Source organism: Manis pentadactyla, chromosome 4 (genome assembly GCF_030020395.1).
Source record: "Manis pentadactyla isolate mManPen7 chromosome 4, mManPen7.hap1, whole genome shotgun sequence".
In the NCBI taxonomy this organism is placed as follows: Eukaryota; Metazoa; Chordata; class Mammalia; order Pholidota; family Manidae; genus Manis; species Manis pentadactyla.
The window spans coordinates 104503934-104576022 of NC_080022.1; the positions used below are offsets into that span (position 1 = coordinate 104503934).

Below are 72089 nucleotides of genomic sequence, written 5' to 3' on the forward strand. Positions count from 1 at the left end.
TAGAGCTTGAAGTTGGGGAGTGAGATCCCCCCTACTTTATTCTTCTTTCTCAGGATTGCTTTGGCTATTCGGGGTCTTTGGTGTTTCCATATGAATTTTTGAATTATTTGTTCCAGTTCATTGAAGAATGTTGCTGGTAGTTTCATAGGGATTGCATCAAATCTGTATATTGCTTTGGGCAGGATGGCCATTTTGACGATATTAATTCTTCCTAGCCACGAGCATGGGATGAGTTTCCATCTGTTAGTGTCCCCTTTAATTTCTCTTAAGAGTGACTTGTAGTTTTCAGAGTATAAGTCTTTCACTTCTTTGGTTAGGTTTATTCCTAGGTATTTTATTTTTTTTGATGCAATTGTGAATGGAGTTGTTTTCCTGATTTCTCTTTCTGTTGGTTCATTGTTAGTATATAGGAAAGCCACAGATTTCTGTGTGTTGATTTTGTATCCTGCAATTTTGCTGTATTCCGATATCAGTTCTAGTAGTTTTGGGGTGGAGTCTTTAGGGTTTTTTATGTACAGTATCATGTCATCTGCAAATAGTGACAGTTTAACTTCTTCTTTACCAATCTGGATTCCTTGTATTTCTTTATTTTGTCTGATTGCCATGGCTAGGACCTCCAGTACTATGTTAAATAACAGTGGAGAGAGTGGGCATCCCTGTCTAGTTCCCGATCTCAGAGGAAATGCTTTCAGCTTCTCACTGTTCAATATAATGTTGGCTGTGGGTTTATCATAGATGGCCTTTATTATGTTGAGGTACTTTCCCTCTATTCCCATTTTGCTGAGAGTTTTTAACATGAATGGATGTTGAACTTTGTCAAATGCTTTTTCAGCATCTATGGAGATGATCATGTGGTTTTTGTCTTTCTTTTTGTTGATGTGGTGGATGATGTTGATGGACTTTCGAATGTTGTACCATCCTTGCATCCCTGGGATGAATCCAACTTGGTCATGGTGTATGATCCTTTTGATGTATTTTTGAATTCGGTTTGCTAATATTTTGTTGAGTATTTTTGCATCTACGTTCATCAGGGATATTGGTCTGTAGTTTTCTTTTTTGGTGGGGTCTTTGCCTGGTTTTGGTATTAGGGTGATGTTAGCTTCATAGAATGAGTTTGGGTGTATCCCCTCCTCCTCTATTTTTTGGAAAACTTTAAGGAGAATGGGTATTATGTCTTCCCTGTATGTCTGATAAAATTCCGAGGTAAATCCATCTGGCCCGGGGGTTTTGTTCTTTGGTAGTTTTTGGATTACCGCTTCAATTTCGTTGCTGGTAATTGGTCTGTTTAGATTTTCTGTTTCTTCCTGGGTCAATCTTGGAAGGTTATATTTTTCTAGGAAGTTGTCCATTTCTCCTAGGTTTCCCAGCTTGTTAGCATAAAGGTTTTCATAGTATTCTCCAATAATTCTTTGCATTTCCGTGGGGTCCATCGTGATTTTTCCTTTCTCGTTTCTGATACTGTTGATTTGTGTTGACTCTCTTTTCTTCTTAATAAGTCTGCCTAGAGGCTTATCTATTTTGTTTATTTTCTCGAAGAACCAGCTCTTGGTTTCATTGATTTTTGCTATTGTTTTATCTTCTCAATTTTATTTATTTCTTCTCTGATCTTTATTATGTCCCTTCTTCTGCTGACCTTAGGCCTCATCTGTTCTTCTTTTTCCAATTTCGATAATTGTGACATTAGACCATTCATTTGGGATTGCTCTTCCTTTTTTAAATATGCTTGGATTGCTATATACTTTCCTCTTAAGACTGCTTTTGCTGTGTCCCACAGAAGTTGGGGCTTAGTGTTGTTGTTGTCATTTGTTTCCATATATTGCTGGATCTCCATTTTGATTTGGTCATTGATCCATTGATTATTTAGGAGCATGTTGTTAAGCCTCCATGTGTTTGTGAGCCTCTTTGCTTTCTTTGTACAGTTTATTTCTAGTTTTATGCCTTTGTGGTCTGAAAAGTTGGTTGGTAGGATTTCAATCTTTTGGAATTTTCTGAGGCTCTTTTTGTGGCCTAGTATGTGGTCTATTCTGGAGAATGTTCCATGTGCACTTGAGAAGAATGTATATCCCGCTGCTTTTGGATGTAGAGTTCTATAGATGTCTATTAGGTCCATCTGCTCTACTGTGTTGTTCAGTGCTTCCGTGTCCTTACTTATTTTCTGCCCAGTGGATCTATCCTTTGGGGTGAGTGGTGTGTTGAAGTCTCCTAGAATGAATGCATTGCAGTCTATATCCCCCTTTAGTTCTGTTAGTATTTGTTTCACATATGCTGGTGCTCCTGTGTTGGGTGCATATATATTTAGAATGGTTATATCCTCTTGTTTGACTGAGCCCTTTATCATTATGTAGTGTCCTTCTTTATCTCTTGTTACTTTCTTTTTTTTTGAAGTCTATTTTGTCTGATATTAGTACTGCAACCCCTGCTTTCTTCTCACTGTTGTTTGCTTGAAATATGTTTTTCCATCCCTTGACTTTTAGTCTGTACATGTCTTTGGGTTTGAGGTGAGTTTCTTGTAAGCAGCATATAGATGGGTCTTGCTTTTTTATCCATTCTGTTACTCTGTGTCTTTTGATTGGTGCATTCAACCCATTAACATTTAGGGTGACTATTGAAAGATATGTACTTATTGCCATTGCAGGCTTTAAATTCGTGGTTACCAAAGGTTCAAGGTTAGCCTCTTTAGTGTCTTACTGCCTAACTTAGCTCGCTTATTGAGCTGTTATATACACTGTCTGGAGATTCTTTTCTTCTCTCCCTTCTTGTTCCTCCTCCTCGATTCTTCATATGTTGGGTGTTTTGTGCTGTGCTCTTTCTAGGAGTGCTCCCATCTAGAGCAGTCCCTGTAAGATGTTCTGTAGAGGTGGTTTGTGGAAAGCAAATTCCCTCAGCTTTTGTTTGTCTGGGAATTGTTTAATCCCACCATCATATTTGAATGATAGTCGTGCTGGATACAGTATCCTTGGTTCAAGGCCCTTCTGTTTCATTGTATTAAATATATCATGCCATTCTCTTCTGGCCTGTAGGGTTTCTGTTGAGATATCTGACGTTAGCCTGATGGGTTTTCCTTTATAGGTGACCTTTTTCTCTCTAGCTGCCTTTAACACTCTTTCCTTGTCCTTGATCTTTGCCATTTTAATTATTATGTGTCTTGGTGTTGCCCTTCTTGGATCCTTTCTGTTGGGGGTTCTGTGTATTTCCGTGGTCTGTTTGATTACTTCCTCCCCCAGTGTGGGGAAGTTTTCAGCAATTATTTCTTCTAAGATACTTTCCATCTCTTTTCCTCTCTCTTCTTCTTCTGGGACCCCTATAATACGGATATTGTTCCTTTTGGATTGGTCACACAGTTCTCTTAATATTGTTTCATTCCTGGAGATCCTTTTGTCTCTCTCTATGTCAGCTTCTATGCGTTCCTGTTCTCTGATTTCAATTCCATCAATGGCCTCTTGCATTCTATCCATTCTGCTTATAAACCCTTCCAGAGTTTGTTTCATTTCTGCAATCTCCTTTCTGGCATCTGTGATCTCCTTCCGGACTTCATCCCATTTCTCTTGCGTATTTCTCTGCATCTCTGTCAGCATGTTTATGATTCTTATTTTGAATTCTTTTTCAGGAAGACTGGTTAGGTCTGTCTCCTTCTCTGGTGTTGTCTCTGTGATCTTTGTCTGCCTGTAGCTTTGCCTTTTCATGGTGATAGGAATAGTCTGCAGAACTGGGACGAGTGATGGCTGGAAGGACTTCCTTTCTTGGTTTGTGGCCCTCCTCTCCTGGGAGAACAGCGACCTCTAGTGGCTTGTGCTGCGCAACTGCGCGCAGACAGGGCTTCTGCTTCCTGCCGGGCTGCTATGGAGTTAATCTCCGCTGTTGCTGTGGGCGTGGCCTGGCTCGGGCAGCTACTCCAAAATGGTGGAGTCGCGTTGGAGCAGGAGCTGCTGGGAGGCTATTTATCTCCGTAAGGGGCCTCCCTGCTCCCTGCAGCCCAGGGGTTAGGGTGCCCAGAGATCCCGGATTCCCTACCTCTGGATTAAGTGACCCGCCCTGCCCCTTTAAGACTTCCAAAAAGCACCCGCCAAAACAAAACAATGACCACCAAAAAAAAAAAAAAGAAAAAAAATTTTTTTAATTAAAAAAAAAAGTTTTTAATTAAAAAAAAAAAAAAGTGGTTGTTCGTTTTTCTTTATTCTCTGGTGCCAGCCTCAGGCCTCTGCTCACCAGTCTTTCTGCCCTGTTTCCCTAGTATTGGGGTCCCTAGCCCTTTAAGACTTCCAAAAAGCGCTCGCCAAAACAAAACAGCAAAAAAGCAAAAAAAAAAATGGTCGCGCGCTTTTCTTATGTCTTCTGTCGCCCAGCCTCCAGTGCCTGCTCACTGTTCTTGCTGCCCTGTTTTCCCAGTATCGAGCGCCCTGCACTCTGGCCTGGATGGCTGGGGCTGGGTGTTCGGCAGTCCTGGGCTCCGTCTCCCTCCCGCTCTGCCTGCTCTTCTCCCACCGGGAGCTGGGGGGAGGGGCGCTCGGCTCCCGTGGGGCCGGGGCTTGTATCTTACCCCCTTCGCGAGGCGCTGGGTTCTCTCAGGTGTGGATGTGGTCTGGATATTGTCCTGTGTCCTCTGGTCTTTATTCTAGGAAGGGTTGTCTTTGTTATATTTTCATAGATATATGTTGTTTTGGGAGGAGATTTCCGCTGCTCTACTCACGCCGCCATCTTCCGCCCCTCTACTCGGAAGATTTTTTTTTAACAATTACTTTTTAAATCTTTTTGGAATCAAATAAGTTCAAGGGTCTCCATGAGTAATACAAGGCTCAATTACAATGCATGAAATTTGATTTTAAAAAATAAGCACCTCCTTCCAAGGCTGACCCAGGAAGAAACAGAAAATCTGAACAAACTAATTACTAGCAAAGAAATTGAACTGGTAATCAAAAAACTACCTAAGAACAAAACTCCTGGACCAGATGGTTTCACTGCTGAATTTTATCAAACATTTAGTGAAGACCTAGTACCCATCCTCCTTAAAGTTTTCCAAAAAGTAGAAGAGGAGGGAATACTCCCAAACACATTCTATGAGGCCAACATCACTCTAATATCAAAACCAGGCAACAACACCACAAAAAAAGAAAATTACAAACCAATATCCCTGATGAACATAGATATAAAAATACTCAACAAAATATTAGCAAACCAAATTTTAAAAATACATCAAAAAGATCATCCATCATGACCAAGTGAGATTTATTCCAGTGAAGCAAGGATGGTACAATATTTGAAAATCCATCAACATTATACACCACATCAACAAAAAGGACAAAAACCACATGATCATCTCCATAGATGCTGAAAAAGCATTTGACAAAACTCAATATCCATTCATGATAAAAACTCTCAATAAAATGGGTATAGAGGGCAAGTTCCTCAACATAATAAAGGCCATATATGACAAACCCATAGCCAACATTATACTCAACAGCGAGAAGCTGAAATCTTTTCCTTTAACATCGGGAACAAGACAAGGATACCCACTCTCCCTGCTTTTATTCAACACAGTTCTGGAGGTCCTAGCCATGGCAATCAGACAACACAAAGAGATAAAAGGCATCCAGATTGGCAAGGAAGAAGTCAAACTGTCCTTGTTTGCAGATGATATGATATTGTACATAAAAAAACCCTAAAGACTCCACTCCAAAACTACTAGATCTAATATCTGAATTCAGTAAAGTTGCAGGATACAAAATTAATACACAGAAATCTGTTGCATTCCTATACACTAATGATGAACTAGCAGAAAGATAAATCAGGAAAACATTTCCATTCACAATTGCATCAAAAAGAATAAAATACCTAGGAATAAACCTAACCAAGGAAGTGAAAGACCTATGCCCTGAAAACTACAAGACACTCTTAATAGAAATTAAAGAAGACACTAATAAATGGAAATTCATCCCATGCTCTTGGCTAGGAAGAATCAATATTATCAAAATGGCCATCCTGGCTAAAGCAATCTACAGATTCAATGCAATCCCTATCAAAATACCAACAGCATTCTTCAATGAACTAGAGCAAATAGTTCTAAAATTCATATGGAACCACAAAAGACCCCAAACAGCCAAAGCAATCCTGAGAAAGAAGAATAAAGCTGGGGGAATTATGCTCCCTGACTTCAAGCTCTACTACAAAGCCACAGTAATCAAGACAATTTGGTACTGGCACAAGAACAGAGCCACAGACCAATGGAACAGACTAGAGAGCCCTGATATAAACCCAACCACATATGGTCAGTTAATACACAGTAAAGGAGCCATGGATATACAATGGGGAAATGACAGCCTCTTCAACAGCTGGTGTTGGCAAAACTTTACAGCTACATGTAAGAGAATGAAACTGGATTATTGTCTAACACAATACACAAAAGTAAACTCAAAATGGATCAAAGACCTGAATGTAAGTCATGAAACCATAAAACTCTTAGAAAAAAACATAGGCAAAAATCTCTTAGACATAAACATGAGTGACTTCTTCATAAACATACCTCCCCGGGCAAGGGAAACAGAAGCAAAAATGAACAAGTGGGACTATATCAAACTAAAAAGCTTCTGTACAGCAAAGGACACCATCAGTAGAACAAAAAAACATCCTACCATATGGGAGAACATATTAATAAATGACATATCCAATAAGGGGTTGATATCCAAATTATATAAAGAGGTCATGCACCTCAACAAACAAAAAGCAACTAAGCCATTTAAAAATTGGGCAGAGGAGCTGAACAGACAGTTCTTCAAAGAAGAAATTCAGATGGCCAACAGGCACATGGTCACTAATCATCAGAGAAATGCAAATTAAAACCACAATGAGATATCACCTCACACCAGTTAGGATGGCCATTCATCTAAAAGACAAACAACAACAAATGTTGGTGAGGATGTGGAGAAAGGGGAACCCTCCTACACTGCTGGTGGGAATGTAAACTAGTTCAACCGTTATGGAAAGCAATATGGAGGTTCCTCAAAAAGCTCAAAATAGAAATACCATTTGACCCAGGAATTCCACTTCTAGGAATTTACCCTAAGAACATAGCAGCCCAGTTTGAAAAAGACAGATGCACCCCTATATTTATCACAGCACTATTTACAATGGCCAAGAAATGGAAGCAACCTAAGTGTCCATCAGTAGATGAATGGATAAAGAACAGGTAGTACATATACACAATGGACTATTATTCAGCCATAAGAAGAAAGCAAATCCTACCATTTGCAACAACATGGATGGAGCTAAAGCGTATTATGCTCAGTGAAATAAGCCAGGCGGAGAAAGACAAGTATCAAATGATTTCACTCATCTGTGGAGTATAAGAACAAAGAAAAAACTGAAGGAACAAAACAGTAGCAGACTCACAGAACCCAAGAATGGACTAACAGTTACCAAAGGGAAAGGGACTGGGGAGGATGGGTGGGAAGGGAGGGATAAGGGGGAAAAGGGGCATTACGAATAGCTCACATAATGTAGCTGGGGAGGACACAGGAAAGGCAGTATACACAGAGAAGACAAGTAATGACTCTCTAGCATCTTACTACGCTGATTGACTATGACTGTAATGGGGTAAAGTGGTGGGGACTTGATAATAGGGGAAGTCTAGTAACCATATGTTGTTCAAGTAATTGTACATTAACGATACCAAAATAAAAAAATAAATAAATAAGCACCTCAAAAATAAAATGAATATAGGAGACCTACAAAACTCTGTATTTGTGTTTTTCATTATCAACCCAGGGACATAATTCTAACATATGAAAAGCTGTTAAAAGTAAGCACTGCCATTCAACTTTGCTTCATAGTAATAATAGCCACTTCTAATAACTTCGTTTTTAAAAAAATGAGATTGATGAGAAAAGAGAATATACACAATACCATTGAAATGCAAACATTTTATATGTAGGGTATTCTATTACATTTTTAGTTCTTAATTTCACTTTCCATGGGAATTTTTCTGGGAGTGCTGGAATAATTTACTGTCACTTTATATACTAATTACCTTATCTGTAACCCATTCACATCCCAACTCTTCCTTGAAAAGTCTTTTGGGTCTTCTTCCCAGACCACTCTGATCTTCTGCCTTCTCTGAAGTTCCTATGCAGAACTGAGTTACTCATTCTCAGTCCACAGTTTGGTTTGCGTGGGGCCCCTTTTTGTTTATTTTCTCTCTTTCACCTCATTCTCCATCCCCCTGCTCTCCTTTTCCAGTGCTTACTATGGTGTATTGAATATACGTCCTTCCAGTCCAACTTGTATAAATGGTTGCTTAGATAAATGTGAATCCATAAAGTAGTGTTTATATGTATACGTTTTTAAATTACATAAATAATATTGTGCTATATTTTATTTCCTTAATCCTCCAACATTATGTTTTTGAAAAGATCATGGACTACATCAATCTAGTTTAATCCTTCTGCCTGCTGCATATTATTCTATCAAATGCACATACCAAGTGTACTTACCCCTATATTTCAGGATAAGCCCTCAGGCTGCCTCCAAAACACTTCCATGAACATCCATGTAAACTTGCTGTACTTGCACTCTTCTCCATGCTGGTCAGAGAAACTGTCCATCATGACAAATTTGCAGGTCCTCCTTATGTTCCCAGGAGGGAGAGTGCTGAGGCATAGGATTGTGCCTACATAATTTTAATACAAATCGCCTACAGTAGTTTACCTTCCCACACCAGTAGAGCCAAGGTTTTGTTTCAACGCATTCTCATCAGTACTTGGTATTGCCAGACTTTATAGCTTATGTCAGTCTGCCGATGTGAAATACAATCTCGATGATGCTCTATTGGGTTCTTCTCTGATTGCTAGTCAGGTTGAACTTCTATCTCCTCATGTGATTATTAGCCAGTTGGGATTCCCCTTCTGTGAAATGCCTATGCATATCCATTGTCCTTTTTTTCTGTTGTTTGTTTCTATCTTTTTGTTCATTTGCATTAGTTCCCTTATACATGCTAGCTGTTAAAATTTTAATGTTTTTGGTATTGTAAATGATAGACTGATGCCAGCCACCAACACTGTTATCTTATCTATAAGGTCCTTCGTTGAACCCATGTCTTTAATTTTTGATACTGCCAAATTCATCATATCTTGATTTCTTGAGCTTATGAGGTTTTACTTACCAATTTCTCTACCACCCAAGGGCAATATTTCCCAATATTTTCTTCTATTAGCTATATGGTTTTACTTTCACATTTTAAAATGAATCCATTTTGAGTGTTATTTTCTTAATGCATCAAGATAGGGATCAAACTTTTTCTCCATATATTAAGACTATTTTCTCCAAAATTTCTAAATAGTGTATCCTTTTACTGTACACTTGTTAAGCTCCCTTATCATGTGCAGTTGACCCTTGAATAATACAGGATTTGGGTGCCAACCCCTCACCCAGTCAAAAATCTGCATATAACTTTTGGTTCCCCAGAAACTTAACTACTAATAGTCTGCAGTTGACTGGAAGTTTTACTGCTAATATAGTCAATTAACATGTATTTTGTATATGTATTATTACTATATTTTTACAGTAACATAAGCTAGAGAAAGAAAATGTTTTCAAATTGTCACAAATCTCCAAAGTTTTTTCAAATATATGTATTTATTGATAAAAATTACATATATGTGGACCCACACAATTCAAACCTGTGTTGTTCAAGGGCCAACTGTACTTGCTTCTCATAGATGTTTAATTTTATTTTGGGACTTTTTATTCTTTCCACTGGTCTACTTGCTTGCCTATCTCAGCCTTTGAAATTGTAGTTACTAGGTCTTTCTAAAATGTCTCATTTCCAGTGGTTCTGTTCCTTTGTTCTTTTCCAAAGTTGCTTAGTTATTCAAGAGCCTTTATTCTTCTATATAAAATTTAAAATCAGTTTATCATAATCCCAGAATACCTTGCTGTGATTTAATTGGATTTATAGTGAGCTATAAAGCAATCTGGGGAGCAAAATCCCAAATTGTACCTAGAGTCATCTATATTCAAATGCAAATGTTGCCCATGTTTAAAAGTATAGCTGAAACTAATAGAAATCCCTCTTTTTGTTTTTTTATTGTTCACCTTTTCCACTAGGCAAGAAACTGCAGAGGAGCAGGCCCCTGGCCTGTCTTGTCCACGTGCCTAGATTAGTGCCACACACTCTGTGGACACTCAATAAATGTTTGTGAATGAATGAATAGGCCCAAATCTATGAGAAATGGAGAAATAGCTCCTTGTTGTCTCCTCACATCCCACATGGGCATCCCCTGACCTTTGTGGCAGGAAGTGGAGTTACTGGATGAAACTTGCTATAAAGTTCTTTGATGGTGCAAGCAACTGCGCAGTTAAATGTGATCTCAAGGAGCACTTTGAATTGATCTGGCTGGAATTCTATTAGTAAGACAGATGAACACACACTGGCCTTGACCTGACTTAATCCCTTAGTTCTAGAGAATCCACACGTTCCTGGTTTATCTTTCAGATAAACTGAGTAATTTGAGATATAAAGCCTATGGCAGTGATCTTGAATGAGTGAGTAATGCATTCAAGTGACAAAGTTCTTAAAAGAGTTCTCCAGCCTCTATTCATTGCAGTTAGTGGGTGGTGTTGGAGGGAGGATTTATAGAAAGTAATAATCAGTTATTTTGTTTTTCCTTTGCTCCTACCCTCTCACTTTATTTTTTGAGGGGCAGAATGAAGAGGATAAGACTGGAAAGGTGGCAGATTTCTATGAAATCACAGTTCTTTTTTTCAAAGAAAATGGTAACACTAAAACCATAAGGCAAACCAGTAGGGGGTGTTAAAGATAAAACTACTGCTCAGAAGTCAATGGAAATGTAGTTATAGGCAATTATTGCATTTTCTCTGTGTCCTTATAAGCAAATTGACCTTTAAAAACAAAATTGCTCTTGATTGTTTTTAAATCTGATTTTCTGTGCTTCTGAGATTGTTTCCAACTGTTATCTGTATATTTTTTAAATCTCCAAATGTGCCATTATAGATAATGGTAACCAAAATTTCTTGGATTATTACTCTCTTATATATATTAAAAATATTCATATTATATCTTACCATGAATAAACAAATCATGATATTGCCATAAAATAGACTATTATGCAGTCATTAAATAGTTTTTAAAGGATATTTTAGGATATATGGAAATGTCATTATATAATCTTACACTAAAAAAACAGGATAAAAAACCACAGAGAATGCTCTTCATTTGTGTCTTGTTATGCTTAAAATGATGACTGTAGGAGTGTGAGTGTAGTTATGGGTGAGGTTTATTTTCTTTCTTATATAACTATTTCTCTGTAATTTCCAAATTCTTTTCAATAAATGCTACTCTTGTAATCAGAAAAAAAGTAATAAAATGCTCACATATCTTTTCAAAAAAATGTAATTAGTCTTAAAGGTGTCTTTTGAGGTAGTTAGGGAATAGATACAATTTCTCATTTGTAAGTGGACATACTGATGCATCATGAAATGCCTTGCCTCAAATCACATAATTCATGACAAAGAATTGGAATCTGAAAGAGAAACCAACCTCTTGGATTTGCCCCTGGCTTCACTTACATAAACTTAGTGAGACTGGCACAGGGCTGCTGTCTCCCAGACACTCCTGGCGGCCTGCTCTCAGGCACTGCCTTCCTCCCTGCACTGACTGCCTGGAAGGGACACAGAGTGAGCCGAGGCTCCGTCTGTCTGGGTCCGCTCTCTCCAGTCTTTCGCCAAAGGAAGGGAAGAATCTTGAAATGTTTTCTCTGGTTTATCACAATTTCCAAATAATTGAATCATTCCGATTGAGATCATTTTAAGTACAATGCTATTGTCAGCAACGGGCAACATTTCCATATTTCTAAATCACTGGAAACCTAACTTGAGAATCATCATTGTTTCTCCTTGAACATTTCTTAAGAACGGAGACTGTGTCTGTTCTTTCCCAGACTCTAGTCAAATTCCCAAAAGAAAAAACAGTACAGTTGTTGTGGAATATTTCTAAATACTCATTAACACACTAACCATCATTTTTAGAACATCATACCTTGAGGGCACAAATCCGGATGTGGTGGACAGTGCTTGCCACATGTAATACCTTATTACCACATGAGATGACTCATTCGTCAGTGTGGGATCTCTCAGTTCCATTTGGAAAATCAATAAATCTTGTGATTTACTTTCAAGTGGATCTTTTAATTTTTTGAAGGGCCAAACAATCACAACTATTTCTTTCTTTTGGTCATGGCTCTTGATAAACAAAATTTGATTACTTGGGCTCACCTATAGAGATTTGACTTCAACTGATCCCCAGTAGGACCCAGGCATTGGTATTTTTTAAAAATTTTCCTTTGATAATTCTGATGCTCAGACAAGGTTGAGAAGTACTAATTAAATTAAACTCTGAATATTTGCCTCTATGACATACTTAGTACCTATGATTTACTTGATACCCAGTCTTCGATAAAATTGAACTTAGGTTTTTCCATGTGGCTTCCAGAAATGTACTGCCAGAATTTTACATTTGTCCAATACGCCAGTCCCCTCAAAAGAAGCACCAAAGAGAGACACCTGTTTTCTTACATCTATAGCTCAATTTAGGGAGAATGACTTTCTTGCAATATTGAGTCTCCCAGTCCATGGACATTATTCATTCCTGCCTTTATTTAGGTCTTATATCAGACAGAGTCCAGTGAAGAGATGGAAACCAGATCAGTAATTTAAGCAGGGAAAATCTGATATTAAAATGTGTTAACTGGAACAACTAGTAAAAAGGTGGACAACTATGTAAAAGGGTAGAAGATGACTCTGAGTGGTACAGAAGGAGCAATGGCTGAAAACACCTACTCCTTCCGGGGCAGAGGGATAGTGAATTAGTAAAGATACTTGGAATCTTAAAAGGGACCCCTCCCCACTGCCAAGGCCAGGATTCAGGCCTCCTCTTTGGAGGAGGTATGGCTCCATAGAAACAAGACAGTCATCCAGGGAGGGAGAATCTGGAGGGGGTGGGAGCTGGCTTGTCAGGGCTGCCTGTCATTGGGTGGGGAAGGAAGTTGCCAGAGGGAATGGGCTAAACAGCTGGTCTCAGGACTTCTGTCCTGGTGGGTAGGAGCAGTGATGATGGATATCAGTTGTTCATTCCCAACCCCAGGGAGAAAATTTTCAATATTTCACTTGACCTGTTCTCTTGATGTTTTTAGAGCCTGTGGGCAACACCCAGGAAAAACAATCTAGTTCGCCAAAACTCCAACCTTTTGTTATCAGTGGGAAATGACTTATGGTAAGAAGGGCAGGCTTCAAAAGGAAAATGAGGCTACCAAAGAAACCTCTGATACCTATGTTGAAAGACAGAAGAGTTCTGCTTCTAAGCCAGGAGCATCTGCCTCTAGGGCACGGGGGCTCCGAGGTCACTCCTGCCTCCCTGCAACTGGATCTAGCATTAGTACTTTCTCCCCACCACCACTCTATTCCAAAGTGGGGGCAGCTGATTTTCTGTACAGTAAGCATGGATCCAGATGTGGGAAGATGGAGTCTTGTCTGATTAGTGTTTTCAGAGGAGTCAGGAGGAGAGGCTCTTCTATGTAAAGGCAGAGATGTGGATAGACGGGTGCTGATGGGAGAGAGAGAAACTTGTGTGAAGGAGCAAGGAAATTTGAGACACTGTCCATTTGGTAAGAAAGAGGAAAGACACAAAAATCCCCCAGAGGCTGTAAAATATTCGTGATTCAGATTGGTAGCAAAAGAGCCCTATCAGAGAGAAACTCATTTTGAAGAAGAAACTGGTGACCTTAACACCTTCAGGACAGGATATTGTGGATGAAATAATTTGGGGGCACCTTTTTGAACTTAGGCAAGTGCCCCTTTATTGACTTGAGAACAGAGATCTGAGGCCGAGGGAGCATAACTGAGCTGCCTGGAGCTGGAACAGGTGCCAGAGGCTACTCTGGCCACTCCAAACTCCCCACTCTACCTCCATCTTCTGCTCGAGCCTTACCCCAGCTCCACACCTGGGCCCCAGACTCCAAGCTACTCCCCTCAGTATTCTCTTCATGATTCTCTGTCACCTGGCAGAGGGAGGAGAAAAGTCTGAAGACTGGAGCCAAGATGGCCATCGACGGAGCTGAGTGACACCAATCCCAGCAGCCTGAGGAGACCCCATACAGGTGGGACGCAGGGCCCAGGGCCTGTCATTGGAGAAAGGAGACACTTCCCAGGAAAGAACAGAGGAGGCTCTTCCTGACCCTAGGAACGCTGTAAGAGATTTTTATTTAATTTTACCTTGACACCATTTTGAAAAGAGGAAAAGGTTTCCTTGAATTGTCTCAAATTCAAAACAGTAATGTGAGTGTATTTGTCTATGTGTATGTATGTACATACATGTGTGTGTATGTGTGTCTTCAGATACAGGCTCCATTGAGAGAAGAATGAAAAGTGGGATGAACCTATGAGTACCCAGGGCACCATGGAACATTCTATTTTAAAAGAGCTGTAAATTACATGTTTTGGATAACCTTCCTTTCTTCTCTCCCTCCCTCTCTCCCTCCCTCCCTCCCTTCTATCTCTCTGTCTTCCACTGTCTTTCTTTCCTTCTTTTTTTTGCTTGGAAGCAAAACATTGCTGTTCTTAGAGTTGATTCTTTCTAGTGGCCCTAACCCTAAGGAAATACATAGCACAGCAGAAAGTGAAGGGGCCAGGGTCTTCCTCTGACACTGAGCTGGAGCTCTGTGACCCTGGGGAACACACATGCACCCTCCCAGCTCGATTCCACTCTGTAAAAAAGGAGGTCAGACCAGGTTATTTCTGGTGGAGAATTCTCATTCCAAAAGCTAAGTATTTTTAGTAAAACCCAAACTGCCTGTGCACAAGATTCCTATCTAATGTATAGCTCCCTACCCAACTCAAGAATCAAATATTGCCTGAGCAAGACTCCTAGTGGTACTCAGTTCTGTGGTAGACATTTCAGATATGTGGGAAATGGACTCAAAGGAAAGTACAAGGACTTGCTCAAGACCAGACCACCCAATTTCTCAGTTGTTGTTTATTTTCCTACATCTTGTCCTTGCCAACCCTTCCACTTGATACCAGATCTGTCTATGTGTGTAAATGGAAGATACACTTGGCCCAGACAGCCCTGGCTGGGAGTTGCATGCAGAGCTCCTGGTTCCTTCTCTCCCAGTATGCAGGATGTTGGAGGTTGGGGAGCAGGCCTGCAACTTGATGGTGTCCCCTTTAGGGAACAGGAGTGTCTGGCAAGTGAGAAAGCTGCAGTGAAGGGGAGCTTGTGGCATCCAGCCCATGGATAGACCCTGGACACTCATCCTAAGCTGCCTGCCCATCTCTCTCTTTGAGGAGCTGGAAATACTCAGCCTCCTGAATCCTCTAAGAGAGCAAGGTGATTTCAGTCACACATATTTCAATGACATGGAGGTCCAAACAGGAAGCCAAAGGGAACTGGCTTTTCAATTTGTGTTTTTCTTAAGGCAGCATGTACCAAGGAATGGACAAGACCAATGTTCCTGCTATAATTCTAAATGTCAGCAGCCAAAGAAATCTACCACGGCTTTCACTATTTAGATATTAAGGTTCTTGCACTGCATATGGACTGTGGGGAGCCTGTGTTTAGAAGTCAATGCAGGACCTTAACTGACACTCCCATACCTGCCAGGATCCACTGATGTGAACCAGGAGTCCTGCACCAAGCAGAATTTGATTACCCAGATGGCAACTGTTTCTTAATTCAAAACTTTAACATCGCCTTTTTTTTTTTTCCCATTATGAAAAATAAGAAGGGGAAGACAATATATTGAGTTTGAACACTCCTGGTTTATGAGATTAGAGGAATGAGAGGGAAGTGGATGCCTGGCCTTGGCCAGCTCTCTGCAGCACGCTGCCTGGCTGGCTCAGCCACCTGCTCCAGGAGCGGGAGGGATGGGCCTGAAACCCAGCCTCCTCTAGGGTCTGTTCTTGGGGAGCTCTAACAACTCTCCCTCACTAATTAGCAATTGCATTAGCAGATGGGTTTTTCCTGTCTTTTCTTTTCAAGGAAAAAGAAGAAAAGGTTTTAAATTGCCTTCAGATACAATGCTTGCTTTATCCCGAGGAGGCTGTGCTGTATCAGCCCTTGCCGTCCAGAACATGGATATGCAGGCTTCTTACTCTGATGTGGAAATCTTGGCTGGGCTACTACTACAGTGTTTTAGTGGGCTATCTCCCTGCCTCATCTGTGGTTTTGTGATAACCAGACCAGCTCAAATGGGTGGAGAGTTGACTGACCTCTACCCACCCGACTCCTGCACCCTGCCCTCTGGTTACTGCTGTCTGCTGGCTGTGTCAGTAGACGGATCCGCTGTTGGATAAAGAAGGTTGGTGGAGGAAGAGACAAGCCAGCACAAAGTAGATTCTGTTCTCAGTTTCTTCTCTTCTAGACAAATTTTCATGGATGTTTTCATCCTTGCTCAGGCCTTGTTTCTCCCAGGCTGAATAGGAATTAGAAACCAAGAAAATTCTTTACATTTTTTTGAACAGTTACTGTATGGCAGGCAATGTTTAGTTCTTCAACTGGAGCATATCAATTGATCCTCACAGCAGCCTAGTAATACAGCTGCTGATAAAATAGATTCAAGTTTTGTGTGAGCAAGAAAAAGGCTGTTTTTGTTGCTTGAAGGAGGTATTTTATTGGGTTCCACTGTCATCTCCACCACTACCTCTACTGTCATGGTCACTACCAGATACTAAATGTCAAATTGACAGGAGACTTGTCAAAAAAAATAAAGAGCTGAGGTTTGTTCACACAGGGACATCTTTTACTCAAACTATCTGGACAACTGAAGCAAAAATATTCATGAATTTGGCCTTTCACTGTTCCCTTCTTCCTCTCTAGTCTTAGTTTTTTTGTGTGGAATGGTGAGCCAGGTTGCTTGACTTTTCTTGAGTCTGTAGGGTTGAATCAAGAACTGGTCTCTTTGACAGATGTGGAAGACAACAAAGCCCTTGGTCTGTCTGGAACTGGGGTTAGCTAAAAAATATAAGGAAAACTGGGTGAAATGCCTGCAGTTTTCCAGCAAATTGAACTATCTGCTGGGTCCAGGTTGCTGTATGCTAACAGATGGATAAAGTTATGTCCAAATTGCAGTTTTTCAGTGGTGGATAACTGGAATTGTAACAGGAATTAAAATGTGTGTATGCACAAAAAAGGAAGAAAACAAAATGAATATGTCATCTCAAAGATACATGGGGAGACATAAATGCCTTGAAAATCTGAATTCAGTAATACCATCAGAAGTGCTTTGTAAATGCACTGATGGTGAAGGCTTATCCCAGGGTTCTGGTACTGCCAGAGAAATCTTTCCAAAGCCCAAATCTGATCATGCCAGCTCCCTGCTTCAAACCCTGCAGGGTCTCCCTATGTCTCCCTATGGCCTGCAGGGTAAAGTCCAAGCTGTTAGATTGGCAACCCAGTCCTCCACAGTCTGGACTCGCTCACCTGCCAAGCCTATCTCCTGTTGCTCTCTCTCACACAGCCTATACTCTGGCCATTTTAAAAACTGACCAACCCTTCAACAGACAGAGTTTTTTAATGTCCTGAAGGCTTTTCCCATGCTGCTGTGTTTGCTTGCACACACACACACACACACACACACACACACACATTGCTCCACTTGATGAACCCTTATCCATCTTTCAAGGGCCAGCTATAGAAGCCTTCCACAGGCAGAGTTGACCCATTCTTCCTTCATGCCCCCATCATATGCTGCATAAATACAGCACTTCTCACTCTGTTACTAATATCTTTTGCATGTCTTTCTCTTATGCCAGATGGTGAATTATCTGAGGGTAGAGAATGTGTCTTAGTCATCTGTATAAGCCAGCACCATGCATGGTGCTAGGCTCAGAGGGATGCCCAACACTGCCTATTCTGGGGTTTTACATGAACTAACTCTCACTTCTGTTAAACAGGGTAGGGTGCCAGAGGTAGAGGTTGTAAAGTATTCTTTACGAGAGAAGAAAGAGAGGGAACCTTTCTTAGGGGCTTATCTGTAAGGGTCCACATGTGGAAATCATGCATAAACCAAAATGGCAGCCTCCAGAGAAAAATCTAAGTTGTTAAAAATGAATTGAGCTGGTTACTATTTCTGTACATGACCTACTTCTGGTTACTTCCTACTGCTGTTACAAAAACTTCCAGACTTTTGTAAATGAAACAAACCACTTCTTGAGGGTTTTGTAGTCTCATCTTTTCATTCGACTGAAAGGAAAATCTGCACAGCCCTTGAAACCTGATTTCAGTGCAAAGGCATCTATGGAAGAATACTGTTCTCAGTCAGACCATCTTCCACAGATCTTTCTCAACTGTTTTCCCATGGAAGATTTAAAGGCCACAAATAGCAAATCCATCCACCTCAATGGTAGCTCTCCTTTCCTTAGTGCTCTTGGCTGTATTCCCAAGTACAGGAAGGTTAGCTGGCAGTTATCTCCTGCAACCTCCTCTGTTTCAGGCTTGCCCATGCTGGGCTGGAAGGCTGCCTGAAGCCATGTCTGTACTGTCTAGGTGCAGATGCGACTCTGGTAATAGAATATAGTTTGGTCCAGATCCCTTATTGGTTGCCATTTGATATTTATTCGCAGTGCTCCAGTGGTTGTTGATTTGTACAAAACAAATGGTGAGTTTTTACATGCCATGATATTGTAACATTTAATGGTGTTTTGAATTGGACCGAGGGGACAGAAGAAGTGTAAGTGGCTTTCTGGGGTACCTAGGAAATAGTGAATAATAAGATTGCATGCTTAAGATTGTTTCCATGTTAGGCCTAGTGCAAGCTGGGCCAGAGACTTCTGTCCTTCCAGATACCTAGCTCATCAACATCGCAAATTTTTGCCTCCTATGGAAAATGCTAACTTTGGTGTATGCTCCACTCATATTCTAAAGCCCTTAATTGCAATGCCATGTTTTTTTTTTTTCAATTCATCAAGTACATACTCAAAGTGCTAACATTCTTGGCTCAAAATACTGACTTGCATCATATTTTTCATACATCTGCTGACTCTATTCACAATGACTGAGCCAACCCTCAATGGTTGTGTCAAATCCTTTTTGAAGCCATCCACACTTGGCAGCCTTGGGGTCTGTAAATAAATGTTGAGTCTCTGGGCCAGTTTAAACTGTGCCCCAACTTTGGAGCTTAAAAGATCTGATAGGATAAGAAGCCAGATACAGAGGCAGAACTTGCCCCACCCTCTCTTCTAGAAGTACAGTTGACCCTTGAACAGCACAGGTTTGAACTGTCAGACGCATCCACTTATACGGGGATTGTTTTCAATAAATATATTGGAAAATATTTTTTGAAACTTTGTGATAATTTGAAAAACCATATCCTCTAGCTTACTTTATTGTAAGAATATAGTACATAACATGTACCAAATGTGTTACTTGACTGTTTATGTTATTGGTAAGGCTTCTGATCAACAGTAGACTATCAGCAGTTACATTTTGGGGGAGTTAAAAGTTATATGTGAACTTTCAACTGCACAGGGGTCAGCATGCCCTAACCCCTGTAACCCCTGTGTTGTTCAAGGGTCAACTGTACTGTTTATTTCCTGCACTGCTCAGGGAGTTTGAAAAGATACACAAAAGTTCTGCCACTCTCGGGGGTCTATCCCATGACACGTACTCCCTGAGTCTCAGTTTCTTCATTGTAAAATGAGGGGAGTCTCTGATCTCTAAGTTTCCCTTCAGAAGCTTTTTCCTAGATGAGGAAAGGAGCCTTTCTTAAGAAAAGGACTTTACCTGCTTTGGTCACCTACATTCCAAGATTTCCTTTCTTGCATCTGAAACTTCTGCACCACAGTCCTGGCCGTAGCTATCTTTCTGTCTTAATTCCATAGGCCCACCCAGAGCTCTAGGTTGTGACCAGACACAGATTCTTTCCATCACTTTTTCCCATAAAGAGTTTGGGAACTCCTGCTTTTCCATCATATTTTTTCCTCTCACCTCATTAAAATTAGCCCTCAACTCCTGACAACAACCTTTACCCCTAAAATACCCCCTGAAGACTGCCCAGAATTACCTAGACCATAGCACTTGGGTGTGGTATTTAGAGAAAGTATCAGCTTTAGAGGAGCAATAATGAGGCCCTTTCTGCTATTCTGAATTGTTTTTGGTGAATATGTTTCTTTCAATAGGACTGACAGAGAAAATGGTATCAAATACCTTGAAAATGGGATGGATATTTGCCTCTGGAAGTGGGATCAGGTGAGTCAAAACAGGAGCAGGAATGTTTCTTGATCTATACAGGGCATTTCTATAACATAATGGCTTTCTGCCTTACAATGTGAACTGATGAAGAGTTGGAATAGGAGAAATGGCTCTAGTCAAGGTCTTGGTTATTAAAGAGGCATGAGGAAACCCTCTATATTTGTAAGAACAAGTCATTACCATTCTCCCACCACAAATCTCTTGGTGCTATACTCAGAGACTAAACTTGAGAAGTAGGACGATGGTTCCCATTTTGCAATTTTGAGGCCAGGCTCCCCTAGTCACTAGCTGAGTGGCCTTGTGGGAAGGAAGTCCCTTAGCCTCCAATTTCTCATTCTGTAAAATGCAGCTAAAGCCCTTTACCTTCCAAACTTGTGACAGTTCAAGGATACTATATATGTAAAAGTGCTCTGTGTAAGCAAAGGCCTTCATACATACATAAAATACAGATTTTTAGTTAACATTTCTTATATTTTTCTGCCTTTTCCCCACTCTGTAATACAGTTAGAACTTTGAGGCCTTCCTGGAAGGGTCTTCAGGAATCTTCAGCTGGAAAATAAAAAGCTCTAGGGACAAAGGGAAATTCCTTGATCTATCAGGGTTATACTGTTGAATGAAAAAAAAAGTGATAATTTTATTTATGAAGGGAGAAAAAGGACATCAGCTAGCAGGAAAAATCCAAATCATTCAGACTTTAGCTTTTTACATTTTGTTATTGTTCTTGCTACACTTTTTCCATTGTTTTGGAACAATGGAAACGGGGAGTGTTTTCAATAAATATATTGGAAAAGGACTCAAGGATGATAAATCTTAAACAAGCTAAGAGATCTTTAACAAGCAAAAGTCTCCTACAAGTTAGCAGTAATGGGAATCTGTAAGGGCATGTAAATAAAGCATTTTCTAGAACCTTGGAGACAGAGCCCTGATAACATATTGTAAATGCCGGCTGTTGAGTTATCAGTCTTGGGAGCTCTATTCTGAATTTGCAAGGCTCTTTCCGCAGTCATGAATTTGAATTCAGTTTATAATTTGTCTGCTCTTCGTGGCCTGGACTGATTTAACCAAGCCTGAAGATCACTGGAGGAGGCCCTAGCCCTTACAAGAGGAAGAGACTCCTGTAAGAGACAGTAGCTTCTAAAAAAGAATAAGAATTACTCTAATGTTCTTGTAACACAGTTGCTAGTTTTTACTTTTTTTTCTTCCTTTCCTCCTTCCTTGCTTCTGTCCAGTCCTTCTTTATTCCTTCCTTCCCCACTTCTTTCAAGCTTCCCATCTTTATATGTTCATGTTAAATTAATACTTAGCATTGACAGGGCCAGCTTTAACTTGCTTAGGAAGTTAATATTTTCCATTTTTTGTAGCAATTCCCATAGATGTGGACTGACTTTCACCTACATATCCTGTATACCTGACTTCCTGAGAACATTGTTAATAATAATACTTTGCTTTCTAAATGTAGGAGACCTTCAGCTACTGCTAAGCAGCAGAAGCTATAAGAAAAGGGAAGTCCCACAGCACAGGCAGGTCAGGAATTTCTGGGGGGTGGGGGTTGGAGTCCTAGGCTCCCGATCACACTCCAGGCCCAGGGGCCCTTAGAGCACACATGGCTGCCCTGGAAGATGTGCTGCTGTTCCAGGTGGGAGGCATGGAGAGAGATCAGGCAGGAGGTCCTCATACATGTCCTCCTCGAGTAAGTCCCTTTTGCTTTTATATGCATTCCTTTAGGTTTCAGATGTTTCTCCCCTAAAAAGTGAATCCCCAAACTGAACAAGCAGGTTCCATTCACATAATAGCGTGAATGAATTCATTGGACGCCCTCTAGATTGTCATTTGGGATCTTGAAGAGGAGGAAGAGGAGGAGGGAGCTTGGGACCTCTTTCAAGGCCAGCTCAGACCCACTCCTCCTGGGGTCGAGCAGAAAGTGAATAGCGTGGATCCCTGGTCAGAAGGTTCATTCGGGAGGGCACCAAGAGGCTGGGGAGGCCATCTGCAGAGAGGTGGGGTCCCTCGGCGGGCGCTGGCTGCAGTCGACCCCCCACCGCCACCCTGGCGCATCACTTAGTCCCAGAAGAGCTCCCAGATGCAGTAGAAAGGCCCTTCCGCGCAAGGTTTGTGTCCCGGGTCTGCATAGATGCTGGGAGCCCAGTTCGGAAAACATACCCGCATCCACTGCGGACATTTGGTGCCCTACAAAGCAGACCGGTCACGCAGGGCGGCGGGAGGAGGGACGCGGGAGCTCCGTGGCCGCGAGGCTCCGCTGTGCCCCAGCCGACACGCCCCGCAGTGGCGCAGCCGCAGCCTCCCGAGACTGGTGTTCGGGCGCCCGGGGCCCGACGCCCTCCTGCCGGGAGCCCTGACTGGCAGCAACTGGCGCGGCCCGGGCCTGGGGGTGGAGCTAGGGGAGTGGGCGGGGCCAGGCCGACAGCCGGTGTCAGGTTGCTCCGGTAACAGTGACGTGATGCGGCATGGGCGGGGCCAGCACGCAGGTTGCATATTTTAGGAAGTGAGGAGGCGGCGCGGGCTGGAGCTGCGGCGGGGTCTGGGTCGTTGAGCAGCGGCGGGAGGAGGCGAACACGTGGCAGCAGCGGCGGTAGCAGCCCCGGCGGCAGCGGCGGCGGCGGCAGCGGCCCAAGCTGCCGGCCGTCCCTACCTCCCGCCCGCAGCGGTCCTCGCTCCCTCCTCTGCGCTCCCCGGGCCGTGCTTGCTTGGCCGGGAGCTGCTCTCTTCTTTTCTCTCTGATTCTCCAGCGACAGGACCCGGTGCCGGGCACCGACCACGCCACCATGGGGAGAGGGGTGAGTGTCCGGCGGGCCCAGGAAGGCGAGGAGGAAGTCAGGAGGGCGACCGCGGCTCGCGGGCGGCGGAGGAGGAAGCGGCGCGGCGCGGAGCGGGCTGGCAGGGCGGAGAGGCTTAAAACACGACGCACTTTGGAAATGGAGGGAGCGCAGTCATGGGGGACGGGAGGGCGGGGAGGGAGCGCCGAGGGGTCGGAGGGCGTCAGCGCGGGGCGGGGCGCAGAGCCCGGAGAGGGGCTGCGGGCCCCTGAGGCCGAGCGCGCCGGCGGCCGGCGCTCCTGGAGGAGGGGGCGGGCGGCATCCCGGGACCCGCTCCCCTCCCTCCACCCGCCTTCACCTCCCATCCCTCGCCTTCCTTTTTCCTTCCGCCCTCCGTGCCCAGAGGAAAGGCGTGCTCCTCCCCTTCCCCTGGGGCGCTCTGCCCTGTCGCCTCCCGGGCTGCCGTTCCCGCCGCCCCGGCCCCGCGCGCCGGCGGGGCTTCCGACGAATGAGCGGCCCTGGGCGCCCAGGCTCCTTCTCCGGTAGCTGCTGGGTCTTCGCCAGTGCCCTGCAGAGGCGACCGCCCTCCCCCAGAGAAAAATACTGGCTTCTCCTTACTGCGGAGCCGGTCAAGCTGGCTAGTGCCAGAAAGGGTGTGTCTTTGCGGCCCTAAGAGGGCCTTTAAGGTATACTTTTGAGTGCTTTACTGGGATATTTCCCATAAAAATAGAGATGCGGCCGGGGCAATTGGAGCGGTCGTTTTGATACAGGAGGGGTGTGTAGATCATTCGGAAGGATGAGCCTGGAAGGAGCATAGGCTGGCCTACGAGGGCCTCTGGGTACGATAAACCGAAAAAGGATTAGAGGCGGCCCAGTACTCAGTGGTATGGGCGCTGACCTGCGGAAGAGCAGTTCCCGGAGGAACGAGGCGTCTCCGGGCCGGAGAGGAGAATGCACAGAGCTGTGGGAATACCACAACTACGGCTCTTCCCTGCATTTCTGTGACCGGGAGCTGTGGTAACCCGTAGCAATGGCAAAAGACTGGGTGGGTCCTGGACCTCAGCGGGGCTGAAGTCTAGTTGAGAAAGTTGAAAACAGAATAACCCCCTAACGTATCAATTCATGAGATAAAATGAACAGATCTGGAGAATTCTGGGAGGGAGGATCCGCTCCGTTATATCCAGGGCTTTCGCAGCGCCCGGCACTTAGTAGGTCATTGAAGATTCCTAGGGCGGCTCAGCGCGGAATGGAGTGATGGGGGCAGTGAGAGGCTGCAATCTATGGGGACTCTAAATGGATTTTGAAGGTCATCGAAAGGCTTGGGCCTCTTAGGGAGAAATGGGAATGTACAACTTGTATCTTTTAAAAGCACAAAATGTGGAGGCCTGGCCGAGGTCAAGTAGCAGAAGGCAAAGAGCTGAGTGTCAGCCTCTGTACTCCCCACAGTGGAAACTGGGTTAGTGGCCTCTGCGTGCACCCCACTATCAAACGCTAGGTCATTCCATAAACGAGCTCTTTATACAGCGCATTTCCTTTATCTCTATCTCTCACCAAACAAAAGTTTATTTCCTGAGCCAGACTTCACTGATTTGGGGTTGTGTAGGGATCGTAGATGTACCTGAGGCCTAGGAAGGTGAAGGGACTTGCTCAAGGTCAAATGGTTGGTTGGTGACACACCAGTGATTCCTGATTCCTGAGGGGACTGTGGTCTTCAGCTCCTTAACATGGCCTTATGGGCAGAACTTAACTTTACAGTTTTTCAGATGAAACCAGGGTATTTGTGGTATTGAATTAATGTACCAGAGAGATGTTTGAGTAACTCAGTTATGTTCATGTATCTGTGTGTCTCCTTCATAATCACATGCACAGTAGTGGTAAAGATGACAGCACCTGGGTTGTGGGTTCAACCATGACGTCTTATGGATCCTAATAAAGTGTCTAGTGGCTGACAAACATGATTGAACTACAGCTGGCTAACTCGAATACACTAGTTATCTGTTGGGCTGTATTTAGTTTTTTGAGGGCTCTGATAAATTGAAAACTTAAGGGTGTGTGTGTGGTGGTGGTGGTGCTGGTGCTGGTGGTGGTGGTGATGGTGATGGTGATGAGTATCCTGGGATAAGTTACCCTTTTTCTCCCCAGTGACTTACTGTGGATAGTCCAAATGTTCAGAAGAATATTTTATGCTGAAATGTTGGGATTTTTCCACATGGGGATTAAAATGTGGGTGGAGTGGTGACTAAAGCCCTGCTGATAATTGGTTTACCAGGAAGCTGGGGCTGGCAGCTCATTTTTAAGGTCATTGTTAATTTCTTCCCCTCCTCTTCCCACTGCTGTTGGAGGCTTAGGTTTTAATGGTACTTCAGGTGATTTTATTTCTTCTTAAAATGCTAGGTCCTAAGCTTTGGGCCAGAAAATGAAAGAACAGGTCCTGCTGAATCATTCCTGGATAAAATAGGATTTTGTCCTTTTTTTCATATTGGGTGTTTTTGCCAGTGACTTGGCTTAAATGCACAGCTGGGCCTACCACCCACAATTATTTAACTCACCAAAGGTACACAAGAGACTTTCTCTTTTGTCAAGCTTACAAAAGATAGGGGGTAGAGGGGATGTCACCAGGTCCTTCACCCAGTTTTCCATTGTTTGAATATTAACTTAGTTACCTAGAAAATAAATCATAGCTTATGGGTAGTGATTTAGAGAGGACCAGGGAAAAGGTTCAGGTGCAGGTTGCACAAGGGATACACATGTCAGCAGAAATGCTGCTCCTATGGTGACATTATCAGCTGCCCTTTTGGAGCTCAACTTGAAAGGGTGACTAAATCTCCTCTGGCTGCTGTGAAGCTAGTACTTTAGACTGAAAACGTTGTAAGGCCAAGTCTTGGGAATGGAAAGTTGCCCAGCCCTGTCCGGGAGCAAGTGCAGTGGCTGCAGGAGGAACTGGGGGCCAAGAAGAGCATAGGGATTGCATCACGCCTTCTCCTGTTAAGTGTTCTATGTGTGAGTGTGACAGTTCCCCTGCTCCGGGTTCCTTCTGTCCTCTGTTCTGAGGGTGTATCCTCTTTTGGTAATGTGCTGGTTGTTAATATGTAGGTTCTCTGCCAGTAAGTTTGTAACACTCTAGTGACTCACCTTTGGGTGGGAGGGTAGGAGGGGGAGAGGACTTCATCATACATCTGAGGCTGAGAGCAGGCTAAATCCCACAATCAAATAAAAAGAGGGTTTGTTTTTTAATCCAGTAAAATGTTTATCCAGGTGAGGGCTAAGAGATAAAATATTCAGATCTCTGGAAGGGTTATTTCTAAATTGCATTAAAAAATAACAAGTGAGTGGACTTGGTACTTATCCATGCCCTATCCCAGAACCCTTCTAAATCAGTTTTCTGATTAGTTTAGCAACAGATTAACACATGAGGGACTTTCTGTTCAAATCAGGTTATGATATGTATCCAAATTTAAGAATGAGAAAGAGGCTTTAATTCCAGGATTTTGTGTGGAATAGTAAGTAAAATTAGTTTCATCACTTCAAAACAAAAAGGTTTAATTTTTAAAAGGCCCCGGGAGCTTCAGTTTTTCATCTGCCCCTTAGGTAGAATACTCACCCTGAGGACCAAGTGAAGTCATCTCTGGAGTGTGAGTGCAAGCCAAGGATGAGCTGTGGCTGTTGGGTTTACCAAGTATTTGGCACTGAGAGAAGATCCAGTCTTTTATAAACTATGGGGATGCTGTTCATCAGTTAATCTTAGGCCCTTTCAAAACTAAAGAACAGGTTTTCTTTCACCTGGGAAACATACTAAATATTGAAAATATTGGGAAATACTATTAATTGCTCTCCAAAGAAAGCCAAGTGGGAGTGTCAGTTGACATTGTTGACCTATTTAATAGCATCTTAGAGTTGCCATCTACCTTCACTTTCCAGGTAGAGAACTTTACATCTTTAAAGCCTTTGTAAAAGGACTGCAAAGTAAAATGTGCTTTTTTAGCCTTCTGTGATGGGAGGGAATGTGAACATTCATGCTGTGGTACCTCCTTCTAGCTGCCCAGGGCTCTCTGCCAGCCTGCAGGCCAAAAGAAGAAACACGAGTGTCAGATCAGATGGGCTCACAGTAATCAGAGTGGCTGCATTTGGACAGCAAAACACTGGGCAGGCTGTTGCCCCATCCCTGCCAGAGCTGTCCAGTTCTGCAGTACTCTGAGAATACATGTCCAGTGAGTGATGATGTGGAGTAGAGAATTTTAAAAATCCACTATTTTGTAAAACTTTCATTTCTATATTTTTGGAAAAGGAGACATAAGTCGTATTTGAATTTTCTCACGTCGCTATGAATTGAGTGTTTGAGAGGAGAGAGACTGTTCTTTGCATATGACTCACCTCATTAGTTGTGCTGAAATCTTTTGTCAGGAATCCACAAGAAGTTCTTCACATTTATGTGACTGATGTTTGGGATAGCAAATTCTGTCCATGAGAATAGAGGCTCCCCCCAACCCCCTGTTTTTCTCTGGTTTGGATCCTAAGCCAAGGGAATTTTGGCCAGTAGGCCTCATTCCTTAGTTCCATTGTGACTTTACAATGAATTATATCTGAACATTAATTATCTGTGTATCTGGTTTTACTCAAACCCTGTTTAGTAATAGTTATTAGATATTTGTTTTTGGTGACCTGAAAAGTTGATTCTTGGTGGCTTGTGCTTTGTCTCTGGGGCTTGAATTGTTTGGGGCCTGATAACCGCAGTGGAAGGTTTGAATCATTGGGGCTCGGTGTCAGATCGCTCCTGCCAGTCTGTTGTCATGGTCAGGTCGGGGCCCTTGTGCACTTGGGGCTCTGTCCACTGGTGTTCTTCTTTTATCCTCCATGGGATGCTTTCATGGTTCCATATTTGTTTATCATTTCAACCCTAGTGATACTTCTCCAGGGTCTTGTGCTGCTTTTCCCCTCTTCAGCCTGGCAGCCATTTTGCTTCCTGCCCTACACTTCAGGGTGCCAACTGAGGAGCAATCAGGACTTCCTGGGAATTGATTCAGCCCCCTTAAAATGTTTGTGCCAGTTATTAACCCATCATCTCTCGACAACTTCTTTTGAATGGCACTAGTCAAAGTAGTCTGGAAAGATGAAAAGGGGTGAGGAGCACAGCAGAGGGAGGGACCGGCAGCAAGTGTTCACACTTCGTAACCCAGGTTCCTGATGTAGAGGCAGAGTACCCCATTGAAAAGAAAGTTACAAAAAAAAAAAGGAAAAATAAACATTTTTCAAGAGGTAGTAAATCTAAAGATACTGATTCTTTAAACGTTTTATAGTTGTTTTAAATGACACATGAGCTGTTGTAGGAAGGATGGGCTGGCAGGCTCAGACTTCATACACGCAGGCAAATCAGGGAGGAAGGTTCCGCCTACCCAGTTCATTTTGGGCTGAGGGACCCCTCTGGCTAGAGCTGGAGGTGTTTTCTTTGCTGCATGTTGGCTGATGGCGTGAAGCCCATTTGGAGGCACTGAGCTGGTCTCACAAGGGGACCCATTGCTTTGGCCTTGCTCCGTGATATTCTCCAACATGCTGCATGTTCAGATGAGTGAGAGAAGGAACTTGAAGGTGTGACGGTCCCTCTAGTCACCTCCTCTGCAGAGAGAAATTTCCTTCACTGCCCTAAACTCTGCTCTGGGCCACAGAGCCACTGCAGTGTTAGGCACTGCATGGCCTTCAGCCTGGCCCCACTTGAAGCCCTCGGATCCTGGCGAGAAAATCCTGTGTGTACAAAACTACTTAGTTATTTAGGAGCAATTGGACGGGTAATGAACTGGACTTGGTCATTTCTTACGTTTTCTTTAGATTTCAATTAATAAAATGAAATTTTTTGAATATCCCAAATGGGTTTTTTTAAATAAGTGAGGAATGGCAGTCATTTATATGTTAATTAAAACCAAGTTAAAATAACCTTTAGCATTTCTTAGGGTACCTTTGTATATGTGGTTGTATTTGATAATGATTTAATAATAGATGATACCAGGAAAATTGGAAAGTCTCCCTGTCCCCAACTCTTTTTGTATAAAGGAAAGCCCAGATGACGCTGTGCCTCTAGGTAACCAGCAGGATCAGAGACCATCCATCCATTCTCTGTACCTACTCCTTCCCTGGTAAGGCAGAATTTGCCAAATTGGGTTCATGGCCCTCTTGGCCAGCTTTGAAATGGGCTGCATTTGGGGACAGTTATTACTGTCTCCTTCTGGCCCCTTGTGCTAGTCCAAAGCTTTTGTTTGTTTGTGGGTTTTGGAGACAGTACAGTTTTCCGGTGTTTTGTTCTCAGATTTTATGGCAGCTCTGATTGATCAGACTATCAGAGTGCCTTCTCTGGGTTCTGTATTAGTTTCACCAAGCATTACTCCCATTTTAGGGACAAGAAAACAGAGACTGACTCAAGGTCCTATAGCTGGCTTATGACTGAGTTCAAATGACTTGGGGCTGACTTAAAAGTACCTCAGTCTGAAGGCCAAGGACATCTCAGCTTCCAAGCACCCTCTAGACCTTTTCAGCAGCAATTTCAGAAATCTGGAGAGCTCTGAGGTCCCTGCCGACCTCAGGGCTTTGTGCTGATAGGGTGGAAACAAAAGCCAGAAAGTCCCTAATTTAATGCACAGCTGAGAAAGCCTCCAGCCTGTGCTGATGGAGGCTAGGGGTGAAATGGGTGTGGAGGCCTCAGTGACACCTTAGCTTAAGCAGATTTAAGTGAGTCACCTCTAGGATGGAGATTTGTCTCCTAAATGTCATGGCACTTTTTTTGTGTGCCTTTATATTTTGGGATATTTCCTGGCCCTGTCATATCTGTCCCCCACCCTGTCCCCTGTAATATGTTTGTTACCAGAGAAGAGGAAAGAACCTCTTCTGCCCCACAAGACTCAGCGGTACCTGTCTCATTGTACTGATTTGGTGTGTGTTTTTAAATGAGTGAAATTTGTTACATGTTTTAACCTTGGTTGTTCCTTCAAGAATTTTTTTTCCTCATCTCCTGGGCACCCATTCCCTTTTCCCAGATCAAATGATGGCAAAACTCATACTGAAGGATTCAAAGATTGAGAGAATGGAATCCCTGGGAAGCACACGATGAAGAAATGGCACGTTTTAAGCTGTGTCACCCTGGGCAAGCCCCTGCCCTTGTTGTGACCTCCTACTTCCTAAATGAGAATGGAAAAAAAAACAAACCAGAACCCAACTTAACTTCATTTTCACAGTGGCTTTTTTGAGAAGGGTGTACAATGACCTTGAGCTTCTATTGTACTTTCCCTTAGAGACCTCCTAGGGGTGTGCCCATAGCTGTGCCTCTGCATGGAGCCTGGGGGAAACGGGCTGGCCACTCCCAGTCTCCTGTGGGAGTGGGGGAGAGGGGTGGAATTTTCTTATTGAAAAAGTAAGTATAATTGTGTGGCCAGAGGAGTGGGAAGGTCACTGTAGTCAACTGGGGAAACTGTTTCTGTCATTCCCCCATTGCCATGACCTCAGTTTAGTTTGTCCAAATGCTTTTAAAAGAAATGACAAAAGAAAATGTTCCTACCCATTTTTAGTGTTGTTCCCCTGTTCCACTCTGTACCCCCCCCAACCCCAAACACATTTTTTTTCTGCTTTGAAACTAGTAATTGGGACAGATAGGGACTTAAGTAATATTTGGTTCCTATCAAGATAAGTATATTAACTATTTGACTTGTAGGGAAGAGCTTATTGGATAAGCTGTGTGAATGCCTGGTGAAAAAGTTAAAATCTGGAAGGAAAAGAAATTTAATCACAAAGTCCTCATTTAAAACTACATCTATCTAATACAATATGAATTGATGAAGAAAGAGGAGGCTTATTAGTTATGACCATTGATAACTGTGAAGCTGCAGGTGAGGTACTTTGTAAATGGGTATAAAACTTTGGAATGTGCCCAAGGCCTAGCTGCCCCTGTAATTCTCTCCCTACTCCTTTGGAGCAAAAGATATTGAAAGTCTGAGAATGATCTAAGGATGCAGGTGGTGAGGTTGATTTTAACTCTGATGTTCATGTATCTAAATTAAAATATATGTTAATGATACTCAACTTGCTTAAAGAGAATTTGTGAATTATATCTTAAAAATCAAGCTGGCCACGTAAGACTTTGAGAGATCACTAGTCAGTGGCTTGAAAACGATTTTTAAGTGGTGCGCTTTCCCACTAAATATAGGGAAATAGCACATTAGACTGCGGTTCCACTCTGGTGGAAGGAAGCCTTGTCCTTTCTTTTTGGTTTATTGTCTGTCTGTTGGCTTCAGTGTGTGTGATCATTTTCCATTCTAACCCCAGCACCAAGGGCTATGCAGAGAGAACTTCACAAGTGTGGTTGCTCCGTAGTGGAGAGAATGTCAGGAATGTTGACTATCTTTAGACTTGCTCCATTCTTAACAGATAAGATAGAAACTAAAGAACTCCACTCTCTGTTGAAGAAGTTGTCAGTCAGGGAACACTGTAAAAGTGACCACAGAAGTTGAACAAATGTAAATACTGTGAATGTCTCTACATGTGGGCAACATCAACTAATTTGGGGCAGGATTTTCTCTTCAGAGTCTTATATTTATTTACAACCATATCATCTATGACTGAAGCACACCTAATAGTCTTTGGTTCATTTATTTAATTTCCAACGCAGTAGGATTTTAATAGAGCCACAAAATAATAGTTTTAGTCTCACATGTCATCCACTTTAAGAAACTTACTAACACCTCCTTCCATTGCCCTTCTTGGGTGGTTGCTGTGGGAGGCAGCTGGTCGCGCATTGTATTGGGAATGAGGGGCCTCTTCACGGACTGAGCTTTGGGGCACCAAGTTCAGGCTCTGTGTGGATCAGCGCAAGCATTTTAAATAGGGGCTGGGAGAGTGGAGCAATCTAAATTTAAACTATAGAATCAACATTTTCTCTAAATCTTCCAGTTTTGAAGAGGCGTAGGTGGATCCTGTGAATTGTATGATAATGCACATGCTTTTCTTACATCCTGCTTATGTCAAAACAGTTCCAGTGACTTTAATCTGGGGGGTTTGTTTTCAGGCAGCCTGTCAGGGTGGTGGAGACTCCTTTTTCTGCTTTTCAATTAAAGAATTTCAAGGACTTTTAGGCTGACTTTTCTTTAATAAGAAAAGATAAAAAGGTAGTGTTCTTATGTGAGCCCTAAAAATACTCCATTTGGTACTTAATTACTTCTTTGCAAAGCTAAGAATTCAAACATAATAATAAAAGTAACTAGCATTTAGGTGTATTATATCATTTAGCCCTTTCAAAAACACTAAGGGCAGTAGGCACCATTATCTCCATGCTGCAGAAGAAAAAATTTTAACTTAAGAATTAGCAGCTTACACAAGGACAGCTGACTAGTGGTGGAGTCCAGAATTTTAACACAGACCTGTCTGGTTATATAATAGGCAATAATACTATACTACGCTTTAAGTTAATCATGTAAAAGTGGTTTCATTCTTTCAGTGGGGGAGATGGAAGGTAGTGGTATAGAGATTTTGACCCAAATGGCCATGACTGGCAGGGCCATTTTGAGGCCTGCCATGACTTTTCCTGTTGGTCTTAATGCCCTCAGGTACAGATGGCGTGCCTTGAGCTTATGAAGACAACATTATTGATTTCTTTGTTTAGTATCTAGCATAAGCACATTACTATGAATATCATTCCAACAACTATTCAAAATGATATCTATCCAAAAAATTGAACTGCCCCAGAATCTTCCATTTTGAGACACTGTTCATAATTCACAACCATATGTTTCCCACATTCTCCTGTAGGTTGGACGTGATAAATATGAACCCGCAGCCGTTTCAGAACATGGCGACAAAAAAAAGGCCAAGAAAGAGAAGGATATGGATGAGCTGAAGAAAGAAGTTTCTATGGTGAGTACCTAGAGGAAGGTTGCTTTTCTTCTCCTTAAAAATTATCTGTGTTGTATATTCTCTGAGTGTATGATTCTCCCCTCCTGTTCCCCACCCCCATCCTTTAGTCAGAGACTTGCTCTATTTTTAAAGTAAAGTGATCATTGCAGTTCTAAGGCCTTCCCAAATTGTAGGGGTTGATAGGGAAAATTGTCATTGTAAAAGCTGTTGGAGGGTTGGAAAAGTTATTAAACCACTCTGACACAACCAAAGGTCCACAGAGGGAACTCTGGTTGATACCTGGGCCTTTTTGCTTTACTCTCTCTCTGAGTTGTACTGAACATTGGGAACTTGCAACAGCTGCAGGCTGTAAAAGCTCGCATGGACACAGTCCGTCTAGAGTCCGCCTGGTCATCAGAGAAGGCGAATGAGGTTTCACTAGATCTCCGAGGCTGGTGGGTTTCTCTGAAGTTAGTGGCAGGTGGTAAGAGACTTCCGTCACACAGCCAGAGCCATCCTCCAGGGACAGACCCTCAATACGTAGTGGTTGCTGAGCCACTAGGCACTGATGAGATGCGTACCAACTTCTGCACTGAAGAAACCTTGTTTTCTGAGCTTAATGATAGTGATGAGTGACACAATGCTTTCTTAAATCTTTTTTATGGTGCAGTGTTTAATTCTTTTGTTTCTGTTTTCCCTTAGGATGACCACAAACTTAGCCTTGACGAACTACATCGCAAATATGGAACAGATTTGAGCCGAGTATGTTCTCACTTGAAACTTGCATAGAATCCTAGTTTACCCCTATCACATTTTCCCCCATGTCAGGGCCTGACCTCCGGGACTCTAGGAGAATAGTGACAGCCACCACCAGAGTATCCATTACACGACATGCACAGAGCTTGGGCATTTATATGCTTTTGTAATGTTTTGTTTCCCCCTGAAACTTTGCAAGTAGATACCATTCTCCCCATTTTACAGACCACGATTTGAAAGTGAATAGTTCAAAAGCTGTGCTTATTCCCTGACCTTTTAATTACAAATCCTCCCCTTACTTATTCTGGTTTGTTAAACTGAGTTGAATATTTCAACTTCAGTGTTTCAGATTTTTTCACTTATCCCAACTTGCTCATTGCAGTGTGTTAGAACTTTGGCTGTTCTGTCATTTATTTGAAACTGCGTTTTACACAAGTTAAAAAAAACTTTTAGTTAAAGTAAATGTTCTGTGTCCTTGTTATCCAGGGGATTTTGATACTAAGTGTGCCACAAACAATATAAAAGTAAGCAGTCTAGAGGTGGGGGCACTGAGTTAGTTATTTCTAGACAACTGCTGAGAAGTCTAGGGAATAACTTGAGTGCCAGCTAATACGTAGCCGTTGTTTCAGTGAATTACCAAGAAGTTGTAAGAAAGGTGTGCTGGCATGAGCAACCTGAGCTCCGAGAGGAGGCCTGACTCCGCAGCCCAGCCGATGGGTTGCTGCTGGGCAGGCTATGAGCTCATCACATGGGTTACCTCACTTAAGTTTTTATTAGGTTCCTATGAAATGTGTTGTCTGTGACCCTAATTCAGTTATTCAAATGCTGTGGGTCCATGTTCTTATTTGTAGATGGAGTTAATAATACCTAAAAAGGGTTGTTGTGAGAATTAAACAAGTTAATGAATTTGAAGCTCTGGAGTCAGTGTCTGGCATGTAGAGAATGCGCAGATCCATCGTAGTGGTGTTTTTGCCCAAGGATCACATTGTGAACTTGAGTCAAGGGAAGGTGTTGAATCAGTCCTCATTTTCCCTTGACTCTTGATTTTCTTTTCCTCTTTCCCCATACTCCCTAGTTAACTCAGATATTTAAAATAATATTAGTAGAAACTATTAACCAGGCACTTGGGGCAAAAATGAGTTTTATGTCTCTTTTTGCCTACTCAGTATTTTGATACTAAAGGAATCACACTTTCCTCTTGTAATGGGAGCCTTGTATCTATTGTCTACTGTCAGAGAATCTTGGTTTTAAGGTCCATTTGAAAAGTGCAGGGCCTCAGCATGGTGGACTTCTCCAGTAAATACTTTTCAACTGACAGGTTTACTGGGGGTTAGCCAGAACATGCACATAGGTGAACCCTTCCTGTCACACAGTTGTTTTAATTGCCATCCAGAGCATAAAGTTCTATACTTAAAACTTGGCTGTTAGCCCAATAAGGTCAGATTCCTACGGAGTATTTTTTCTTTGATGCTTAAGGAGGTTTTTTTTGCCCTTCCCTGACAGATTCCATACAGAGAAAACTCAAAGCTCTTAATTTGCAAAACTGAATGGATTAGTTAAGATTGAAATCTGTGTGGTAAAAAGGCAATTTGGCATGCATCCCTGCCTTTCTCTGAGAAGAGACCAGACCGGAGTCGAATTTGTCCACGGATCAATTCAGAAAGAAATTTTGTCTGGGTGTTGTGGGTTCCTCTGGGAATTTGGGGGCTGATGTTTACCTCAGCCGAGGTGGGGCATCATCGGAATTTGCCAGGTTGCACATTGGGTGTCTAGCTTGGGTGTTGTTTGTTCCCTGTTAAATCCGTTAGTGTAGCTTTCCAACTATCAGGTAGCACATTAGCTCGTAAGAACTGTGGCATTTGTCTTATTTATATTCCTTTACTTCTCAGGGTTTAACAAGTGCCCGAGCTGCTGAGATCCTAGCCCGCGACGGTCCCAATGCCCTCACCCCGCCCCCCACCACGCCTGAGTGGGTCAAATTCTGTCGGCAGCTGTTCGGCGGGTTCTCAATGTTACTGTGGATTGGAGCCATTCTTTGTTTCTTGGCTTACGGCATCCAAGCTGCCACAGAAGAAGAACCTCAGAATGATAATGTGAGTTGTATAGTTCTTAATTGAGATCACGGTACACATAAAGCCTCCTTAGTCTTTGCCACCCATATATTTTCAGTTACCACTGCTTAGTTGATGGTTTTAAACACTGGGGTACAGTGGTGTTAGCAGCTCTTGCCCTGAGACCCCGCCACCCTTCTCCCTTCAGGCTTCTCTGTCCTGCCCTGTAGACGCCTTTCCAAGCTGGACCAATCCCGTGTGTGGGGTTGCTGTGAATAGGCTGCTCCGCTCACGTCCTGTGGCTGCCACTTCCATAGCAGAGCACAGCTTCTGGTCTTGGCATATTGTACATGTCCAGAAATGTTTGGTAGCCAGTCTTCAGAAGTCACACGTTTTGTGAAACTGTCTTTGTTTTAATACAGTAAGAGACACTGATTCATCTAGAACAGTTCCAGAAGTCTATCAAGTTAGTGACCAGGTATATCTATGACTAGACAGATAAATAGGAAGATGTGTGTTCTATATTTCTGAGGCCTTGCACTCTCTCTCTTAAAAACCTGATTTTTATTTAGTGAAAATCTAAGTGAATGTCCCCAGCTCTTTGCTAAGAGCTGTGCTGTCCTGACTCGGTTGTCCCTTTCCAGCTGTATCTTGGCGTGGTGCTATCAGCTGTTGTCATCATAACTGGCTGTTTCTCCTACTATCAAGAAGCTAAAAGTTCAAAGATCATGGAATCCTTCAAAAACATGGTTCCTCAGGTACCTGCTGCTTGTCTTTCCCCGCTAGGTAACCTGACAGCCCCAAGAATGGAAACTAGTGTTAAGGTTTTCCAAGTATCGGGTGACTCCACAGAGAGAGGGATGCCTTCTCCCTGACTCCCTCCCCCACCCAAAACCGGACCTAGTTTTCTTAGACCCTAGATGATGACCACTGTCCTTGTGAAGGTTCACTGAAAGAGCAAGCACAATGGAAACAGGGGGACTGGCTCTTAGATAACAGTTGAGCAGGCTTTGTAACTTGCATAAATAAAAAGATTAATACCTTTGTTGCACATTCAGACGATTCGGATGGACTATGGGTCACTTTGTAATTTGATTTTCTTGTGTTACCGCTACCCTCTCCTTGTGGATACCCAGTTTTCTCTGATGTAATGGTCTGAACTGTTCTCCCCTTCCAAAGCAAGCCCTTGTGATTCGGAACGGTGAAAAAATGAGCATAAATGCAGAGGATGTTGTAGTTGGGGATCTGGTGGAAGTGAAAGGAGGGGACCGAATCCCTGCTGATCTCAGAATCATCTCTGCCAATGGCTGCAAGGTAGGTGGAAATGCCCAGGCTGTTGGCGCTGTGCACCTAGGGTAGTGCAGCAGACGTGATGAGGCTCACATGCTCATACACTTTGTACTTTTCTCTGGACAGGTGGACAACTCCTCACTCACTGGAGAATCAGAGCCCCAGACCAGGTCTCCCGATTTCACAAATGAAAACCCCCTGGAGACGAGGAACATTGCCTTCTTTTCAACCAACTGTGTTGAAGGTAGACCATTTCAAGGCGCTCTTCAGCACAGCATTTTTCCTGGGCATTAACAGCAGCAAAACCATAGGCATAATATTCATTTTCATCCATTTTATTGGCTCCTTTTCTGACAGCTTCGGTCAGGCACAGAGTGGAAGTGGTTCACTTGCTGGCAGGAAAACTCAGGAACCTTGTGGGTTGTTTCTTCTCCCAGTGCCTCTTCTGTGGGCAGCACTAAATGAGCACGGAGTTTGGAGCCACTGTGCCAATAATGGATAGAAATCTCATTGCCACAGTTTCTGTGGTTTAAAACAAGTAACATATACCACCAGAGAGCTGGCCCTTAAAAAGCTCATGCTGTTTTTGTGTCTTTTTTAACCATGCCAGGTGATTGTGCAAATTCTGTGACTTCTCTGATAAAATTGGTATAGCGCCCCCTCCTCTCTCTTTAAGGCACCGCACGTGGCATTGTCGTATACACTGGGGATCGCACTGTGATGGGAAGAATTGCAACACTGGCTTCTGGGCTGGAAGGGGGCCAGACTCCCATTGCTGCAGAGATTGAACATTTTATCCACATCATCACGGGTGTGGCTGTGTTCCTTGGTGTGTCCTTCTTCATCCTTTCTCTGATCCTCGAGTACACCTGGCTTGAGGCTGTCATCTTCCTCATCGGCATCATTGTAGCCAATGTGCCAGAAGGTCTGCTGGCCACTGTCACGGTAAGACTCTTGGTGGGGAAGGAGGTGGTTGCTCTTCCTCAGAGGAGCTTGCGTGGGTGTGAGGCTCATGCCTGACCGTCTCCCACAGCGCTGCCAGTGGGTGTTCTGCTGTATGTTTGTGCACTTAGAGCCATGAAGTGAGAAGACCTTGGCATGTTTTATGGGAAGATAGTCAACCAAAAGCGTCAGTTTTGTTCTTACATTATCACATGATTCATCCAGAACAGTGTAAGGGAGAAAGGAGAGGAACTTGGGAGTGAGGAGGGAAGTAGTAGATTGTTATAAATCCTGGCTGTTTGCACTTTTCTAGGTAACAGTGTTTTGGGGGAGGAGAAGGGAAAGCGCTATGTAAATGTTCCCATTATTATTTCTGCAGACACAAGGGAAAGGTTGGAGAGATGTAATTTTAGACAGATTTCTTCCATTTTGGGGTAACTGGAGTTTGTATAGAACTCCATCTTGGTTGAAATTAAAGTAACCTGGTTCCTAATTTTCTTTTTAGGTGTGTTTGACACTTACAGCCAAACGCATGGCAAGGAAAAACTGCTTAGTGAAGAACTTGGAAGCTGTGGAGACCTTGGGGTCCACCTCCACCATCTGCTCAGATAAAACTGGAACTCTGACTCAGAACCGAATGACCGTGGCCCACATGTGGTTTGACAATCAAATCCATGAAGCCGATACGACAGAGAACCAGAGCGGTAAGACCAGGCCTGCCCAGCTTGCTCACGTTGCTTCCCTTTAGTGTGAGTTCTGTCATTTGGTAAGGAGTCAAGAGTATGGGCTTTGGATTTTTAAAAAATATTTGCAATTTTGGTTAAAAAAATGCCTAAAGCCTGATTGATTAGTTCATTAGTTGGGAAATGAGAAGTATCATTTCTGATTTTTATGGGACTTTCATACAAAGTTAATACATTGTTCTCCAATCTTTTCTTCTTGCCTCCCTCAGGTGTCTCATTTGACAAGACTTCAGCCACCTGGCTCTCACTGTCCAGGATTGCCGGTCTTTGTAACAGGGCAGTGTTTCAGGCTAACCAGGAAAACCTACCTATCCTTAAGGTATGCCCAGGAGTTCCTGTTAGTAGTTAGGCTGCCTGCTGGAAAGTGCAGACAACCACTCAAGGACCACCACCTGAGTTCTGTCTTAACTGGCACGTGACCATAAAATGACTTGGTTGTAGGACCGTTGGAGTGAGCCGTGTGAGTGAGGCTTTGCGCTGTGTGACTTGTGTTGCCTGTAGATCCTGAAGTGCTTACAGGGACAGTGGGCTAGGTTGGAGAGAAGGAAATACATAGTAAAAACCTACCAAAGGTTGGTGGGGGCAGGTAAAAGGCAATTGTTAGTGGTGAAAAGCCTAATTAGTAAACTCCAGTTTTATGATACCACCTCTCATAGTGGAGTTTATATGATAGCATATAGCCTAATGGTCATTGAAGGCCACTTTTGTAACTTGATGATTGCATTTGCATATTAGGGACACAGTAGATTCCAATAAATCCTTCAAATCATTTATTTTCTTAAAATATCTATTTCTCTTACTTGTTCTTAGCTTGCTTACTAATGGTGCAAAAATAAGCTCAGCCTCATGGAATTCTCACGAAATGTGAAATGACAGTTTTGCTCTGTTGCCCAGTGTGGACACAGTCTCAGAAAGGTCATGGGTTTGCACAAGGTCTTTTCGGATGAGAAAGACCTATGTGAGACCTTCTGGCCTCCCTCTCAGCAAAGCTGCCTGGGGTAGCTGAGTAGAAACTGAGTGGTTCAAGAGAATATGGCTTAGATGGAGCTGGGAGGGCTCCTGTTGTGAAGACAGGATTCCTTTATTCTTTCAGGGAGATTTTCTTGGCATGGAATCACTGTTGATTTAAGGAGGATCTTGTTTATCTTGGCATGAAACTGTAGGTGTTTGCTTTATGTGTTTCCTTATTTCAAAGTGGAAATTTTTGAGGTGTTGAGCACAGAGACTCACAAGTATCAAATCCATCCTGATTTAAAAGACTCAGAAAGGGAGCATGAGATGTGTTTAGACATATTTCAGGGGTTGGGGCTGTGTCAGTGGCATTATTACCAAAAAACAAAGCATGCATTTCTATTCTGCTGTAATAACTGGCCTTTAATCATGTTTCTTACCAAACCTGGCCACCTTTCTTAGTAAACAGGGCTACTGTATTTGCAAATGAACATTAATTTGTTCATTTGCATGTCAAAATTTGAAAAGGTTTATATATGTAAAAGTTCACTACAATGGAAAGTGATTTTTAGTAAATCAGAATATAAATGTAACCTAGTATTATACAAGGTAGAAGTGTGTGTAACTGAGTGTGGGCTTTAAATTGTTAACTGATTATATTACTGTTGGAGCTAATAATAGCTTTCATTTCACATTATTCAGGCCCAGATAATTTTGTACAGTTGAATTAATGTTTAGAATATAAAATCCTCTATTTTTCCCTGACACAGTTTGCCCTGAGACCCTAAAGTGTTTTCTTTTAAATTGTACGGTAGTGAAGGGTACTATAAATATTTATGTCCTTACTTGTATTTTCAGATTCATAACCAGAAATACATGTTTGGGAACAGTGTTAGCTCAGAGACTTTTCAACAGGAGAAGATAAAATAGGCAGAGTAGGCTGGAAGGGTGTGTATGCTTCTCCCAAGGGGATGTGGCCTTCATGCCCCTTCTTTCTCCAGAAGCTGGATGTGGGGTGGGGCGGGAGGGCCACTGAGAGAGCAGAGTCTGTGTCTGAAGGCTGTAAGCAGTTGTGGGTCTGGGCTAAAGAGAGGCCTGCCCCTCCCATCAGTGCTTCTGCACCCTCTCCTGCCCTGTCCTCTGCTTCTGACAAGATTGGAGTACATCCCAAGTTACTTTTCCTATTTTTCAGTGATGCTTCAGTGGAGCGTGTTCAGGGCAATTAACAGATGATGTCTCTGTTCACAGCGGGCAGTCGCAGGCGATGCCTCTGAGTCAGCGCTTTTAAAATGCATTGAGCTGTGCTGCGGTTCTGTGAAGGAGATGAGAGAACGATACACCAAAATCGTGGAGATCCCCTTCAACTCCACTAATAAGTATCAGGTCACCTAGGGGGACTGTGGGCTGGGTGAGGGGACAGGTACAAGAACTATTCTCCCTGTTGATATGTTAGAAGCTTAAATGTTTTCTAAAAATGGATTTTTGAACTCTTTATGAAAATTCTAAAATTTACTCTTGACTACGTGTGGAAAGTCCTAATGCATATGGTGAATGAAGCCTCTCCTAAAATGTTTGGGCCCCTTTGGAGACTTGTAGTTGGGAGTGGAGGTGCGGTATGGGGAGGGGGTGAGGTTGGGATTTAGGCATACAAATGTGTGTCCATCCCTTTGTTCCCGAAGATTTTGTATATGCATATGTATCAGGGATTTATGAGTATATCACATGCTTGTTTCTTCTGTAGCATTCAAATTATGTTACAAGATATAAGATACTAGAGTCCAGAAATAGGAGGGCACCTTGATTTTTTTATAACAGATACTAAGCAGTGAGCTCTGTTCCCCTCCATGGACTGCCATGCTCAGCCGCCCAGCATTTACATGTCACCGTCCTTTAATCTTTTAGCTGTCCATTCATAAGAACCCCAACACGTCTGAGGCCCAGCACCTGCTGGTGATGAAAGGTGCTCCAGAAAGGATCCTGGACCGTTGCAGCTCCATCCTCCTCCACGGCAAGGAGCAGCCCCTGGATGAGGAGCTGAAGGATGCCTTTCAGAACGCCTACCTCGAGCTGGGTGGCCTTGGAGAGCGAGTGCTAGGTACACAGATAACCTGGTAACACAGCCATCTAGCCTAGTACACAATGGAAATTACCATGTTAACCTCTCTGTGAGCCTTTCTGGAGCAATCTTCCTACTCCTTTATCTGCCCCCTATTCTGAAAACAGTAAGTGTTGAGAATGTTCGGTGTGTTAGGCTTTGGGCAACAGATACCTGCTCGTTTGCTGCCGAGTCTACTTACATAGAGCTTTGGCTTCATGCCGGTCAGTTCTGTTTGCCTAAAAAAAAAGAGAATTTGTTTTATTTTCTAATCTTTGTTGCCTATAAACTTAAATTAAAATTCATTCATTCCTTAGGGCATCTAGAATAAAGGCACCTCCTGACTCACATAATGGCTGTGAGTTTACACGGGAGTTTATGCAGTCAGCTCGTCAATTAGATTAGCAGTAAACCTTTAGGATGCCACGTGTCCTTTCCACTCTGCCAGCCACTGTGGATTAGAAGTACACATTTTACACACTGTATAATGTAAGTGGGAAGGTGGCATTTATAATATCTGTAGGTTGACAGACAAAATTGATTATGTGATTCTGTTTGCTGTGGCTTACTTAGAATGGGTTGCCTGGTCCCATGCTGCTCCCGCTCCTAACTTGAACTGTCCTTCTATGTCTCTATCCAGCTGAAGTCAGTATCTTACTGAAGTTAGTATCTTCTCTCAAGTGTTTTTTGTTTCCGCACCTCCATCACCCCAAAGTAGCAACAATCTCTCTTATGTGAACCCACATGGCACCTTATACTACTTTAAAGAACATGACAACCTTAATACAACATTGAAAAGCACGTCTTGAATATTGTGGTTCTTTAACAGTAATGCCTGATGGCAAGCTTGTGGGGCAGAACATGTCGGACTTGCATTTATCCTCAAAGTAGCTAGCGTAATGGCCCATGTTGGTGCTCAGTAATGTATCCTGGTTTAATGAACAGTGAGCAGAGATGTGGCCAGAATTTCTCAAGATAGTAAAGTGGGTCTAGAGCCCTACCCCGGTGCTCAGAATTAGTGTCATCATTCAGTCTTCATTAAACAGTTTAGCCTCTTTTTCTAAGGCTTAGTGATAGGTTTTATCTTTGCACAGTTTTCCTTTCAGTGACTATCATTTATGAATATTAAATCTCATTTGCTAAAAAACTAGACTTAAAAAAAAATACTCCAGATTAAACAGCTGGCAAAGTGTAGGCAGTGTGACTAAAAAGCTGCTGTTGCCGTCTGCCCCTCGTACACTGAAGCCCTCACAGGCTCCCTGCCCTCCTTTGCAGGTTTCTGCCACCTTTTTCTGCCCGATGAACAGTTTCCTGAAGGATTCCAGTTTGACACCGATGATGTGAATTTCCCTGTCGATAATCTCTGCTTCGTCGGACTCATCTCCATGATTGACCCTCCACGGGCAGCTGTTCCCGATGCTGTGGGCAAATGTCGAAGTGCTGGAATTAAGGTAATGCCCATCCCCTCCTAGTGCCTTAGGGTACCCTGCTTAGCCATGTGGTCCCTTGGAATCCACATGGCCAGCTGGTTTTCTCACCTGGAGTATTAATTTTTCATCTGCAAAGCTCTAGCTACCACCAGAAAAGAACAAATAGCATTAAAATGTTAGCATAAACACTAAATGAGGGATTGAAAAACAGCTCTTTCAAAAAGACACATTAGCAAATTAAACAGAGCAGGAGACTTGGGACAGGTCCTGGGCGTTACTGAGGCTCACCAGTGCTTGTGGTTTAATCTCCCTTCAGTTGGCTGCTTCCCTTATTGACGCTTTTCCACTGACATGAATAATTCTGCACTGAAAAGTTTTGTAAAAATTATTCCCCACCACTTTGAGTGTATTCTTCTAAATATAATCATGGGGTCAAAAAGAGCAGCCACAAGTGTGAATTCGTGTTACATACTGCTTTCCCTGCAGATTGGGCCTGTGTGAGGGTGCTGGCCAGCACTGGGGCACCTTTACCCCACAGTCCCTCCATCAGCAGATTTTTATCATTTTTTTTTTGCTGGTCTTAAGAAACATGAATATTTTTATGTAACTATACGAAAGGACAAATACTGTGTATCCTATGTGAACACGTATTAAGGAAAAATCTGGGTATTTGTGGGGTTTTTTTTCTATGAGTTGTATTTTTGTTTTGTCAGTTTTATATTTGCATTCCTTTCCTTTTTGTAATCTGAGCTGAATCATCCTTAATATCTACTTTCACCTGCTTTATAACTTCCTAAGGCCATTTGCTTGGCAGCTGCGTTCAGTAAATTAGCCTGTTTCTTACTGAAGGTCATCATGGTCACTGGAGACCATCCAATCACAGCCAAGGCCATTGCCAAAGGTGTGGGCATCATCTCAGAAGGCAATGAAACTGTAGAAGACATTGCTGCCCGCCTCAATATCCCAGTGAGCCAGGTGAACCCAAGGTAAGGCAGGAAGCTCAAAGTACAGTCTGCTTTGAATGTGCCAATGGTGGTAATTGGAACCATCAGCTTGGTTCTGTGATAGTTGGCTTCTAGGCTTGCTTTGAATAGAGAATGCTCCTCCTGCAGGGCCAGAAAGCAACCTAGTCGTCCTCAGGAAGGGTTTTCAATAAGAATAATTATAATAATAACCAGCACTTACATAGTGCTTACTATTGTAAGCCCTTGGCACAGTAACCAGTTAAGGTGGGTCCTACTCCGACTTCACAGAGCTGGGAGGCTGACGCATGTTCATGCGCTACACTCAGCAGTCCAGCTTCTGGGGCTCTTAACCACTGGGCTGTCCTGCCCAGCACCAAGGCAATCTCCAGGGCCACACTAACAAAACAAAGTGGAAAAGGCACAATTACCCGGGCTGTTCAGTCCCAGAGAGGAGAATTTTGGCAATAAAGTGAAAGAGGTAATGGAGATAAATTAGTTTTGTTTGTAAGGTGTGGGGCCCTCACCCTCCTTTGGGGTTAATGGAGGGTTTGGTCTTTGATCATCAGCTTTGCCACTGAATTTGTTCATATTATTTCAGTTTGTCTTTGTAATCTTCCTCTCCTCATTTTCATAAGACAGGCTGCCCCACAGGTTATTGTGAGTCTTGAATGAAATTATATGAAAATTATTTGTAACCTATATAAAATGGCCTTTACATGATATGGGGAAAGTTCCCTCTGACTTTGTGTTGTTTACGAAGTGTTCTGCACAAAATAACAACATCCCCTCTTGGTGATGAGCAAGCATCATATTGGTGAAGTGATGGGTGACCTTTTTTATTCAACCCTAATCCTAGAGATGCCAAGGCCTGCGTGGTACACGGAAGTGATCTGAAGGACATGACCTCTGAGCAGCTGGATGACATTTTGAAGTACCACACCGAGATTGTGTTTGCCAGGACCTCTCCTCAGCAGAAGCTTATCATTGTGGAAGGCTGTCAGAGACAGGTCAGCGTGCTGCCAGGCCGGGCTCTGTCAGGCACTACTGACCGCAGTGAATGTGGGTCCTGTATAAACAAAAAGCAAAGCAACGCTGGAAACATGACCCAGCTTTTCTCAGGCTCATTGTTCATGTCAGTAAGAAGTGCTGGGCATAAAGAGAAGGGTGACTTGATAAAGGTTTAGAAGAGCCACATACTTTGCAATACAGGTGTGCAGTGCAGCCCCAGAGTCTGGGCCGCAGCACTCACCGCGAAGGACGGTGGAGGCTCCCACTGTCTGCCTCGGAGATGCATGTGTCCCAGAGGCTCTTGTCCCCTCTGTTTTACAGGGCCTAGGGGGCGTGCAGGAAGGATGGGTTTTCCAGCACCCGGCCCACCGCAGTCCTCTGACTTTAAGTCATCCTGGTAATGATAGGGGAGTGTGTTGTCCTTCCTCAGTTTCTTTTGGTAGCAGCTGTGGGGTTCTGAGACTGCATAGCGTCTCCGTGGGAAAGGAGCAATTCCTGTACTGAGAGGCCCGTGGAGGTATGCACCTCATTTCACGTCCCTCTCCAGACTACATGATTCTTAGGAACTCTTCTCCCTTCTTCTTTGGCTAGGGTGCTATCGTGGCTGTAACTGGTGATGGTGTAAATGACTCTCCAGCTTTGAAGAAGGCAGACATTGGAGTTGCTATGGGGATTGCTGGCTCTGACGTGTCTAAGCAAGCTGCCGATATGATTCTTTTGGATGACAACTTTGCCTCAATTGTCACAGGAGTCGAGGAGGGTGAGAACACTACATTTGCAGTGTTCACCAAAAGCTCATCCCAACCCTGCCAATCAGTATCCATTTCTCTGTATCTACTGCATTATGTGCAATTTCTAGTCAGCCTATCTCTTTAAGCTATGCAGTAAAAAATATCTTGCTTTCATAGGTCGTCTTATCTTTGATAACTTGAAGAAATCCATCGCCTACACCCTAACCAGTAACATTCCAGAGATCACCCCTTTCCTGATATTTATTATTGCAAACATTCCACTACCACTGGGGACCGTCACTATCCTCTGCATTGACTTGGGCACAGACATGGTAAGCCGACCTCATAGTCTCCATTCAGCAGATGGCATCAGTGCTCACTACGGCGGCCGGGGTCCACGTGGCTGGCTGCCATCAGGAAAGGAGTCCTTGGTAGCCATAGCAGTGTGTGTTGTAGCCTCAGCATCAAAGAATCAACGTTGCTCTTCAAGGCAACTATCAACACCTGTTTATCAGATGAGACTCTTCCTTTTTGTATAATTTTGCTGGGTTTTACTTATTTGTAATGGTATGAAAAACAGGTATTTTAAAGGAGGGGCAGGGTCTAACAATTTCATGATAGCAGCTTCCTGGCATTTGATAACTTAGAAATCCCTTCTTGCCTCTCGTCCCTAGGTTCCTGCCATCTCCCTAGCTTATGAGCAAGCCGAGAGCGACATTATGAAGAGACAGCCCAGAAACCCCCAAACAGATAAACTTGTGAACGAGCGGCTGATCAGCATGGCCTACGGACAAATTGGTGAGTCACTGCGTTCGGCACCAAGCCGGGCGCCAGCAGACTTACAGTGCCCACAGTGGTGGCAGCGTCTGCCTCAGATAGGGTTGATTTTGGAGACTTAATCTAGAGTGGCTTGTAAACCTGAGATGAACCATGAGGCAGGGTCTCTGAGACTGGGCATTTTTTAGCTTCGCTCTCAGCCCAGTTTTCTTTATGGAAACCATAGTTCTTTAGACTGAGCACCCTGTGACCAGGCTCAGCCCTGCCTGAGAACTGAAGCTGCCTCCCGTCCCTGTACTTTTTTGAATGCCACATACAGTTCCCTATGTGTTCCCTAGAACTGTGTTTATTTAACTCAAAGGTACCTTTTTGTGGGAATATTTGGGTAGAGAGTTAGGTTCTGAAGAGATTTCATGGGTTTGAAGGTTTGGCTGGTAAGTCGGCACCAACTGGAGACCCTGCACCCCACTCTCCCCACCCCCAGTGCTAGATTTCTGTGCCACCAGTGAAGCATGACCAGCTAACAGGTAGTCTGTGTGGTGGGCAGTGAAAATGCCCTTTGGCCTTCAGTCCCCTGCCTAGTGTCCTTCAGGAGAACCATCCCCAAACACTTGGGTGAAATGGAACAGACAGTACATTATGGAAATGCAGCAAAGACTGAGTTGACGGTTGCTGACAGCAAAGTAGTTGGCTGATAGCCAGGAAGGCTGACAGAGGAGAGGGTACTTTAGGGGGCTCTCTCTCCCTGGTGGGTAAGGGTCAGAAGAAGTGCCCCATCATTCACAGGCCATGACGGGTGGGATGGAGGACTCCAGGGGCACACTCATAGCCCAGCACCCTCTCTACCCATATTAGAGATAGAGCCTTTTATTTTTAAGAAGGAAGACCAGGTCCAGAACATAGGATGAAATCCTGCCCTGAGAAATCTAGGGTAGTGTGGTTAGATTGAATGCTAGGGATAATGGTCCTAAAAGTGGGGGGATGAGAGAAGTTGGGTCACAAAGTGCCACATTCACAATTTCTGCAGTGGCTAGCAAAAAGAAAAAGTGTATAAAAAACTGAGAGATGGGAAAAGTCATGATTTTTCAGAGATTAAAAACTCAGGAAGCAGATTTTCCCCTAGGGTCATGCCCTGACAGGGGTAGATAATTGCATAATAGTGGTGGGTATTTGAAAGCAAGCCTGTATGTCTTCTTTAAAGCTCTAAAAAATGACTCAAAAAGTAGGGCTTTGGGCAAGGAGTGTGCTCCTGGGTCCTGCATCCCACCAGACATAGCCAGTGAGTGAACCGGCAGGTCTCTGAGCCTTTATCAGCCAGTTACGTCTCCTAAGTACTGCTGCTGTGGTCAGAGGAAGTGTGCAGAGATGCCCTCTTGAGCCAGGTTCTGGCATTGAAGTTGTTTCTCTAAACTTTTAGGTATGATCCAAGCCTTGGGGGGCTTCTTCACTTACTTTGTGATTCTGGCTGAGAACGGCTTTCTCCCCATTCACCTGCTGGGCATCCGAGTGGACTGGGATGACCGCTGGATCAATGATGTGGAGGACAGCTACGGGCAGCAGTGGGTGAGTGGGTCTGACCAGTGCCAGAGCTCCTCCAGCCCCAGAGGAGGTGGCCATGTGGGCAAAGAGCCAGGCTCATTACTCTGCCTTGTGCATTTCAGACCTACGAACAGAGGAAAATCGTGGAGTTCACCTGCCACACAGCCTTCTTTGTCAGTATCGTGGTGGTGCAGTGGGCTGACCTGGTCATCTGCAAAACCAGGAGGAATTCAGTCTTCCAGCAGGGCATGAAGTGAGTAGAGAAGGACGGGCAAGGGCCCTGGCTCAAGGGGTCTGGTGGTTTCTAAACCCTTTTCAAAAGCCCGGCCCCCTAACACATGGAAGAGTTTCTAGAATCCTAGTTTTTGGAGCAAGTTTAGGAAGCAAAAAGTAACTTCTGTCTAACCTTGAGCTCCTAAGTACAACTGATACATAAAAACATTCATCTGCCATTTAATTAGAAGGTAAACTTCTGTTTGCATCTTTTAATCTTTTACCCCTCTTGATTTTAGGAACAAGATCTTAATATTTGGCCTCTTTGAAGAGACGGCCCTTGCTGCTTTCCTTTCCTACTGCCCTGGAATGGGTGTTGCCCTGCGAATGTATCCTCTCAAGTAAGTCAGTCCTCCAGCACCCAAAAATATTTAATAGTAGTCGCTACTACTGCATGTCCTAGAAGGAAAAGCCACACTTACTATCAGAACTGTGGGTGGCATGCACAGGAATTCCTCTGGATTGGAACATTGGGAAAGGCTTGTCAGTAAATCAGACTGCAGATCCAGAGACTTGGTGATGGCAACCCGTGCTCGCTCAGGACTGGGCCAGGCAGGCCCTGGTGCCGTGACCTTGCTCACCAGGTGACTGCATTGAGCACTCAGGTTCCCCACAGCAGCAGTCCACCTGTCCTTAGGCCAACTAGGGGTGTCCTGGAGTCTGGGGACCCAAGTCCAAATCTCAGTATGTTTACCTAGCCATCATGTGTCCTGTTGAAGGCCCCCCACTTTTCTGGGCCTCTGTATACTCTGCCCTCAAAGGAAGAAGGTTGGAGAAGCAGATCTGAGGTCTCTCTTCCTTCACAGCAGATCATGGATAGAGTTGATCAAAGGAAGCTGACCTCTTATCTTTGGTCATAATCAGAAGGCCTTAAAAACAATGAATGACCTGGCACTTCTGATAAACTTGAGTTTTCACACACAGGGTTTACCACAAACTCCAGTAATATTTTGAAACATTTGGATGTGTTTGGTGGCATTGCTAACTGGTTGAGATTAAGTGGCTACAACTTGATTAAAAATATGCCAAGTCACAGAGTGCTGAACCCAATAGACACAAGCTTCTGATTTAATGCATCAGTTTCCCATCCTTGCTCAGACCCATGTCAGCTAGTTGGTTGCCGTCACCGCCTTCCACTAGTGTCATCCCTAAAGTAACCAAGTCCTGTTGACCCCACTGACTTCCTGTTCACTTAACAGACATCCTCTGTGGTATAGGGGTAGCCTAGCATCCAGGGTCTCATTGTCCCAACCTGTCTTTCTGGCCCTATCCTGTACCCATCCAAGCTTGTGTTGGTTCCATTCTTCCCTCTCCCTATTTGGTAAGGATGTTCCCTCCCACCCCATCAGTCTTGAAAATCCTCTTGGACTGGAGCTTGTCCCCACGTGGTCTCACCCTCCTGGACATGCACAGTTGCCCCCTTTCTTTGGTATCACCTGTCCTCTGGTGTTTCTGCTCCCCACTAGATCATACATGCCACAGTATCTTTTTTGACTTATTTTCCTCAGTACTCTACACAGAGCATACAATGGGCCATACAACAGGCTATGCCCAACTTGATTTCTATCATCGTGGGCCATTATTTATCGAGAGGCCAGGAGAATCACAGCTGTAAAAGGCTGAAGAGGAAAATCCACTAAAACAGAGCAGTGCCTTTCATGACAGGCTCTACCCAACGGGAAGGTGTTTTAGTTACCCTTAGTTACCCTGCATGACTGAGTCAAACAAGGTCATCTTAGCTGTGGTGGACAGGAGGAGACTGTCAGCATCCTGCCCTGGGACAGCCTTTCTCACCTGTTTTCCACAGAAGCTGATAGTCCAGAAAGCATGGCCCTCTGCTGGAAGCCCCCCCGGGTGCCCGTCTCCAGGCCAGGGACTGTAGCAGGAGTGCCTGGGCTCCCAAAGGCCTCTGATCTCTGTTAGGGTGCAGCTATTTTTCATTCCTCAGGTCTAGGACTTGGAACATACTGCTCACTGTCCCAAATTCCATCATCAGAGACCAAATTCGGGGTGGATAAACTGTTCTTGACCCACACTGGAAGTTCTCTGTCTTCAAATGTGAGGACATGAGGCAAATGAGCTGCTTAAATGCTTTAGAAAAGGGAAGAAGGAAAATGTCCAATTGTGGAATGAAAGGTCAACAGAAAATCTCAACTCACCCTGAAAACCAAACTTAGAAACATCCAACTGAAGGTGGGGAGAGGACCCCTTTGTGAAGTCTGCAGTCTGGTTTCCTCTGCCTCCCTAGGCCCTGGGCACAGAGCAGCAACCTGTTTTTAGGGATTTACATGTATTCCATGATCACGGCTCAGTGGTTTACCGTGACTGTACCTGGCTTTTCCTTTCAAGCTGATAATTTCTTTTGTCACTGTGGTGATAGGCAGTTTCTTCCTTTGAATTGTGTTCATGTATAAATTGGTACATGATTCTGTTTCCAGACCTACTTGGTGGTTCTGTGCCTTCCCTTACTCTCTTCTCATCTTCGTGTATGACGAAGTCCGAAAACTCATCATCAGGCGACGTCCTGGAGGTAATTATGGGCATTTTAGCTTTGGGGGGTGGGAGGGACTGTAGTTCTGTGGCTTCTATTGTGTTTCCTTCAAAGCATCCGGGCTGCCTCTATAAACAGCTGATTGACTGAGGCTGCTGGACCAGCCTGCTGTAAACAGACTAAAGTTTCATCCTCAGAATGTAGATCTCCATTAAGGTTTCAGAACCAATCTTATTTTTTATTAAAATGCAAGCCAATATGCTGCAGGGGAAACTTAGAAATCCAAACTATCTTTTCAGCTAGCATGTTCCTCCTAAAAACATTAAAAAATACAACTGAGGTCCAATACTGAGTTTGGGTTAGCTTGGGTTTGTTGGCCCTCGCGCAGAGCCTTACCCCGGTTTGCCCTTGTACCCCAGAGCCAAGAAGGCTCGCTGTAACCTGTCTGTGCCTCCCTTTGCCACCACAGGCTGGGTGGAGAAGGAGACCTACTACTAGACATCCTTTCCTGCACGCCGTGAAGCATCATGCCACACTCGCACCCGTCCCCCAGCCCCCCTTTGTGTACTTCAGTTTTGGAATCTGGAACTTTACCCTGGTAGGAAAGCACCGGAGCATGTGGGGGAAGCGAGACATCCCGGAATGAAGCATGTAGCTATCTGGGGGGGAGGGGGGAGGGTTGCCTGAAAAACATCCGTTTATGGGAATGACAGTGGGGAAGGTTTTTATGTGCCTTTTTGTTTTTGTAAAAAGGAAAACTCGGAAAGACTGAAAGAATACATTTTATATCTGGATTTTTACAAATAAAGATGGCTATTATAATGGAATTTGTCTTGTGCCTGCATCGCCTGTGTGGTCCAGGTGCCTGTGTCCATGGTTGGGGTGAGAGGGGTCCCTGCACTAGCGGCCTCATAAGCATCACCTGCCAACTTGGTGGCACGGCAAACCCAGACCACTTGAACCAAAGCTGGTCTCTCCAGGTGGTCCTGACTGACGTTCAAGTTTGGGAACCACTGATTAAGAGGACACTTTCTGCCCATTCTCTGACAACATGAACTTCCCAGACCCCTTTTCCTAGGGGCTACCTAGGGTGGTGTGGCTATAACTCCACCCACTGCTTTAACACCTGCTTTTTATGGGAAGACACATCACGTGAAGGGTTTTCAGACCCTCCAGATATGAAGTGCGAAGGAGGCCCTTCTCTTCTGTCCTGGCCACAGCCCAGCCATCCCCCTCAGCTCCCTTCCACAGCCTCAAAAGGTGTCTGAGAGGCAGAAACCCATGTGTACACAGTCTGTTGTGGCATGTGTGCACATCACTAAGTGCTTCTTAATTTAGCATCAACTAGCTCCATTTCAGAAAGAGGTTATGTGCCAGACAGCACACAGGGTGGAAGAGATCTGTTTACTTAGGGTCAAGCCTGAGAACGCTTGCTTTCAAAGACTTGGTAAAAAGGCCTGTCTCAGTCTCACTGCTCAGTAATCCAGCCTGAGTGCTGTTAGCTGCCAGTACTTGGACGCTGCCCTTGCTTCAAGCACCTATGACAAGGTGTCCATCCTGGCACAGCGTGGTCATGATCTGCCAGATGATTACAGACTGGGTTCAAACAGCATAGTTCTCTGGAAGCATACTTTGTTGTTCATGACTGCTGAGTACTCACATCAAGCTGTGTAGGTGGGAGGGGAAGGAGAATAGGTAATCCGCCTACTGGCTGGTCACTGGAGGAACTGGGAGGGCTGGGTGGTCTTAGTAACCCAACAGTCTAATCACCTTTCTTGGCACTTTCATCAGGATGATCTCTATTCTCCTAAGCAAGTTGTCTTTAAGGAGGGCCATTTGTTCAGTTCAACGTCAGGAAACTAGGACACAGTACAGTTAATAAAGATCTCAGAGTTAGAGGGCTGTGAGACAGTAGCTGGGACCTCAAGGATGTCTTCAACTCAGCTGTGATGATAAGAAGGTTAGACCATGTGCTTATGATAGGAAAGAGGCTATCCGTGAGGTTAGGATCTGAAGGAGGCCATCCCGTGCACTTAGACCAACGTGGCCTTGTCAGGTTTGCCGTCCCCACCCCTACTCCCTGTATGGCTTTTCTGGCACCTGGAGAGTTCTCTAGTCAATACATACTACTGTGATGAAGGTCCTGGGCATTCCCTGACCTACAAGGATTTGAAGCAGTGTGACACCATAGACTGGAGGCACCCCAGATAGCTTCCCTGCCAATGCGTCTCACGCTGCTCTAAGTGGCCCTGGACTGGGAGGTAGGAGCGGGCCAAGGGGCAGAGCTCAGCCTCACCAGAACTCTGCCTTTTCTGTTTGACAGTCTTTGAAAGTTTCACAGCTAAACGTTTGATGTAAAGAAAGCAGATAAGTGAAGGATAAAGCTGGTACCAAAACCAGGCCTCCAAATGGGTGGGGTCTTTCCAAGCTTTCTAAAAGCAGCAACCGAGTGTCCAGCTCTCACTTCTACCTCTGCAGCACTTTACATGCTCATTTGAGCCCTGTCAGTAACAGCTCAATAGAGTTCCACCGCAGCAACAGAAACAGCTCCTGATTCTAATCCTACAAGCCTGCAGCTGAAACCTGCCGCCTGGCCCCCAATGGTGGCTTGGCCACCTCAACACCAGCTCTCAAACAGTAATTTTTCATGTCCTTTCTGGTTCCTTCTGTCACTAGTTCTCACTCTCCTTCCTCTCACGGACAAGCTTCTAAGGGTTAATGAGTAACCATCAATTTATCCCTCTACTTGCTCACCTCCCAGTCATCACCCCCCTCCTGGCTGCAAGTAGCACCAGTTCACCAAATTTGTCCTGGTTGAGGTGGCCCCTGACCTGATGGTCAGATCCTGCAGTGCATCCCAGCCTTCCCTGGGCCTCTGCAGCACTCCTGCCTCCATCACACACTTCCGGAACTCGGACATCTGGGCCCAGTCCTGAGCTTTTGCCCTGCTCACCTGCTCCTTGGCTGTCAGGGAGGTTCCGCAACCCCTTCCCTCACCTGCCACACTCCTCTGGGGTTTCACAGCGTTTCATCACCTACGCAATGCTCTCTGCTGCTTCCATCTAGTCCACTCTCCTGAGCCCTGGCCTCACCAATTTGGTTGTCTCCTAGACATCTGCTTGGTTCAGAAAGGACACAGCACACCCATCGTAACCCCACTGACAAACCCAGACCTGAGGTCTCAGTGCACACGCGGCAGTGACATTCATCGCCTTGTTGCCTGAATCAGAAACCTGGAAGTCATGTGAGACCCTGTCTCCCCTTACCCTCTGGCCACCCCCACCCCCCAACCTGCAGTCCTTCACCACTTAATTCCAGTGAGGTTGTCCAGTGTGACTGAGAGCATGGATTTGTGTCTTAGCCTGTAAACACTCACTGACTGACCACGGGCACAGAATTTAACCTCTTTTTGCTTCATTTACTCTAGAATAAGGATGGTGTTTCAGAGCTGTTAAAAGGAGTCAGTGAGTCTATGTGTAAAGAGATTAGCACGGTGGTTGATGCTCAACAAAGCCTTTTCTTTACCGCCTCAGCCCTTCACTGTCTCCACATCTGCTATAATTCCCTGGCCCGTCTCCTTAGTTTCTGCCTTCGCCTAACCCAGTGGTTCTCAAAGTGTTGACATTACCTGGGAACTTGTGAGGAGTCACATTCTAATTGAGCCTGAATCAGAAACCCCCAATAGTTGTGATGCACATCAAAACCCGAGAACCATTGATCTACCCCATCTTCTAAGCTCCTCTTGGCTGCTTCTCCACCATCTGTGTTTTCACCCTTGACCCCAGCACATAAATCCAAGTCTGCCATTTGAAGTCCTGGGCAGTCCCTACCACTTCCCCCACCATCCTACATGTCCCTGTTGTATTCTCCTTACAACCCTCCCACCTTAGCCCAACCTGTAGTCTGGTGGACTCACCTTCCTGGATACCATTCAGGCCTTTCCTCTGTGGAGAAGATGGTGGGCCCTCATTTTTGCACACCTTACCAGAGTATTTACACCTGTATATTAGTGTGTTCCCTGGTAGACTAAAGGTTCCTGAGCACATGACCAGGCCATACCCTCCCTAACATCTGTACAATCCGTATTTGTTGCATGAATGAATGCTCATTACCAGACCCTTTTCCTGCTGGCCAAGCAGCCATATTTTTTTCATTTTGTCCTCACCTTGAATCTCAGTTTCTTGGATGAGGGCTGACTCAAGGGAAATCCATGCCCAGGCTTGCCGGCAATCTATGAGTTAAGGCCTCTACCTTTCTCCCAAGACTTTGAAGTTGGAAATGAAAGAGTATTCAGAATGAGTTATGCATGGAACTAGGATATCAAGTTGGGAGACCACAGCAAGTGATGGTAGAAGGTGAGGAGAATGAGGAGATCTACAAAGAGACACCAAGAGGGGTCACAGCCCTTGGACATGCCCAGGTTCTAGAGCTTTTGAGTCCCTGTCCTGGGCCTCAAGAGATCTCACAAGAAACCCTCCCCACCCTGTTAGCATGAGATTTGCCATCTTAACACCATCTCCATTTTTGCAAGTAATGGAAAATTCCTGCTTGAGCTCAAGCCATGAGAATATCCTGCTTTGGCCCCTTTCAACCTGACTTCAGCAGTTACCTTCCTAGCAAACCCTAGCAACAATTATCAACCCAGCTGCAAAATTACCTCCCTAGCAATCCCTAGCAACAGTAACCACAAAACTTTCCTGCCTCCCAAAGTACCTCCTTCCTCTACCCTATATCTACCCCATCCTGTAAGCAGACAAGGGCTTCAGCCCTTTGCTGGAGACCCCATCCCCACCCCTGCAGGTTTATGTCCAGGAAACCTGTGCTGTCATTGAGCAGTGTCTCCTCTATTTTCTTTCCTAACTTAAAGCTTTACACACCACACAACTAGGCATCTCCTATAAGATAACTGATTAGTAATCTACTTCTTCATAGAACCCTAATTATGTGATTAATTTACTCTCCATCTTTCTCCACTAACCTATAAGCTATGTAAGTTCCAGGAGCCTGCCTCTTCTTTTCCGTTTCAGCCCTCATATGTACTCAATGCCTTAAAAAAAGAAGTTGACACTTAGCACAATAGTTACACCCCTTATTTAAAGAAAAGGGCAGGTTCTGGTTCAAGATGGTGATATAGAAGATCCAGAGCTCACCTCTTTCCATAGACACACCAGATCTACAGCTGCATATGAAACAATTGCCTCCAAAAGAAAACTAAACACTAGCTGTGTGACTCCTGCACGTTGGCAAAGGAGAAAAAATCCACAATCAAGTAGGTAATAAAGGCTGAGACTAAATCTCACCATTAACCCTACCCCAGGCACAATGACCTAAGGAAGGAACTAAAAACCTCGACCTTCTCCCTGAGGACTGACAGTTTTGAACCCCACATCAGACACCCCAACTTTTAAGGCCTGCACCTGAGAGAGAAGTCCCCAAAACAGCTAGCTTTGAAAACCAACAAGGCTCATGTCCATGACACCTATCATAAACTGAGAAACAGCTCTTGAAGGGCTCGTGCAGGGACACACTTTATCCAGGAACCAGTGCAAAGGCATCTGATTAAGAGATACCTAGACTTTCTGTGAAAGAGGCTTATTTGTTTACCTTAAAGCATCAGACTGAGGGCCAGTCTTCTAATTAATCACACTGTAAGGGCCCACTGTAAGCCTTTCCAGAGAACTTGGAGTGTGAGTGTTCTCTTCACACTCTCCCTCTGCCATGGTCTGGAGTGCCAGTATCTCCAAGAGAGGAGTTTGTACACATGTCTGGTGCCCCAGCTGTATGGCTGCCACCCAGGAGATATCCCCTGATCACCTAGCACTGATAGCATGGATTATGCTCCTAAGTCCTCTGGGACTATAACAATTGGAGAGACAGTTCTTGGCCAGTCACCACCCTAAGGGCAATGCACAGACAGCAGACTAAAAGACACCCTCAGTTTTTCTGTGAAAGAGATCTATTTGCATCTCCTGGGGTCTCAACTGTGGGACAGGCTTCTGGCACCCATCTAGGGGTCTACTGAGGTACATGCCAGGGGTAGAGGCTGGTGGATACCATCTTTGTGGTTCTCCCTCTGCCTCACTCCAGACTGCCAGTATCTCCTGGAAAAGAAATTGGACACTTGTCTGGAACCCAAAGTTTTGCATCTACTGCCCAGGAGACACTTCTAAATCACCTGACTCTAGTGTCCACTAGGATTTACAATTGAAGTCCCACAGGGCTATATATATTAGCATACTTTAAAAGCTGCTGTGTGAAGGTCTGGCTTCCAATCAGCCTGAATCTAGGTGCTGACTGAGCTCCTTCTCTTTGGGACACAGACAAATTCTTGGCACACCCTCAACTGGGAGGTTGTACTGGGTACCACTGAAAACAAAAATAGGCTGCTTGGACAATCACAGAGATTTGAGAGACAACCAAGAGGTAGGGCAGGGTTGAACAATAATGTTCAACTCCTACATGAGACCACCCTTCAAGTCTGGGAGAGGTGGCTGTTTAATGCATAGAAACCACACAGAGAGTCAAAAAATAAAGAGAAAGGTGTATGTTACAAATGAAAAAACAAGGTAAAAACCTCAGAAAAAGTCCTTACTGAAATGGAGATAAGTGATTTACCTGATAGAATTCAAAATAATGGTCATAAAGATGCCTAAACTCAGGAGAAGAATGGATGAACACAGTGAGAACTTAAAGAAGAAATATAAGGAAATACCAAATAGAAGGTCACAGAGTTGAAGGATACTATAACTGAGCTGAAAAATATGCTAGAGGGGTTCAACAGCAGACTACATGAAACAAAAGAAAGGATCAGTGAACTCAAAAACAGGGCAATGGAACTCACACAATCAGAGCAGCAAAAAGAAAAAAGAATGAAAAAAAAACAACTGAAGACAGATTAAGGGATTTATGAGACAACATTGAGCAGATTAGCATTTGCATTATAGCGGTCCCAGAAGAAGACAGAGAAAGGGGTAGAAAACATACTTAAAAAAATAATATCTGAAAAATTCCCTAACTTGGGGAAGGAAACAGACATCCAGACCCAGGAAGTCCAGGCATTCCAAATAAGATGAGCAGAAGGACACCCACTCTAAGACACATTACAATTAAAATGGCAAACGTTAAAAGACAAGGAGAGAATCTTAGAAGCAGCAAGCAAAAAACAACTTGTTTTGTACAGGGGAACTCCCATGAGACTAGCCAACAGATTTTTCAGCAGAAACTTTGCAGGTCATGAAGGGAGCGGCATGACATAATCGAAGTGCTGAAAGGAAAAAACTTCCAACCAAGAATACTCTATCTGACAAGGTTATCACTTAGAATTGAGGACAGATAAAGAATTTTCCAGACAAGTAAAAGCTAATGTTGTTCATCACCACTAAACTGGTCTAACAAGAAATGTTAAAGATACTTCTTTAAGCTGAAAAGAAAGGGCACTAATTAGTAACAGGAAAACATATGAAAGTACAAATAGCAATGGTAGAAGGTAAATATAATAAATACTTATATAAATATAGGATTTTAAAATATAGTAAAATTTAGAATAATTTAATGTAAAGGTGGTATATCAATCACTTTAAAGTTAGTATGGAGGTTAAAGGCAAAAGTAGTAAAAATTAGAACTAATTACTTAATGGATACACATGATAAAAAGATGTAAAATGTGACATTAAAAACAAAATGTTGGGGAAGAGTAAAAATTTAGAGCTTTGGAGTGAATTAAAACTTAAGTTGTTAACAATTTAAGTAGACTTATGAATATCGGTTGTTATATGTAAGCCTCAGGATAACTACAAATCAAAAACCTATAGTAGATACACAAAAGATAAAGGAATTTAAGCATACCATTAAAGAAAATATCAAAGAAGAGGCCATAAAAGAAATCTTAATACATTTAAGAAAACTGAAATCATGTCAAGCACGTATCTTTCCAACCATAGTGGTATAAAGATAGAGATCAATTACAAGAAGAAAACCAGAATATTCACAAATATGTGGAGATTAAACAACATGCTATTAATCAATCAATGGGTCAAAGAAAATATCAAAAGAGACATTAAAAATACCTTGAGTATTATGAAAATGGAAATACAACATACCAAAACTTTTGGGATACAGCAAAAGCTGTTCAAAGAGGGATAGTGATAAATGCCTACCTCAAGAAACAAACAAACAAAAAATCTGAATAAACAACCTAACTAACTTTACATCTCAAGGGACTAGAAAAAGAACAGATCCCAAAGTTAGCAGAAGGAAGGAAATAGCAAATTTCAGAGCAGAAATAAATGAAAGAGAGAGAGAAGGAAGGAAGGAAGGGATGAAGGAAGGAAGGAAGGGAGGGAGGGAGGAAGAAAATATCAGTGAAACTAAGAGCTGGTTCTTTGAAAATATGAAGTTGACAAAACCTTAGCTAGACACATCAAGAAAAAAAAGAGAAGTCTCAAGTAAATAAAATCAGAAATGAAAGAGGGGACGCTATAACTGATACCTCAGAAATACTTGGCAATCATAAGACACTACTATAAACAATTATATACCAACATATTTGACAACCTAAAAGAAATGGATAAATTCCTAAAACATACAACCTACCAAGGTTGAATCATGAAGAAATAAAAAGTCTGGGCCGACCAAGTAAGGAGATTGAATCAATAATGGAAAACCTCCCAACAAACAGTCTAGGACCAGATGGCTCACTGGTGAATCCTACCAAACATTCAAAAAAGATAACCAGTCCTTCTCAAACTCTTCCAAAAATTTAAGAGAAGGAAATCTCCAAACTCATTTTACAAGGCTAGCGTTACCCTGATACCAAAACCAGACAAGGACATCACAAAAAAAGAAATTACAGGCTAATAATCCTGATGAACATAGATGCAAAAATTCTCAACAAAATATTAGCAAACTGAATTTAATAACCCATTAAAAGTATCATAGACCATGATCAAATGGCATTTGTTCCATGGATGCAAGGGTCATTCAACTTTCATAAGTCAGTCAATGTGGTACACCACATTAACAAAATGAAGGATAAAAATCATACAATCATCCCAATAGATTCAGAAAAAGCATTTGACAAAATTCAACATGCATACAAATTCAACAAACTAAGTACAAAAGAACATACCTCAACATAATATAGGCCATACCTGACAAGTCTATAGCTAACATCACATTTAATGGTAAAAGGTGAAACTCTTTCCTTTAAGATCAGGAGTAAGAAGACAAGGATTCCCACTCTCACCTCTTTTATTCAACATTTTATTGGAAATTCTAGCCAGAGCAATTAGGTAAGAAAAAGAAACAAAAGGCATCCAAATCGGAAAGGAAAAAGTAAAATAGTCACTATCTGCAGTTGGCATGAGGTTATACAGCAAAATCCCTAAAGACTCCACCAAAAGACTGTGAGAAACAATGATATCAGTAAAGTTGAGAGATACAAAATCAGTACACAAAAATCTGTTATATTTCTATACACTAATAACAAACGATCAGAAAGAGAAATTAACAAAACCATTTACAACTGCATCAAAAAAGAATAAAATACCCAGGAATAAATTTAACCAAGGAGGTAAAACACAGGTACACTGAAAACAATAAGATGTAGATGAAAGAAATTGAAGAAAACACAAATAGATATTCCATGCTCATGGAAAGGAAAAATTAATATTGTTAAAATGTCCATAATTCCCAAAGCCATCTACAGATTCAATGCAATCCCCATCAAAATCCCAATGGCATTTTTCTCAGAAATAGAACAAACAATCCTAAAATTAGTAAGGCATCACAAAAGATTCCAAATAGCCAAAGCAATCTTGACAAAAACAAAACTGGAGGCATCATATTTCCTGATTTTAAACTATATTAAAAGCTACAGTAATAGAAACAGTATGTATTAGCATAAAAACAGATACATAAGTCAATGGAACAGAAAGAAAGCCAAGAAATAAATTCATGCATATATGGTCAATTAATTCATGATAAAGAAGCCTAGCATATATAATGGAGAAAAGACAATCTTTTCAATAAATCTTGCTGGGGAAACTATACAACCACATGCAAAAGAATGAATCTGCATCACTATCTTACTTCATACACAAAAATGAACTCAAGGTGGATTGAAGACTTGAACATAAGACCTGAAGCCATACAACCCCTAGAAGAAAACATAGGTGGTAAACTCCTTGACGTCGGACTTTGCAATGATTTTTTGGATCTGACACCAAAAGCAAAAGCAACAAAAGTACAACAAACAACAGGCACTACAACAAACTATCAAGCTTCTGCACAGCAAAGGAAACCATCAACAAAATAAAAATGCAACCTACCTGGGAGAAACGTCATGTAGCTCGTAAGGAGTTAGTATCCAAAAATTTATAAAGAATTCATACAACTCAGTAACAAAAAAAGCCAAAGAATCCAATTTAACAATGGGGAGAGGATCTGCATAGACAGTTTTTCCAAGAAGACATACAGATGTCCAACAGGTACATGAAAAAAGTGCTCAATATGGCTGTTCCCCAAAAGACAAGAAATAACAAGTGTTGGTGAGATGTGGAGAAAAGGGAACCCTTGAGCAGTGTTGGTGAGAGTGTAAATTGATTGAGCCACTCTGGAAGAGAGTTCGGAGTTTCCTAAAAAACTTAAAACTAGAACTACCAGATGATCCAGCTATTCTACTTCTGGGTGTTTTTCCAAAGAAAATGAAAACACCAACTCAATAAGACATCTTTTTCTAACATCACAAAATTCCAACATTAAAACATCTTTCTTTTTTTAACATCAAAAAGAACCCCTGTGTCATTGCAGCATTACTTACCAAAGCCAAGATATGGAAACAACCTAAGTGCCTATCAATGGGTGAATGGCAAATGAGGTATATTTAAAATGGGATATTATTTAGCCATAAAAAGTCGGAAATGTTGCTATTTGTGACCCCATGGATCGACCCAGAAGTCAAATGCTAAGTGAAATAAGTCTGACAGAGAAAGATAAATACTGTGTGTCCTCTCTTTTATGTGGAATTGAAAAACAAACCCCCCAAAAAATAAGCTCAAGGTTTAGAGAACAGACTGGGGCAGGGGTGTAAGGAAGGTGAGCAAAATGGGTGAAGGGGGTTAAAAGGTACAAATTTCCAGTTATAAATAAGTCCTAGAGATGTAATGTACAGCATTGCAACTACAGTTAATAACATTGTATTGCAGATTTGAAAACAACTAAGAAAGTATATCTTACAAGTTATCACAAGATAAAAAAATGTTAATTATGTGTGGTGATGGATGTTAACTAGACTTATTGTGGTGACCATTTCACAGTGTATACAAATATTGAACCATTATGTTGTACACCTGAAACTAATGTTATATGTCAATTACACCTCAATAAAAATGACAATAAAATCGTTGAATGTATTAAAGAAAAAGAGAGAGGAGCAAAGAGGCAAAGACAAAAATTCATAACCTCATGTATTTAAGAAGAGAAAGCAAGGCTTTAGCTGGGGGCTGCCCTGTTCCCTGCCCTCCTGGAGGCAGACTTACTGTGTGCAGAGCTTCAGAGGCTCTCAGCTGAGTGCCTCCTGGCTGGGCTCAGGTTTGGCTGTGGAGTTGCATGACACTTGGGCCCATAGAGTTTCAGGAGCTTGGTTTCTTTTTCACTCCTTGTCCCCCTCACTGTGTGTGCCTAGGGAGCAGAACTCTCAGCAGTGGTCTGGGAAACCTGCTTCTTTAGCTTCCCTTGTTGGCAATCTGGGCAAGACACTTATTTTCTCCAAGTCTCTATTTCGGTCTGTAAAATGCAAGCAACTGCCATACCCGCCTTATGAGGATACTGTGAAGATTAAATGAAGTAAAATGTGGAAGGGGTTTGGCATAGCGCCTGGCTCTTTGCAAGGGTTTGTTGAAGGGTAACTCACTTCCCGCACCCTCCCAAGTGCACATCTCTACAGTAACATGCTCCAAGTATCCCCTAAAAGTAAACCTGGGAAAGCATAGTTGGTGTTCCCACATAATAGAAATAGCTACTTGTGCTAAGCAATGTCCTAAACAAAATACATTTTACAAACAAGAAAACTGAAGCTCAGAGAAGTGGAATAATTTGCATGAAATCACACAGCTAGTAAGTGGTAGAAGTGGATGAGTCTGCCCCAGACCCAGACAAATGAGCTCAAAGTTCAGGCTCCTAATACTTTCTACCTGGCACATGTAAGCAGGACCTAGGGAAGTGTCAGGCACTGTGGTAGAAAGGTAGCGTCCCCTCTAGAACTAGAGAAGGGAAGTGTTTATATAAAAACAAAGAACAGGGAAGGTTAGAGTGGGTGTTAAAACATAGGATCATGGAAAGTTTCTTGGAAATTAACCACTGGCTGTTGAACAGTTACCCACATGGATTTGCCCCCAGGAGCTGCTGGGTGACTGAACTCCCGCTTGCGTAACTGGGAAGCGTGAAGCAGGTGGCTCGAATCCTGGCCAGCTCTGCAGTGGCCGTGACAGACCCGCTTCCCAGGCTGCAGCAGGTCCCTTCCCTCCGATGCTCTACTGCTCTTCAGTGGCCACTGCCCTTCCTGGCCCTGCCTTCTGTAGAAAGCAAAGATCCCTTCCCTTCCAACATCCAAGGCTGCCTTGGTGTAGTGTGTGTGTAGGAAAGCAGAGTTGTTCAGTTCCATGAATAATCTTTTTGTAGGATAAATTATTGCTCCATTTAAAACAGGTTGCAAGGTTTTAAGTTTTCCCTAAAATGAGACATATGAGGACATTATTGCCAACTAAATGTTGGCCCAGAAATAACTTTTACTGCAGTGTAAGTGTTCTGTGGGGGGATTCTCTCCCTAAGAATAGACAACAAAACTCTGAACACCAGCTCTGCGTGTGTGCGAGGAGAGAAGCCCAAGGTCTTTGCAGGTCACCTATTCCAGTTCCCTTACTTCCGATGCCAACAGGGCAACATTTTCTAAGGAAAAGGGAACTAATACTCCTTAAACATATACAAGATGCCTGCAGTACCATCTTTGAAGTTTTCTACTTATTTCATTTAATCCTACAAAGTAGATAGAGATAAATATTAGTCCCACTTTATAGAGGGGAAACTGAGGTTCAGAGAGATTTAGTAACTTGTAAAAGGTGATTGAGGTAGGGTCTGAACACAGATCTGTAAGCTGTGGTTTTTCCATCACATCAAGCTGCCTTCCCCAGGGACATAAAAATACCTGATGTTGCTATTGGTAATTTTTACCTTGACATACCCTAAAGTCAGGAAATCACACACACTGATAGGTTCACATAGTAGACACCTGTGGGTCTACACATATGGGCATCCATCTATGTATACCTGTTCCAAAGTAGCACTTAGAAGGTAGGTATGGCAGCAACTTGCTGGTTTTCAACAAACCATATCCACTTTCCTCCTGAGGCCCCAGCAAGACCATGCTTCCCAGCCTCCCTGTGAGATGTGTCCAGGCAACAGACGTGAGCTGATCTAATATGCAAATCACTTCCAGGCTTGACCCATAAGCCCTTCCACATAAAGTTCTCACTCATTTTCTACATCCACCAGCTGAATGGAAGGAGAGATAGTAAGGCCCTGAAGCTGTGGTTCTCATCCTTGGTTGCACACTGAAATCAGCTGGGACCTTTAACGCTCTCCATGCCCAGGCTGCATCCTAGACCAGTTACATCAGGGTCTCTGGAAGTGAAACCCAGCCATCAGGATTTATGAAAGTCCTCCAGGCTATTTCATGTGCAGCCAAGGTTACGAATCCTTGCCCTAGAGCAGCAGCTCCCAACATGTGACCCCATCCAGAAGCATCAGCATCACTGGGGAACTTGTAAGAAAATGCATGTTCTCAGGCCCCATCCTGGACCTGCTAACTCAGAACTTGGGGTAATTGACTCTCCTGCTGATTCTGATGCATAATGAAGTTTGGGAGCCACTGCTCTAGAGGAAGGTAAGCCTCAAAACGGAAGAAGCCTGGACCCTGAGCTGCGTGGAACAGGCTCTCGTAGAATTGCTGCTGCATCAGGAGCTCCTGTGTTAACGGTATGTTTGAGAAATAAACTTTTATTTTGTTAAGCTATCGTTTAGCACGTAAGTGTTTGTGTGGCTTAAGGGAGAGTGTAGAAGATCAGAGGGTGAGACTAAGCAACTGGTAGCAGAGCTGGGTCCTACCAGTTCGTATGGCTGTTAACTTTTTAGGAATTTTGCAAGCCAGTTAACATCATACTGGTAGCTTGAAATTGGCCGAGGTTGGAATACTTACACCATGGAAATTGTCAAATCCTGCAGACCAGGGCTTGTTTTCCCAGAGATCAGGTTGTTAAACATTACCCAGCACACTATGAAGACCAAGGAGCAGTGAGTGGGAAGGCAGCGCAGAGCAGTGGCCCTGGACAGTAACGAGCCACCACAGAAGTGGCACCATGTGAAGCCCCCTAGGCCCGCCAGCGTCAGGCTTCTCACAACACACTGTCTTTGCCAAGTCCTTGTATTTTTCAGCCTTGCCACTGCTGGCATTTTGGTGTCTGTAGTTCTTCATTATGGGGAGCTGTCCTGCTGATGAAAGCATGTTTGCAGCACCCCTGGCCTCCTCCCACTACATGCCGTGAGTCAGCCCCTCTCCCCCCAGGCATCACCAAATGTCCCCTGGAGGACAAAACCATGCTCAGCTGGCAACCACTGACTAAAAACTAACTAGAAGAGAAGAGACACATCACTGGGGAAGGCTGGCTTCAGCCTACCACCTCAGCCCCATACCAACTGAAAGATGATCTTGGGTATGACCACATGCTGGCTTCCTGCAGCTGTCTTTGGCAAGGTCTTTATCTTTGTTCCCCATCTTCCTGATCATGCCATTTCCTTCTCAACCATGCCTGAACCACTACTTTGAGCTCTTGGGTTGGGAGTGTCTGTGGTGCTCTCACAGTGTTTCAAGAACCTTAGCGTCTCCTCTCCACACTAGTGTCCTCGGTCCCTCCCTCACGGCAGTCTGGTACAGTGATTGAGGTATTTATTCTAAAGGCAGATGGTCTGACTGGGTCCTGGCTCTGTAGTGCTTCAGCTGTGTGACTTTAAGCAAGTTTCTTAACCTCTCTGAGCCTCCATTTCCTTGATCAAATCGGGAGAGTACTATTTCCTACTTCATAGAGTTGTGAGGATAAAATGAGACAATGGTGGACAAGCCTTAGCTATTGTTTCTCATGAAACAGATTTTACAGAGTGTACCCAGTGAGGCAGACCCCATGCCACATGCTGGGGATATACTATTGAGCAAAACACAACAAATGGTCCCAGGCCCTGTTACTCACGATCTCGTGGGAAAGACGGTACAGTGAGCAGGTCTTAAGATATTATGAAGTAAGTGCCAGAATAGGAAGCCCTTGGTGCTGTAGAGACCCACAGGAGGAGCCTAACCACACCTTGGGGGTGCAGAACGAGGCTCCTTGAGAAAATGAAGGTGAGCACCGTGCAGACCCTGCTGGCTGCCTGCAAACATACCCTCTCTCCTTTGTCCTGACCCATCCCATGCTCCACTGGGGCATCCTGAGTTTTCTGGGCCTTCCTGACAGAACACCAAGTATTTTCTTTTCCCTTTTTCCACCACATTCAACTCCCATTCCTTTCATCTGCGTTTAGAAACCATTTTAATGTGTGTCTTTTCATTTCAATGTGTCCTTGCAGTGTGAGTATTGTTTAGTGTGTGTGTTGCTTGAAACATTTATTATGAAAAATCTCTAAAGTACACAAATGTAGAGGTTATATAACAAAGCTCCAGGTAGCCAATACCTAGTTTGAACAGTTACCAACATTTTGCCAGTTTTGTTGGTTTCATCTGTTCCCCTCCTCCATGCTCACTTTTTTTCTTTCAGAAGTATTTTGAGACAAATTCCAGACATCATGTCATTTCACCCAGAAATACTTCAGTGTGCATCTCCAAGAGAAATGACCTTTTAGAAAACTCACAACCAACAAGTAGATTCTCTTTTGTTTTTTTAACCACTTTGTTTTTACGATCCATCCATGTTGCCAAGAGTATTTCTAATCTAGTGCCTCTCACCACTGCGCAGTGCCCTGTTGATGCACCCACCACAGGTGACCTCTTCCTTCTCTCAGTGATGGACACTGGGGTTGCTGACAACTCCCCTCTACCCCAAATAAAGCTGCAAGGAGCATCCTCATACATGCCTCATGTGCCTTCTGTGAGACTCCCTAGGAGCAGAATTGCTGGGCACATGGTGTGTGCAATTATGTAATTTGACCAAGAAGATCAGACTGCCCTCCAGAATGGCTGTACCAGTCTGGGCTCCCACCAGTGATGTATATGGGTTCCCATGTCCCCACATCCCACCAACAATCAAAATGACCCAGCTTTCTGTTAACCTAATGGGTGGAAAACCTCAAATTCATATTTCTTTGGTGATTAAAAATAATTTTGAGTATTGTGTCATGTCTGTTAGCTTTTAGGGCTGACTTTTCTATAAATTGGATGTTCATATCTTTTGCCAATTTTTCTGCTGAGGTTGCTTTCTTTTTCCTGATTTGTAGGGATTTCTTGTGCACTCTAGATACTAGTCCTTTGTCAGTTTGGGACATTGCAAACATTTGTCTGTCCTGTGGTCCATGGTCTGAGCCCTCCTTCTGCTCAGTTCCCACCTCCTCTCCCATCTCCAGCTCCAGGGAACAGCCTTCTCAGTTCTAGCTCTTCATGGAAGTTGTATAGCGTTTGCCGGTCAGTGATGGGTTAAGGATGGGAGTTGCGACCAATTCTCCACTGAGATAGAGAAGTCAGCCATAGGGCTTTCAGCAAAGATTTCCTCACTCTTCAGAGACATAAGAGGAGCCAGTTCCTCTGTCTGTGGATGTTCTCTGGATGTGACATGAAACTTCTACAGCCATCCTGCTACCAGCCTGCAGATAAAATCCACCATCAAGGTTTTAGCATTCTTGGTGACATGGTGGAGCCTGCATCAATGACCCTGGGGCCTGCCCAACCTCTGGGCTACTTTTTAAGTGAGATAATAAGTGTCTTTCTTCTCTAAACTAGATTGGACAAGGATTTCTGATGCTTGCAGTGAAAAGAATATGAATAAATATAGTCTCTAAGCCAGAGCTTTCCGTATTTTTTTTAATGAAAATTACCAGTAAGAAATAATTTCATACACATAACTGAAACAACATACCTTTATTATGTCTGATGCATTCAGGTAGTCTATTGTATTTCTACCTTTTAATGCTGGGTGTGACCCACTAAATTAATTACACAAGCTACTAATGGATCATGACCAACAGTTTGAAAAATGCTGCTCTGCTTCTCAGAACTCTCAACTGAGGCCTGAAAGAAAAATATGCTTTAGTCAAGTAATACAGGGGGCAGGTGGAGAGCAGAGTTTTTTCTACGAGGCCCTCTGTGGGAAGGAGCCAATCAGATATCTCCCTCCGCCAGGGATGACCACAGAGCGAGCCCTTGATAAGCCTTTGTTGATTGGCTGTGTCCCCTCCCACAGCTCTCCTCCCCCAACAATGCCTTTCTGCAGCCTTATTCTGCGAATAGATGGGGCTAGAGCTCTTATCTCACCTCTGCCTGGCCCTCAAGATGCTGTGGGCCCGAAGCCGGCTAATTAGAGATGGCTGGGAGGATTACCAAGGGCCCTGGTCTGGCAGCTGTGCCCAGCTCTAAATTGAATACCCAGTGCCCCACTGGGTAAGGGCTCACCTTGATAAGCCCTCAAAACAAAGTAGGGAGACAGACAGGGTTTGTTCTCAACAGAGCACTCGCCCTCTGAATACAGTTTTTGTTTAAGCCCCAAGGCTGGGAACATTCCATGGCCTGGTGAACTCTCCCTTCTCCAGGTCAGTCCTTCCTCAGCATTCCTCTTTGCAAACATCTCCCATGGCTGGCCCTGCTCTTGCCCCCTGCCTTTGGGGGGCAGTTACATAACTCTTAGGAAGACCTAAAAATGCAACCATATGGTGCCCTCAATTCCCGGCACAGACTGGCTGTTTCACATTTTTAGCTGGTGCTGAGAGACTGGCTTCACACACAGACGAGCACACATGTACACAATCCCTGACTCATAACCACATTTCTGCTGCGGAATTTTTAAAAATTAAATCCAATATCTGGAGCCACACAGAGGTGAAAGCATACATTTTTGTCCCAATAACTTGTGGGGAAGGGGAAGTGCATTCATTGAAACAAGCGGATGGAAAGGCCCCCAAGGCAAGACCCAAGGAAGCCATATCACAGTCCAGTGAAAATGCAGAGCCAGGGCCCCTGGTCCCCCTAGAGTCTGCTCTGAGGGCTCGGCTGGGCAGCAGGTGGCCTGCAGCTCAATTCCTGACCCAAAGCCTGCTAGTATGGTGCTGAGCTCACAGATTCAGCATGCGTTTATTATGTGCTTTCAATGATTGAAAAGTTAGTGAAAGAAGACTGGTTTTGGGGGATGGAAAACCTAGAAAATGTGTTCTGCAAAATGCTTTATTAGAGGCCCTGAAAATTAAGATACAGAAAGCATTTTATTTAAAGCAGAAAATATGGGTATATATTTAGAGTAGTGTAGTTGTTAACAGCATACTGTTTAGTCAAGATCAGCCCAGATTCACATTCTGGCTCTGCTGCTCTCTAGCTGTGACCTTCAAGTCTCAATCCCTGAGTCTTAGTTAACTAGTGTGTAAAATACACACAACATTGTGAGGGTGGTTTTGAGGATTAAATGAGATTACAGAACACTTACTACAATGACTGTAAAGAGAAAGGGCTCTATAAATGTAACTGGTACTACAGGTCACTTTAAATGCAAGTGAAACACCTTTCATTCTGACAATGGAATTAAGACATCTAGTACTCTATAAAATCTGATTTACTGAAGAGAGGGAGGGACTGACCTAGGCAGGCCCCTGAGCTGGTTATTTGCAAGAAGCTAACTTGGAATGCCTCCCTCACCTGGAGGCTGCAGGACCTTCACCTGCTGGCTTTTCCCTGCTGCTGCTATTGGTGCATGCTGCCCTTGCTTCGCTCAAGAGGGACAAGGTGTACTTGTGCTCCCGGCCTCAGAGACTTGGTGTGGAAACTAATAGGTGCAGCAAACGCAAAGGGCAGGCAGGGCAGAAAGCTGATGCACTGAGCAGGGCCCTGGTACAGTCCTGTTAAGGCTATGCTGGCTGCCAGGGCCTGGCTGGCTCCTCTTTAGCTGTCTACACAGTAACTTCCTTCTCTGCCCACCTGCACTCTTAAGCAGCAGGTGCTAAAAGTGTTTCTAATTGTGCAGCTTGTCAGCATTAGGAAGAAAAAATAGTACGATTTCCCAAGTCCTAATTAAATGCAGTTCTTTCTTTATGTGTATTTTCTCAATACTCGCAACACACCTATTTACTCCAGGTTACAAACGAGGAGACCCCCACCAGGTGGCTGTTGCAGGTATTCAGTTGTAAAGCGCAGTGGTGGCAGAGAACACTATTTACTTTAGCATAAGCCACCGTGCTAATCCCTCTAGATATAATTTCTTTTAATCCTCCTAACAGTCCTGAAGCATCATCCTTATTCCAGAGTAAAGGGCTCAGGGATCTCTCAGGAGAGCCCACACGGTCCCCTGCCCAGCGCCAGGAGTGTTGACTGTGCAGTCTGCTTAACAGGGGTTCACCTGAGACTCCCCTTCGGGCTGACCGCCCACACGGAATTGGGCACTGTATATGTATCACCTTATTCAGTCCTCACACGGTCCATGAGGTAGGAACCAATTTTACAGGAGAGGAAGCCAGGGTCCTGAGGCTCGGGGCTGCTCCCCAGTCACCCCGGTAGGTCGCAAGCGCGGCTCCCTGGGATGCGCCGCTCTTGCTCCGCGCCACCGCAGCCACCCCGGGTCTTTCCGCAGAGCCGGGCGCTAAGCGGGGTCCGCGGGCTGTGGCCACGGGAAGCCGTCCTGGGCCACCCGGGCCTCAGTCAGCAGCGAAAGCAGCGGGTCTCCCGGGCCGAGAGCACCACCCCCGCCCCGGACTCTTGCGTCCCTCGCGAGGGCTCCTGCGGCCGCCACCCGACTGTGGTCGCGGCTCCTGAAGAATCTCGCAGTGGTTTCAAAGTTACACCATTATACATTATTCTGTGATAAACATTCTTGTGTACAAGTCCTCTGGGTTATCTGATCAATTTCCTAAGGTTATAAGCACAGGAGTAGAATGACTAGGTCAAAGGATGTAAACACTTGTAAGGGCTTTCGGTATTATTGCCAAATGGCTTTCTGTGGGAACCTTCTGGACACTTTTGATACTTGGAACACTACCAATTATTTCCTAGAATTTTTTTCCAGGAAAACTTCTAAAATGTACTTGCATTGATATGTAGTGATCCTTTCTGAGAGTATCTCCATTTAAGTCAGGATCAGAGCTTGAAATGGAAAGATCTGTGCCCTAATGATGGGCCTTCAGGCAGCAGAAAGCAAGTTAGGGAGAATCTTTTGGTCAGGAGGGATTTTCTGGTGACCCTGAATGGGTGGCCATCTATCCTGCCTATGCCTAAGACTAATCTTGGCTCTCAGCCTCTAAAGAGAGTTCTGAGGGAGGCCGAGGGCCACAAGGCATGTGGGATGGAGTTCACTTTGGGAGAAGTGAAATAATTCATGAGTCCACAAGCTATCTTTCCTTTTACAGATGACAAAGTAACAGAGAGTAATGACATGTTATTACAGGCTAATGCCCCCAAACAGCCACCATGTGTGCCAGCCAGCAGGGCACATATATTTTGCTGAACTGTCAGCATGTGAGTTTCTGGGGTGAGAGATCAAGCCAAAGCCAAAGCCAGTCTATTTGCTGGCCAGAATCTTCAGGCCAATGTCACCACTACTTGTTCTGTCATCTCCAGTGGAGTTGAAGGTGACCAGCAGGCAAGCTGTCCCCCAACGGGCAGGGAGCCTAAGAGTCTTGCAGGGATTAGGGTACAGAGAGGCAAAGAGAAGCACCCCTTCTGAATCAACTCTTTGGCTGAGCATATCCGTACACCCCTTCCTACACACACTCTTCCTGCTCTATGACCCTCCCCTGGACCCAAGCCCTGGATAGTTCCCTCCAGTTCACTGACTGCAATCCCATGCAAGAGTCCCTAGTCCAATTATAGTGAGCATTGGGATGCACCACTCAAATTGCCCTAAAGAACTGGTGGACTTACATTTCCAACTTCT

At 43.8% G+C, this 72089-nt stretch overlaps 1 protein-coding gene across 1 annotated transcript; it reads left to right on the forward strand.

Moving 5' to 3' along the window:
- Positions 1-22755: 22755 nt before the first annotated feature.
- On the forward strand, positions 22756-51758 carry ATP1A1 (ATPase Na+/K+ transporting subunit alpha 1). The gene is made up of 23 exons (XM_036924474.2): positions 22756-23046; positions 32806-32910; positions 33592-33651; positions 35535-35738; positions 36341-36454; positions 36876-37010; positions 37113-37230; positions 37663-37931; positions 38434-38632; positions 38881-38990; positions 40871-41005; positions 41525-41717; positions 42993-43168; positions 43997-44133; positions 44969-45119; positions 45712-45880; positions 46029-46183; positions 46526-46649; positions 48046-48191; positions 48290-48420; positions 48680-48781; positions 50879-50970; positions 51401-51758. The coding sequence occupies exons 1-23, from the start codon at positions 23035-23037 to the stop codon at positions 51427-51429; spliced, it is 3066 nt and encodes a 1021-aa protein (XP_036780369.1). The 5' UTR covers positions 22756-23034; the 3' UTR covers positions 51430-51758.
- The last annotated feature ends 20331 nt before the right edge of the window (positions 51759-72089 follow it).

Bases quoted from the DNA above. Each gene is read 5' to 3' on its own strand.
- ATP1A1 (XM_036924474.2), top strand. The intron at 33,652-35,534 runs GTATGTTCTCAC...TTTACTTCTCAG, and splicing joins ATGGAACAGATTTGAGCCGA to GGTTTAACAAGTGCCCGAGC. The intron at 46,650-48,045 runs GTGAGTCACTGC...CTAAACTTTTAG, and splicing joins CATGGCCTACGGACAAATTG to GTATGATCCAAGCCTTGGGG.